A 72,089-nucleotide genomic window follows, 5' to 3' on the forward strand; every position below is an offset into this window, starting at 1 on the left:
AACCTGTCTGTATACACACCTGTCTATATACACACCTGTCTATATATCGAGAGATTGTAACAATGGAAAATTGAAATAAAGGATGATTTGGAACGAATTGACGCATGGTGCAGCGAATGGCAATTTAATCTCAATGTAGACAAGTGTAATGTGCTGCGAATACATAGAAAGAAAGATCCCTTATCATTCAGCTACAATATAGCAGATCAGCAACTGAAGCGGTTAATTCCATAATTTATCTGGGAGTAGGCGTTAGGAGTGATTTAAAATGGAGTCATCATATAAAATTAATCGTCGGTAAAGCAGATGCCAGACTGAGATTCATTGGAAGAATCCTAAGGAAATGCAGTCGGAAAACAAAGGAAGTAGGTTACAGTACACTTGTTCGCCCATTGCTGAATACTGCTCACTGGTGTGGGACCCGTACCAGACAGGGTTGATAGAAGAGCTAGAGAAGATCCAACGGAGAGCAGCGCGCCTCGTTACAGGATCATTCAGTAATCGCGAAAGCTTTACGGAGATGATAGATAAACTCCAGTGGAAGACTCTGCAAGAGAGACGTTCAGTAGCTCTGTACGGGCTTTTGTTGAAGTTTCAAGACCTTCACCGAGGAGTGAAGCAGTATATTGCTACCTCCTACGTATATCTCGCGAAAAGACCATGAGGGTAAAATCAGAGAGATTAGAGCCCACACAGAGGCATACCGAGAATCTTTCTTTTCATGAACAATACGAGACTGGAATAGAATGGAGAACCGATAGAGGTACTCAAGGTACCCTCCGCCACGCACCGGCGGGAGGCTTGCGGAGTATGATCGTAAATGTGGATGTAGAATTAAGTTTGTACGTAAACCTCAGTGCTTGCTTTTTAATCGTATTCTACCACTTGTCGGAAGTATATTTTTCTTAAAAATACACTAGTGTGCAAAACCTAAGCACCAAAGTAACTTTAATGGCAAACATAGCTTGATTAAACTTGGAGCATGCACGAGAACAACTCCTACAGTGTAGTACAGAAGGTTACTGAAAGGAATTCGCAGTGAGATGAACAAAAACGACACTTAGGTCGAAAAACAATAATTACACAGAGGTCAGCTCGATTTATGATGGTCCCCTGGAGATCATAAAAAATGAGACATTATTGTTGTTAGGGTGTGTGCATGCATATTCTGCAATACATGCCTTGCAACGCCCTAGCATGCTGGCCATAAGGTTAGAAAGAATTTGCTTGTGGTAGGGTGTTCCATTCCTCTACCAGTGCGGTTCTCAACTGTTGCATGGTCGTTGGTGCATCTGGACGTTCTACAGTGCGTCTTCCCAATGCTCCCACAAGTGCTCGGTGAGATTTAAGTCGGAGTAATGGGAGGACATTCCACTGGCCGAATATCCTATCGTTCCAAGACGTGCTACGCCTGCGCCATTCGATGCGGTCGCGCATTGTCGTCCAGAAAAAATAAATCAGGCCCGCACACACACCTGAAAAGAAAGGCATGGGGAAGGAGTAAAGTGTCACAATAACATCGACCGATAGAATCCGCCGTGTCCAAAGATTTGCAAGTCAGTACACTGCTGGAACATTATATCTCCTCACACCATAACACCAGGACCACCAAAATGATCATATTCGGCAATGTCCATCGTATGGCGAGAGCTGGCAACAAGTAATGACCCCAGAAAATTATTAAATCTTTGAAAAATAATTTTTCTGTTGAAGTAGATGACATCTCTAATAAGGTATTAAAACAATGTGGAGCAATTACAGCTGATGTTCTGAGTCACACGTGTAATGCATCACCAACTCAAGGTATTTTCCCACACAGGTTAAAATATTCCATTGTTAGGCCTCTCTACAAAAAGGGGGACACTACAGATGTCAATAATTATCGGCCAGTATCCTTGCTTACAGCATTTTCGAAAATCTTCCAGAATGTAATGTACTCAAGAGTGGTTAGCCATTTCAACGGTAATGGGAAACTTAGTAAATCACAGTTTGGATTTCGAAAATGCTGTTGCACTGAGACAGCAATATACAATTAGTCTGTCCATATAATAGAGTCTTCAAATAGTGAAATGTCACCAATAGGATTTTTCTGTGACTTGTCCAAAGCATTTGATTGTGTGAACCATGACATTATGTTACAGAAATTACAGTTCTATGTTATAAATGTAATAGCATATGAGTGGTTTAAGTCATACCTTCAGAACAGGAAGCAAAAAGTTTCCTTGTATTGGTCAAGTGGTTTAAATACGTATGCAACTTCATCTAACTGGGGTGAAATTACATCAGGTGTTCCACAAGGTTCAATCATGGGTCCCCTTTTGTTCTTGATATATATATGAACGACCTGCCTTCCTACCTGAAACATAAAGCTGAACTGACACTGTTTGCTGATGATACAAGTGTCATTATTAATCCATTAAAAGAAACTCCAATTGAAAATGATACAAATAAGGTCTTTGGAAAAGTAATTAATTCGTTTTCTGCAATTGGGCTTGCTCTAAACTTTGAAAAAACACAGTACATCCAATTTTCTGCTGCAAAAAGTACAGTTCCTTCAATAAATAACACATCAACTGAGGTCAGTAGACAGGGTAGAGCATACTAAGTTTTTTGGTGTACATATAGATGAGAATCTTTATTGGAAAATTCATATTTCGGATCTTCTAAAGCGACTAGGTTCAGCAACTTTTGCAATCCGAATAATTGCCAATTTTTAGGATATAGGAGTTAGTAAGCTCACATACTTTGCATACTTTCACTCTCTGATGTTATACGGAATAATATTTTGGGGTAACTCAACATTTAGACAAAAAGTATTCACTGCTCAAAGGAAAGTGTTTAGAATAATGTGTGGAGTTCATAGTCCACATCTTGTAGTCATATTTTTAAAAGATTGAGTATTCTTACAACAGCCTCCCAGTACATTTACTCACTAATGAAATTTGTTCTCAACAACATGGACCAGTTTAAAAATAACAGTGACATACATGATTATAATACCACAAAAAAGAAAAACTTATACTATCCTATGCTGTTATAAAAATTTTCGACAAATTACCAGATGAAATAAAATGTCTGACAGACAGCAGTATAGCTTCAAAAATAAATTTAAATCATATCTCCTTGACAACTTCTTCTATACCATAGATTAATTCTTGAATAGGAATAAATAAATCCGTAAATATAGTATATGCATTTTGTGCCATTTAAGAGAATGGGGTAAATAATAGAAATATTAATCTTCAACTCAGTATTGTAATATATATATATATATATATATATATATATATATATACATATATATATATATAAAAACTAAAAAATTTTCTTTCATATGTGCATTTTTTCTGCACTTGACACATTCCACATCATAATGGCTACCGTACTGTGCTAAGCCCATTGATCAATGGAACACGCAACCAACTAAGTAACTAAACATTGTTGAACATGATCATTTTGGTGGTCTGGTTGTCACGGCGTGGGGGGGGGGGGGGGGCATAATGTTCCAGCAGTGTACTGACCTCCAAATCTTTGAACTCAGTACACTGACTGGTCATTGATTTTTTTTAGGGATGCATGTGGCTCTGACGTAATTTTTATGGATGACAGTGCACGACCGCATAGGACAGAGCAGCCGAAGGAGCTTTTAAAACAAAAGAATATTCTTATAAAGTTCTGACATTGTCAGAGTGCGGGCGATCTGTTGTATTATGACTACTGAATAAATTATCGACTGCCAAGATCGTTATTCATACCTATGACCTGTTTCGGCTAGTCTCTGTTTTCGCCTTCGGAGCTGCAAAAGATGGGACCGAAATGCTAGGATACAGCTACATAATTATGTTCAAACTTTACAATACATGCAATAGCAACATGCCTACCTTTAGATAGTAATTTTGAAGCTGTGTCTCTTGGAAACGCCAGAAAATTTCAGCTATACACAGCAGTGGACAGCTGTCTTGGAATCTTCTGCGGGTTTTGCCCCACTGGTGGCAAGAAAAACATTGTAAAAATCCCTTTTAGTGGGGTTTTCCGAATAATCGCCCATGAACTAAAGGTGGCTTCATAAATCCCATCAAGGTCACCGTAGACCGCATCAAATGCAAAGAAAGCTAACCGATCTGCTCCATTCTCCTAAGGAGGAGCATGTGTGTAATATTCATACTTTGACCATGTACTGTACGACAGTGACACTTAGATCATCGTTCTGTTGGGTATACAAATCGTCTCTAGCCCAAGGACTATCCAAAACATTTGACTCTACCTTTTTATCACTAACAAAACTCGTTGACATGTGCGGTGGTTTGGAACGTACCACATGTGCACGCTGTTGCATGCATGCTGATACGAGTATAGACATTAAAATTTTGATGGCTACGTGCTGCGTGACCATTTACCTGTTATTAAATAGTAATGCATTAAAGACTAGTAAAACATGTCAGTATACATATTTTGCTTTCAGACTTGCATTTCAGTTGGGAGAAAGGAGCGTCAAGAGAAAATAGAATTTATTTATTATCTGTGTCAGGAACTTTCATCTTCAGGTATCTTTTTTGCCCGAAGGAAATCACTTGACTGTGTGAGCCGCACCACATCTTTCTGTATAGTGGTTAAAGAAGAGTTAGCCAAGTGGGAATCAATTTTCTCGTCTCATGTTGACTGAGCGAATGTAGCAGCTCCTTCAATACAACAGCCACAAATCCCATGATGCAATACACCGATCAGCCAGAATACAGGGTGATTCAAAAAGAATACCACAACTTTAAAAATGTGTATTTAATGAAAGAAACATAATATAACCTTCTGTTATACATCATTACAAAGAGTATTTAAAAAGATTTTTTTTTCACTCAAAAACAAGTTCAGAGATGTTCAATATGGCCCCCTCCAGACACACGAGCAATATCAACCCGATACTCCAACTCGTTCCACACTCTCTGTAGCATATCAGGCGTAACAGTTTGGATAACTGCTGTTATTTCTCGTTTCAAATCATCAATGGTGGCTGGGAGAGGTGGCCGAAACACCATATCCTTAACATACCCCCATAAGAAAAAGTCGCAGGGGGTAAGATCAGGGCTTCTTGGAGGCCAGTGATGAAGTACTCTGTCACAGGCTGCCTGGCGGCCGATCCATCGCCTCGGGTAGTTGACGTTCAGGTAGTTACGGACAGATAAGTGCCAATGTGGTGGCGCTCCATCCTGCTGAAATATGAATTGTTGTGCTTCTTGTTCGAGCTGAGGGAACAGCCAATTCTCTAACATCTCCAGATACTGTAGTCCAGTTACAGTAGCACCCTCGAAGAAAAAGGGACCAAAAACTTTATTGGCTGAAATGGCGAACAAATGTACAACTAAATGAAACTTTATAGCTCCCTTAATTCGCCGACAAATAGTGCTTAGCTCTGCCTTTTGTCGTTGCAGAGTTTTAAATTCCTAAAGTTGTGGTATTCTTTTTGAATCACCCTGTATTATGACTACCGACGTGGTATCGATATAAGCCCGTCCAGGCGATAGCAGGGAATGACTGCTAGTCAGACACACACACGGTGCATGTAGTATCAGTGAGCGTGCTGTCCATGTGTAGAATGGGGAAGACATTGTGGTCTATCTGAGTTTGACCGAGGGCAGACTGTGAGTACCCGGAGGCTCGGCATGAGCATTTTGGAGACTACACGACTTGTCGGGTGTTCGAGGAGTGCTGTGGTGAGTGTCTTCAACACGTGGCGAAACCAACGTGAAACCATGTCCAGACATCGTGGCGTTGGGCGGCTACGCATCATTACGGATGTTGGACATTGTAGGCTTGGCGGACTGGTAACACAGGACAAGCAAGGAAGTGTGGTGGAACTAACATCAGACTTTAATGCTGCGGAGAGCACAAGTGTGTCTGAACACACAGTGTGCCGAACACTGCTAACGACGGGCCTCCGAAGCCAACGACACACGCATGGGCCAATTTTAATCGGCACGTGACCACGTGACATTCGACACTGGACGTTGGCACAGTGGCAGAGCGTCGTGTTGTCTGATGAATCCCAATATCTTTTTCATGCCGATGGGAGGGTGCGAATCAGTCCTCTTCCAGGAGAACAACTCTTTGACACCTGCACTGCAGGACGGAGACAAGCTGGTAGCGGATTCACTATGCTCTTGGCATGTCGGCATGCTTGGGCCCAGTGGAGCTCATGCATGGCACCATGATGGCCAAGCCCCAGACTACGTACACCCCTTGATGACGAACTGGTTTCCCGACGGCAGTGGCATTTTCAGCAAGATAACGCGCCGCGTCACAAGGCTACTAGTGCGATAGAGTGGTTCGAGGAACACAGTCACGAGTTCCAGTTGATGTGCTGGCCCACGACTCACCAGACCTGAACCAAATTTCTGGGATGTGATTGAATGTGGCGTCAGAATTCATCGCCCCACCCCCTCTCCGCTCACCCCCAAAAATCCTCGGAATTTAAGAGAATTAGGTGACTTGTGTATGCAGATGTGGTGCCCGCTCCCTCCAGCGATTTACCAAGGCCTTATTTCTTCCATGCCACGACGCTTTGCCGCTGTTATCCGTGCCAAAGATGGACATACCAGCTATGAGGTTCTGGCTGATCGGTGTATATGCAGAGTGGTGGCATAGGCAGAATTCCGAAGCGCTTGTGCAACGGCCTGCATTAACTTCTCGAACTAACGCCGTAGATCTGACTGCAGTTATCTTTGTTAAGAATCTTTTCCTATAAAAAAATGATATCGTAGGTTATAATATGGTGCAAGTAATCAAATCGAACAAACCTTTTCGTTTTCATGTCACAGATAGTGAACATCTGTCTCATGGTTAAGGTAGCAACATTTTGTTTCTGCAATGGATACTGAGTGTGATACTTCCCTTAGAGCTTTCCTTTTGTTTTCAGTACTAAAAATTTAAAAAGATCAGTGAGTGTTTGATAACCTAGTGAAGATAAAATTTCGCTTCTCCAAAAGTCCCGTGTCAGAAACTGTTTGTACTGTGTTTTGTTATGTCAGTCTGTAGATCTATAAGCTATGAGCTAACGTTATCCATTACCCTATTTCGTGAATCATTCACACTTCATCGCTGGAAAAATGAATCATTCGCAGCAGCAGTAAATCACTGATACGAGGGCGTGCTGAAAAGTGATAGCTCCGACTTTTTAAATTGTGTTCTCGCTATCGGTTCTAATGTTACGTCCATCCACTCGATACAATTTGAAACGAGACTCGTCCGTCCAGGCAACAAGTTTCCAGTCATCAATAGTCCAGTGTCGGTGTTGATGGGCCCAAATGAGGCTAAAGCTTTCTATCGTGCAGTCATCAAGGGTATGCGATTGGGCCTTCGGTTGCGAAAGCCAATATCGATGATCTTTCATTGAATGGTTCACACGCCGAAATTGGTTGTTGGTCCACCACTGAAATCTGCAGCAATTTTCAGAAGGAATGTACCTGTGCGACGTTGAACGATTTTCTTCAGTCATCGTTGGTCCGATTCTTGCAAGATCCTTTACCGGCCGCGTACATAGACAAATGTATCGCGAATACATAGAAAGAAGGATCCTTTATTGTATGATTATATGATACCGGAACAAACACTGGTAGCAGTTACTTCTGTAAAATATCTGGGAGTATGCGTGCGGAACGATTTGATCATATAAAATTAATTGTTGGTAAGGCGGGTGCCAGGTTGAGATTCACTGGGAGAGTCCTTAGAAAATGTAGTCCGTCAACAAAGAAGTGGCTTACAAAACACTCGTTCGACCTATACTTGAGTATTGCTCATCAGTGTGGGATCCGTACCAGGTCGGGTTGAAGGAGGAGGTAGAGAAGATCCAAAGAAGAGCGGCGCGTTTCGTCACAGGGTTATCTGGTAAGCGTGATAGCATTACGGAGATGTTTAGCAAACTCAAGTGGCAGACTCTGAAAGAGAGGCGCTCTGCATCGCGGTGTAGCTAGCTGTCCAGGTTTCGAGAGGGTGCGTTTCTGGATGAGGTATCGAATATATTGCTTCCCCCTACTTATACCTCCCGAGGAGATCACGAATGTAAAATTAGAGAGATTAGAGCGCGCACGGAGGCTTTCAGACAGTCGTTGTTCCCGCGAACCATACGCGACTGGAACAGGAAAGGGAGGTAATGACAGTGGCACGTAAAGTGCCCTCCGCCACACACCGTTGGTTGGCTTGCGGAGTATAAATGTAGGTGTAGAATTGGAACATAGTCCTCAGATGGCCTACTCAAAGTAAGAAAAACAAATCGGGTTTGGAACACAGGACGCAAAGAGTGGCAAGCAGCGACGCTAGCCACTGTGCCAGCGCTTTCGTTGAACAGTTTACTCACTAACAGGCAGATAGTTTACGTCGAAAACTTTCACCGTCGTTTACTCAGAAACGGTCCAGTACCTACGGATGACGCCGAGACATGTTTCCGCTTATTTTGATCCCTGTCCGACTGAGGGAAGTGTCTGGTAAATCGTGTTACGGCACTTGCCGAGTTCTCCCCGCTGCGGTGAGTGTGCTAACGTGGCTAAAAGCGACCACAGGCCGGAGCGAGTGGCGCGAATGCAAGAGGCGGCCGGTGGCGCCTGCCACCCACACTGTCAGCGCGGAGGCGGGCCTGTTTGCGCGGGCTGCCGCCAGGGCGCAGCAGCGCTGCAACATGGCGGCCGGCGGCCATCCGTCTTGCTGACGCCCGCGGCCGGCGAGCGCAGAGTGGCTGCTGGCGGCAAACACGCCGCTGATGGCCGCGGCCCGGCCCGGGCCTCTAGGGTTTCCGCGATTAGCGAAAGCGATAGCGGTAGCGAGAGCCCGGCCGCCTTGCTATCCCTCTATCCCCCCACCCCTCTCTTTCTCTCTCTCTCTCTCTCTCTCTCTCAAGTTCGGCTCCCCCGCTCAGCTCACTAACAGGCTGAAATTCCGAAGTTGTGCCGAAACGGGATGTTGTTGTGGTCTTCAGTCCTGGGACTGGTTTGATGCAGCTCTCCATGCTACTCTATCCTGTGCGAGCTTCTTCATCTCCCAGTACCTACTGCAACCTACATCCTTCTGAATCTGCTTACTGTATTCATCTCTTTGTCTCCCTCTACGATTTTTACCCTCCACACTGTCCTCCAATATTACATTAGTGATGCCCTGATGCCTCAGAACATGTCCTACCAACCGGTCCCTTCTTCTTGTCAAGTTGTGCCACAAAGTTCTCTTCTCCCCAACTGTATTCAGTACCTCCATCATTAGTTATGTGATCTACCCATCTAATCCTCAGCTTTCTTCTGTAGCGCCACATTTCGAAAGCTTCTCTTCTATTCTAAACTATTTATCGTCCACGTTTCACTTCCATACATGGCCACACTCCATAGAAATACTTTCAGAAACGACTTCCTGACACTTAAACCTATACTCGATGTTAACAAATTTCTCTTCTTCAGAAACGCGTTCCTTGCCATTGCCAGTCTACATATTATATCCTCTATACTTCGACCATCATCAGTTATTTCGCTCCCCAAATAGCAAAACTCCTGCACTACTTTAAGTGTCTCATTTCCTAATCTAATTCCCCCAGCATCACCCGACTTCATTCCACTACATTCCATTATCCTCGTTTTGCTTTTGTTGATGTTCATCTTATATCCTCCTTTCAAGACACTGCCCATTCTGTTCAAATGCTCTTCCAGGTCGTTTGCTGTCTCTGACAGAATTACAATGTCATCGGAGAACCTCAAAGTTTTTATTTCTTCTCCATGGATTTTAATACCTACTCCAAACTTTTCTTTTGTTTCCTTTACTGCTTGCTCAATATACAGATTGAATAGCATCAGGGAGAGGCTACAACCCTGTCTCACTCCCTTCCCAACCACTGCTTCCCTTCCATGCCCCTCGACCCTTATAACTGCCATCTGGTTTCTGTACAAATGTCCGCAGCTCGTGGTCGTGCGGTAGCGTTTTCGCTTCCGACTCCCGGGCTCCCGGGTTCGATTCCCGGCGGGATCAGGGAATTTATCTGCCTCCTGATGACTGGGTGTTGTGTGATGTCCTTCGGTTAGTTAGGTTTAAGTAGTTCTAAGTTCTAGGGGACTGATGACCATAGATGTTAAATCCCATAGTGCTCAGAGCCATTTGAACCATTTTTTCTGTACAAATTGAAAATAGCCTTTCGCTCCCTGTATTTTATCCCTGCCACGTTCAGAATTTGATAGAGAGTATTCCAGTTAACATTCTCAAAAAGCTTTCTGTAAGTCACCAAATACTAGAAACGTAGGTTTGCCTTTCCTTAATCTTTCTTCTAAGATAAGTCGTAAGGTTAGTATTGCCTCACGTGTTCCAATATTTCTACGGAATCCAAACTGACACACTGGACTCGCATTCGGGAGGACGACGGTTCAATCCCGTCTCCGGCCATCCTGATTTAGGTTTTCCGTGATTTCCCTAAATCGATTCAGGCAAATGCCGGGATGGTTCCTTTGAAAGGGCACGGCCGGTTTCCTTCCCCATCCTTCCCTAACCCGAGCTTGTGCTCCGTCTCTAATGACCTCGTTGTCGACGGGACGTTAAACACTAATATCCTCCTCCTCCTCCAAACTGATCTTCATCAAGGTCGGCTTCTACCAGTTTTTCCATTCGTATGTAAAGAATTCGTGTTAGTATTTTGCAGCTGTGACCTTGTTAAACTGATAGTTCGGTAATTTTGACATCTGTCAACACCTGCTTTCAACAGCAGCAAAAAATGTGTCCCACAACAGTTGCGACTATTCTTGTAGATGCAGGCATTCCGCCATGAGAAGACAGTGGTTAAAGCCACAGGACAGAACAGGTAGTCGGAACTGTGAAAGGGACCAAAAATGAGCGGCTGTCAGTTACACTTGAAAACATATGACTTTATTTAGTTGCCCAAACATTCAGCGCAAATTTCCGAGATTAATTATCGACTGAATAAGTCACACAATCTTATGGCTTAAGGGCACAACCTCTTTAATTTTTAAAACGGCTGAAGGTCCACGATTTAAAACACAACTACAAAAAAATTTTTAGAAGGCCGAAAGCCCAAGGCTTTATCCTTAAATATTTTTTTTTTAAATGAGGTTGAAGGCCCAAGCAGTATAAGATTTGACAAGTAAGGAATTTAAATTTTAAGAGGGCTGAAGGCCCATGATTGAAAAACATAACTACAATAATTACTATTAAAAACAGTCTTGATCACGATTTATTTAACAAGGTGACCGGTTTCGACCACTACTGTGGTCATCTTCAGACCATTGAGTAGGAACCTCTTTCTGTTGAGTAGTGATTCTCCAACAGAAAGAGGTTCCTATTCAGTGGTCTGAAGATGACCACAGTAGTGGTCGAAACCGGTCACTTTGTTAAATACATCGTGATCAAGACTGTTTTTAATAGTAATTATTTATAAGACATTGATCACTGCTGTTCCCGTAATGCATTCAAAAGTAATAACTACAATAAATTTTCAAAAGGCAGAAGGCCCAAAACTTTATCCAGAGAAAAAAAAAAATTTAAATGAGCCTGAAGGTCCGAATAATGCAACACTTGACAAGTAAGGAACTTTCAATTTTAAAGCGGCTGAAGGCTTATATGTTCAGCAAAACAGATAGAGAAACGGTAGTGCGATACATCGGTGAAGAACTTGAAAACCTTCTGCATCTACATGGATACTCCGAAAGCCACCGTACGGTGCATGGCGGAGCGGAGTGTACCCTGTCTTACTTGTCATTTCCCTTCCTGTTCGATTCGCAAATGGAGGGCAAAACGACTGTCTATATGCATCCGTATGAGCCCTAATTTCTCGTATCATCTTCTCGGTCCCTGTTGGCGGAAGTAGAATCGTTCGACAGTCAGCTTCAATTGCCGGTTCTCTAAATTTTCTCAGTATCGTTTCTCGCAAAAAACGTCGCCTTCCCCCCCCCCCCCCCACTCAGCCCCCCCCCCCCCCCCCCCCCGTCCCAGGGATTCCGACGTGAGTTCCGGTAGCATCTCCGTAACACTAGCGTGCTGTTCGAACCTCTCGGTGACAATTCTAGCAGACCGCTTCTGAACTACTTCGATGTCTTCCCTCATTCCGACCTGGTGGTACGAATCCCAAATACTCGAGCAGCAGTCAAGAGTAGGTGGCACCAGCGTCCTATATGCGGCCTCTTTCAGGTGAACCACTCTTTCCTAAAATTCTCCCAATAAACCGAAGTTCACCACTCTCCTCCCCCACCACAGTTCTCACACGCTCGTTCGACAACTTATTGCTTTGCAACGTAACGCCCAGATATTTACACGTCTTGACAGTGTCAAGAAGGGCACTAGTACGAGTGTGAGTCAAATGAAAACCTTAAATATTTTTTTAAAATATTATTTATTGTGCAGAAGTGGTACAAAGCTGTACCACATTTCAACATAATCTCCCAACGCTCAATGCAAGTCTTCCAGCGCTTAGAAAGTGCCTAAATTCCTTTAGAAAAAAATTCTTTTGGTAGTCCGCGCAACCACTCATGCACCGCGTGGCGTAACTCTTCATCAGAACGGAACTTCTTTCCTCCCATTGCGTCTTTGAGTGGTCCAAACACATGGAAATCACTTGGGTCAAGGTCTGCTCAGTATGGTGGATGAGGAAGACACTCAAAATGCAGGTCTGTGATCGTTGTAACTCTTGTACCGGCAATGTGGGTCCTTGCATTGTCATGTTGCAAAAGGACACCTGCTGACAGCAATCCACGTCGCTTTGATTTGATTGCAGGCCGCAGATGATTTTTTATGAGATCTGTGTATGATGCACTGGTGACAGTGGTCCCTCTAGGCACGTAATGCTCGAAAATGACGCCTTTTTCGTCCCAAAAGAGAGTCAGGATAACCTTCCCTGCTGATGGTTCTGTTCGAAACTTCTTTGGTTTTGATGATGAGGAATGGCGCCATCCCTTGCTCGCTCTCTTCGTTTCCGGTTGGTGAAACTGAACCCAGGTTTCGTCCCCAGTAACGATTCTTGCAAGGAAACCATCACCTTCTCGTTCAAAGCGCCGAAGAAGTTATTCACAACCATCAACACGTCGTTCTCTCATTTGTGAGTCAGCTGCCGTGGCACCCATCTTGCAGACACTTTGTGAAACTGGAGCACATCACGCACCATGTGGTGTGCTGACCTACGACTAATCTGTAAAGATGCTGCAACGTCATTCGGTGTCACTCGGCGGTGTTCCTTCACTATGGCTTCAACTGCTGCAATGTTCTGTGGAGTCACAACTCGTTGTGCCTGACCTGGACGAGGAGTATCTTCCACCGAAGTCACACCATTTGCGAACTTCCTACTCCATCCGTAGACTTGCTGCTGTGACAGACATGCATCACCGTACTGAACCTCCATTCGTCCATGAATTTCAACAGGTTTCACACCTTCACTACGCAAAACCGAGTAACAGAACGCTGTTTTTCCCTAGTGCAAGTCGCAAGTGGGGCGGCCATCTTTATACTGATACCGCGACGGTATGTGTGCATCTGCACTATGCTGCCACCTACAGGCCATTCTGCACGCTGTTTGTAGCACGCTTACCAACTTACAGGATAATGGCGCGAAATTTCGATTTGTTATTACAAATTTCAGGTTTTCATTTGACTCACCCTCGTAAAACTGTATCCGAACATTACAGATTTGATATTCCTACTCATTCGTATTAACTTAATTTTTCCACATTTAGGACTAGCTACCATTCATCACACCAACTGGGAATTTTATCTACAGTCACTCGACTTCGTCACCTTATCGCACGTCACGACATCATCAGCAAACAACCAGCCGTTTTCTGCCCACCCTATCTGCCAAATCATTTATGTGTATAGAGAACAACAGCTGGGGCACCCCTGACGACACCCTTCTCTCGCTTTTTTTTTTTTTTTTTCTTAGCGCTATGGGGCTTAACATCTGAGGTCATCAGTCCCCTAGAACTTAGAACTACTTAAACCTAACTAACCTAAGGACATCACACACATCCATGCCCGAGGCAGGATTCGAACCTGCGACCGTACCAGTCAAGCGGTTCCAGACTGAAGCGCCTAGAACCGCTCGGCCACACCGGCCGGCCATACCCTTCTCTCCAATGAACACTCGCCGTCGAGGACAACATACTGGGTTCTATTATTCAAGAAGTCTTCCAGCCACTCTGACACCTGTGAACTAATTCCATATGCTCGTACCTTCATTAACAGCCTTCAGTGGGGCACAGTGTCAAATGCTTTCCGAAAATCTAGAAATATAGACTCTGCCTGATGCCCTTCATCCATAGTTCTTAGTATATCATGTGACAAAACGTTTAGCTCTGGACAGGAGCATGAGAAGGAACTATGGCTCAAGTTCAAAAGAATAGTTGACCATGCACTGGGTACATATGTACCCAGTAGGACAGCAGATAATGGGAGAGGTCCTCCATAGTATACAGTCAACGTAAAGAATATCCCAAGGAAACACAGACTACTGCATAACAGGTACAAAACAAACCATAGAGACATGCTGAATGAAACGCGTTTAGCAATCAAGAGAGCAATGTATGAACCCTTAAATGACTGCCGTAGCACAGTATCGTCAAATGAGCTTCCACAAAACGCAAAGAAATTCTGGTAATATGTAAAGGCTGTTAGTGCAACCAAAGTTAGCGCCCAGCCACTCATAGACAAGATTGGAACCTAAAATGAGAGTAGCAAAGATAGAGCAAAAGTGTTTAACTCTGTTTTGAAATTTTCCTTTCCAAAGGTTCAAATGGCTCTGAGCACTACCACATCTGACGTCATCAGTCCCCTAGAACTTAGAACTACTTAAACCTAACTTACCTAAGGACATCACACACATCCATGCCCGAGGCAGGATTCGAACCTGCGACCGTAGCGGTCGCGCGGTTCCAGACTGAAGCGCCTAGAACCGCTCGGCCACACCGGCCGGCCTTTACAGAGTAAACCAAGGAGTATTACTCCAGTGTAATACTCGCTGAAAAGATGAGTGAAATAAATTTTGGTGTCGTTGGTGTTGAGAAACAGCTGAAATCGTTAAAATTGAACAAAACCGCAGTGCCCGATGGAACCCTATCAGATTCTATACCCAATTCGGGGCCTAGTTAGCCCCTCAGTTAACTATGGCCTATAGTAAATCCCTCGAACAAAAAATTGCACACAGTAGCTGGAAGAAAGCAAAGGTCACATCTGTCTTCAACAAGAGAATCAGAAGTGATCCACAAAACTACCGTCCAATATCCTTGACGTCCATTTACTTTAGAATCTTGGAATATATCCTGAACACAAACATAATGAGGTATCCCCGACACAACGGCCAACTCCATGCCAACCAGCATGTTCATCGAAAACATAGAGCATGTGAAACCCAACTCACACTTTTATCACGTGACATCCTGAAAGCCTTGGATCAAATCACTCAGGTAGATGCAGTATTTCTCGATTTGCGAAAAGCATTTGATTCAGTACACCTATATTTATTATCAAAAGTTGCATTTTATGTGTTATCAGACGAAAAAAGTAACTGCATTATGGATTTTTTGATAGGGAGGATGTATCATGTTATCTCGGAGGGAGAGACATCGACAAATGTGGAAGTAGCTTCTGGTGTACCACAGGGAAGAGTGTTGGGTCCCTTGCTGTTCATGTTGTATATTAATGACTTTGCGGACAATATTAATAATAACCTCAGACTTTTGCAGATGACGCAGTTACGTGGTACGAAGTACAGTCTAACCGAAGGTGTACAAAATTTTAGTTAGACCTTGATAAGATTTCAAGGTGATGCAATGATTGGCGACTTGCTTTAAATATTCAGAAATGTAAAATTGTGTACTTTACAAAACGAGAAACATGCTGTTCTATGACCGTAATACCAGTGAGTCACTGTTGGAATCGGCCGACTCATAAAAATATCTGTGTGTAACACTTTGTAGGGGCATGAAATGGAACGATCACATACACCTACATCTACGTCGATACTCTACAAATAACATTTAAGTGCCTGGCAGAGGGTTCATCGAACCACCTTAACAATTCTCTATTGTTCCGATCTCGTGTAGCGCGCGGAAAGAATTAACACCTGTATCTTTCCGTACGAGCTCTGATTTCCCTTATTTTATCTTGGTGATCGTTCCTCCGTATGTAAGTCGGTGTCAAAAAAACATTTTCGCATTCGGAGGAAAAAGTTGGTGATTGGAATTTCGTGAGAAGATTCCGCCGCAATAAAAAACGCCTTTCTTTTAATTATGTCCAGGCCTAATCCTGTATCATTTCTGTGACACTCTCTCCAATATTTCGCGATAATACAAAACGTGCTGCCTTTCTTGACTTTTTCGATGTACTCCGTCAGTCCTATCTTGTAAGGATCCCACACAGCGCAGCAGTATTCTAAAAGAGGACGGACAAGCGTAGTATAGGCAGTCTCCTTAGTAGGTGTGTTACATTTTCTAAATGTCCTGCCAATAAAACGCAGTCTTTGGTTAACCTTCCCCACAACATTTTCTATGTTCTTTCCAATTTAAGTTGTTCGTAATCGTAATACCTAGGTATTTAGTTGAATTTACGGCTTTTAGATTAGACTTATCGTGTAACCGAAGTTTAGCGAACTCATTTTAGCACTCATGTTGATGACCTCACAATTTTCGTTATTCAGGGTCAACTGCCACTTTTCGCACCATTCAGATATTTTTTTCTGAAACGTTTTGCAGTTTGTTTTGTTCTTATGATGACTTTATTAGTCTAGTCGTTAGACTAAATGACAGCGTCATCTGCAAACAACCGAAGATTGTCTCCCAAATCATTTATATAGATAAGGAACAGCAAAGGACCTATAACATTACCTTGGGGAACGCCTGAAAGCGCTTCTGTTTTACTCGATGACTTTCCGTCAATTACTACGAACTGTGACCTCTCTGAGAGGAAATCGCAAATCCAGTCATATAACTGAGACGATATTCCATAAGCACACAATTTTACTACGAGCAGCTCGTGTGGTACAGTGTCAAAACCATTCTGGAATCCCTGAAAATACCATACGAAAATGTATAGGCATGCGTATTCAAATACAGATGTATGTAAACGGGCAGAATATGGCGCTGCGGTCGGCAGCGCCTATAGAAGACAACGGTTGGCGATGAGTTACTGCTGCTACAATGGAAGGTTATCAAGATTTAAGTAGGTTTGAATATGGTGTTATCGTCGGCGCACAAGCGATGTGACACAGCATCTCCGAGGTATCGATGAAGGGGGGATTTTCGCGTACGACCATTTCACGAGTGTACGTGAATATCAGGTAAAACATCAAATCTCCGACATCGCTGCGGACGGGAAAAGATCCTGCAAGAACGGGACAAACGACGACTGAAGAGAATCGTTCATCTTGAATGAAGTGCATCCTTTGCGCAAATTGCTGCAGATTTCAATGATGGGCCATCAACAAGTATCAGCGCGCAAACCATTCAACGAAACAGCATCGACATAGGCTTTCGGAGCCGAAGGCCTACTAGTGTATCCTTGATGACTGAAAGACACAAAGCTTTACACCTCGCGTGGACTCGTCAACACTTACATTGGACTTATGATGACTGGAAACATGTTGTCTGGTCGGACAAGTCTCGTTTCAAATTGTACCGAGCCGATGAACTTGTACGGGTATGGAGACAACCTCATGAAGCCATGGACCATGCATGTCAGCAGGAGACTGTTCAAGCTGGTAGAGGTTCTGTAATGGTGTGCACTTGGAGTGATATGGGACCCCTGATACGTCTACATACGACTCTTGACAGGTGACACGTGCGTAACCATCCTGCTTCATCACCTGCATCCATTCATGTCCATTGTGCATTCCGACGGACTTGGGCAATTCCAGCAAGAAAATGCGATACCTCAAACGGCCAGAATTGCTACAGAGTGGCTCCAGGAACGCTCTTCTGAAACTGAACACTTCCGATAGCCAACAAACTCCCCAGACATGAACATTACTGATCATATATGGGATGTCTTAATCGCATGTATTATTATCATACCGCCAACCGGTTTCAACCCAACGTAGGGGTCATCTTCCATTGGTCGACTGCTGGTGGTGTCACTCCTGTCTACATAACGGCAGGAAACTACATTCCTGGAAATTGAAATAAGAACATCGTGAATTCATTGTCCCAGGAAGGGGAAACTTTATTGACACATTCCTGGGGTCAAATACATCACATGATCACACTGACAGAACCACAGGCACATAGACACAGGCAACAGAGCATGCACAATGTCGGCACTAGTACAGTGTATATCCACCTTTCGCAGCAATGCAGGCTGCTATTCTCCCATGGAGACGATCGTAGAGATGCTGGATGTAGTCCTGTGGAACGGCTTGCCATGCCTTTTCCACCTGGCGCCTCAGTTGGACCAGCGTTCGTGCTGGACGTGCAGACCGCGTGAGACGACACTTCATCCAGTCCCAAACATGCTCAATGGGGGACAGATCCGGAGATCTTGCTGGCCAGGGTAGTTGACTTACACCTTCTAGAGCATGTTGGGTGGCACGGGATACATGCGGACGTGCATTGTCCTGTTGGAACAGCAAGTTCCCTTGCCGGTCTAGGAATGGTAGAACGATGGGTTCGATGACGGTTTGGATGTACCGTGCACTATTCAGTGTCCCCTCGACGATCACAAGTGGTGTACGGCCAGTGTAGGAGATCGCTCCCCACACCATGATGCCGCGTGTTGGCCCTGTGTACCTCGGTCGTATGCAGTCCTGATTGTGGCGCTCACCTGCACGGCGCCAAACACGCATACGACCATCATTGGCACCAAGGCAGAAGCGACTCTCATCGCTGAAGACGACACGTCTCCATTCGTCCCTCCATTCACGCCTGTCGCGACACCACTGGAGGCGGGCTGCACGATGTTGGGGCGTGAGCGGAAGACGGCCTAACGGTGTGCGGGACCGTAGCCCAGCTTCATGGAGACGGTTGCGAATGGTCCTCGCCGATACCCCAGGAGCAACAGTGTCCCTAATTTGCTGGGAAGTGGCGGTGCGGTCCCCTACGGCACTGCGTAGGATCCTACGGTCTTGGCGTGCATCCGTGCGTCACTGCGGTCCGGTCCCAGGTCGACGGGCACGTGCACCTTCCGCCGACCACTGGCGACAACATCGATGTACTGTGGAGACCTCACGCCCCACGTGTTGAGCAATTCGGCGGTACGTCCACCCGGCCTCCCGCATGCCCACTATACGCCCTCGCTCAAAGTCCGTCAACTGCACATACGGTTCACGTCCACGCTGTCGCGGCATGCTACCAGTGTTAAAGACTGCGATGGAGCTCCGTATGCCACGGCAAACTGGCTGACACTGACGGCGGCGGTGCACAAATGCTGCGCAGCTAGCGCCATTCGACGGCCAACACCGCGGTTCCTGGTGTGTCCGCTGTGCCGTGCGTGTGATCATTGCTTGTACAGCCCTCTCGCAGTGTCCGGAGCAAGTATGGTGGGTCTGACACACCGGTGTCAATGTGTTCTTTTTTCCATTTCCAGGAGTGTACATGCGATTAAGACTGTTTTTGAATAACTGATTAATCATACTAATCCCTACCTCATCTCCACAACCATGTTGTCCAAATATCTGGGATGCCTTGCAACATGCTTTTCAGAAGAGATCTCCACCCTTCGTACTCTTACGGATTTATGGATAGCCCTGGAGGATTCATGGTGTCAGTTCAGTCCAGCACTACTTCAGACATTAGTCGAATCCATGCAACGTCGTGTTGCGTGTTGCATGCTCGCGGGGGCCAGGCAGGTGTACCAGTTTCTTTGGCTCTTTAGTGTACTTTCATTTGTTATACACTAATAACGAAGAATAATTTTGCGCGTGATTCGAGTAAATTTTCCCCAACTGTGGCCGACAAACACTCGGCAGGTGCGGTTGCGAAAGGGTTGACCTGTGACGCACGAGGGACAGACGCAACGCGCCGTGTTTGGCTTGACCCCGGTGTGGCGGCGTGGGACCGGGTGACGTCACCGCGGGGGACTGACCCTTTGCGGCCTTATTGAATCAGGCCGGACAGGGCTGGACAGGGGTCAGCGGGGAAACAATGCCAGAAACAAATAAGGGCGCGACAGCCGGCCCTGGGGAGGGCTTAGCTCCGGACAACGTAGCGAGGGACACGTTATACCGGCCTGCTTCCTCGCAATACCAGCGGCTGCAGCGTCGCGCCTTTTCACGGCTGTAAACCGGCTTAGCTGTGAATGTGTCCGAGCTGTCGACAGTAGTAATGAACGAAGAATAATGGAAAAGGAAATTGAGGGTTTGGTTGGATGACGAGCAGTTTGGCTTTCGGTAAGGTCGAGGCAACAGGCAGTTCTGACGTTGCGCTGGATAGTGCGGCCGTCCTCGTAAGGGCATTCGATGTATGTAACTGGTGAAGAAGGCCTCGGCTAGATACACTGCTGGCCATTTAACCGACAGGAAGAAGATGCTGTGATAGGCAAATGATAAGCTTTTCAGGGCATTCACACAACGTTGGCGCCGGTGGCGACACCTACAACGTGCTGACATGAGGAAAGTCTCCAACCGATTTCTCATACACAAACAGCAGTTGAACTGCGTTGCCTGGTGAAACGTTGTTGTGATGCGTCGTGTAAGGAGGAGAAATGCGTACCATCACGTTGCCGACTTTGATAAAGGTCGGATTGTTGACTATCGCGATTGCGGTTTAACGTATCGCGACATTGCTGCTCGCGTTGGTCGAGATCCAATGACTGTTAGCAGAATATGGAATCGGTGGCTTCAGGAGGGTAATACGGAACGTCGTGCTGGATCCCAACGGCCTCGTATCACTAGCAGTCGAGATGACAGGCATCTTATCCGCATGGCTGTAATCGGATGGTACAGCCACGTCTCGATCCCTGCGTCAACAAATGGGGACGCTCGCAAGACAACAACCATCTGCACGAACAGTTCGACGACGTTTGCAGCAGCATGGACTATCAGCTCGGAGACCGTGGCTGCGGTTACCCTTGACGCTGCGTCACAGGAGCGCCTGCGATGTTGTACTCAACGATGAACCTGGTTGCACGAATGGAAATGGTCATTGTTTCGGATGAATCCAGGTTCTGTTTACAGTATCATGATGTTCGCATCCGTGTTTGGCGACATCGCGGTGGACGCACATTAGACGTGTGTTTACGTCATCGCCATACTGGCGTATCACCCAGCGTGATGTTCTGGGGTGCCGTTGCTTACACGTCTCGGCCACCTCTTGTTCGCATTGACGGCACTTTGAACAGTGGACGTTACATTTCACATGTGTTACGATCCATAGCTCAAGCCTTCATTCGATCCAAGCGAAACACTACATTTCTCGAGGATAATGAACGACCACATGTTGCAGGTCCTGTAGGGGCCTTTCTGGATACAGAAAATGTTCGACTGCTGCCCTGGCCAGCACATTCTCCAGATCTCTCACCAACTGAAAACGTCTGGTCAATGGTAGCCGAGTCTCTGGCTCGTCACAATACGCCAGTCACTACTCCTGATGAACTGTGGTATCGCGTTGAAGCTGTACGGGCGGCTTTACCTGTACACGCCACCAAGCTCTGTTTGACTCAATGCCCAAGCGTATCAAGGCCGTTATTACGGCCATAGGTGGTTGTTCTGGGTACTGATTTCTCAGAATCTATGCACCCAAATTCCGTGAAAATGTAGTCACATGTCAGTTCTAGTATCATATATTTGTCCAATGAATACCCGTTTATCATCTGCATTTCTTCTTGGTTTAGCAATTTTAATGGCCTGTATATCTGTGATCTTCGACTTCTTTATCGCACACTCCAAGATAAAAACGATGCACCATGGAGGAATTATCCGAATGGTACGAAAAACGGTTGATTGTTGTACATCTAAAGGCAAACAAATGACCACAATTTCAGAAAAATTGGATGATTTATTCAAGATAAAGAGCTTCACAAAACGAGCAAGTCAAAAACGCGTTCGCCCACGTTTGGTCCTTATGCAAACAGTTATTCGGCTTCGCACTGATTGATAGACATATTCGATATACTTCTGAAGGTTATGGTGCCAAATTCTGTAGAATTGGCGCGTTGGGTCGTCAATATCGTGAGGAGGTTAGAGGGGACTGCCCATAATGCTCCAAATGTTCTCCGTTGGGGACAGATACGGCGACCTTGCTCGGCTAGGTAAAGTTTGGCAAGCACGAAGACAACCAGTGAAAACTCTCGCCGTGTTCGGGGGGACGTTATCTTGCTGAAATGCAATCTTTCTCAGAAAAGCTTTGATTAAGACAATTAAGTACTATGAAACGTCCCCTTTGAACAATTCTTACACGACTGTCCTTAAACTGACACACAATATTTTGTTAGCGCAACGCAATCTGACTTTCAAAATTCCCTGCAAAAGAATGGCCCTGACTAACATTAAACTATACCTTTCACAAATCACTTACCTCACAAAAATCTTCGCTGCTCAAGCTACTGCAATACAGCGAGCGCCACTACTGCCAGCTAAATAAAAGATTCAAACTATGGAAGGCACTAACTACTGATAGGGATAGTTAGCAAATGAAAGATATTAATAGAGAACAAACAATGTATTTACCTTGATATCATCATATATAAATATAGCAGTTCATGACAAATTTCAAAACTCCGCCATCTCTCTCCCCACATCCACCACTGCTGGCGGCTCACCTCCAACTGCGCAACGCTACGCGCTGTTCACATCCAGCTGCCGCTGCCCAACACTACAATGGCAGACAACAATGCAAACTAGACACAGACTGCACACAGCACAGCCAGTGATTTTCATACAGAGTTGGCGTTACCAATAAAAAAACCTAAACAGCCTACTTACAGTACGAACTGTTTCAACGTTCGCGTTACATCAGTGGTCGTGGTGCTTATGGAATATCGTCTCAGTTAGGCCACTGGATTCGTGATTTTCTGTCAGAGAGGTCACACACAGTTCGTACTAAGTGACGGAAAATCATCGAGTAAAACAGACGTGACTTTAGGCGTTCAACAAGGTAGTGTTACAGGCCTTTTGCTGTTCCGTATCTATATACAAGATTTAGGAGACGATCTTAGGTTGTTTGCCAAAAAAAGTTGTAATTTATCGTCTAGTAAGGTCATCAGAAGATCAAGAAAAATTGTAAAACGATTTAGAAAAGATATCTGTATATTGCGAGAATTGGCAAAATTGTTTCGAATGGCTCTAAGCACCATGGGACTTAACATCTGAGGTCATCAGTCCCCTAGAACTTAGAACTACTTAAACCTAACTCTACCTAAGGACATCACACACATCCATGCCCGAGGCAGTTTTCGAACCTGCGACCGTAGCAACCGCGTGGTTCGAGACTGACTCGCCTAGAACCGCTCAGCCACAGCAGCCGGCCGAGAATTGGCAGTTGGCTCTAAATTATTACAGTGTGAGGTAATCCATATGTGTAGTAAAAGGAATCAGATAAACTTCGGTTACACTACAAATCAATCAAATGAAATGGCCGTAAGTTCAACCAAATAGTAGGAATTTCAATTACAAACAACTTAAATTGGAAAGAACACACAGAAAATGCTATTTGAAAGACCAGCCAAAGATGCGGTTTGTTGGCAGAACGCTTAGATGTAACATCGTACAGTCGTTACGGCGCCTTCCGTGACCACCAGCGGCGTACGTCGGCCCCACATAATGCCATCCCGAAACAGCAGGAAACCTCCACCTTGCTGCACTCGCTGGACAGTGTGTCTAAGGCGTTCAGCCTGACCGGATTGGCTCCAAACACCGACGCTTGTCTAGTTGAAGGCATGTGTGACATTCATCGGTGAAGAGAAAGTGATGCCAATCCTGAGCGGTCCATTCGGCATCTTGTTGGGCCCATCTGTACCGCGCTGCATGGTGTCGTGGTTGCAAAGATGGACCTCGCCATGGACGACGGGAGTGAAGTCGCGCATCATGCAGCGTATTGCGCACAGTTTGAGTCGTAACACGACGTCCTGTGGCTGCACGAAAAACTTTATTCAACCTGCTGACGTTGGTGTCAGGATTCCTCCGAGCCATTATCCGTAGGTAGCGGTCATCCACTGCAGTAGTAGCCCTTGGGCAGCCTGAGCGAGGCATGTCATCGACAGTTCCTGTCTCTCTGTATCTCCTCCATGTCCGAACAACATCGCTTTGGTTCACTCCGAGACGCCTGGACACTTCCCTTGTTGAGAGTCCTTCCTGGCACAAAGTAACAAAAAATGGTTCAAATGGCTCTGACCACTATGGGACATAACTTCTGAGGTCATCAGTCCCCTAGAACTTGGAACTACTTAAACCTAACTAACCTAAGGACATCACACACATCCATGCCCGAGGCAGGATTCGAACCTGCGACCGTAGCAGTCGCACGGTTCCGGACTGCGCGCCTAGAACCGCGAGACTACCGCGGCCGGCTATGGGATTTAACACCTGAGGTCATGAGTCCCCTAGAACTTAGAACTACTTAAACCTAACTAACCTAAAGACATCACACACATCCATGCCCGAGGCAGGATTCGAACCTGCGACCGTAGCAGCAGCGCGGTCCCGGACTGAAGTGCCTAGAACCGTTCGGCTACCTCGGTCGGCACAAAGTAACAATCCGGACGCGATCGAACCGCGGTACAGACCTTCTAGGCATAGTTGGACTACGGCCAACACGAGTCTGGTGGAGTGACTGGAACTGATCGGCTCTCGGACCCCCTCCGCCTAATAGACGATGCTCATTGCATGGCTCTTTACATCTTTGGGCGGGTTTAGTGACATCTCTGAACAGTGAAAGGGACTGTGTCTGCGATACAATATCAACAGTCAACGTCTATCTTCAGAGTTCTGGGGACAGGGGTGACGCAAAACTTTTTTTGATGTGTGTGTAATAAGGGAAATCAGAACTCTTACGGAGAGATACAGATTTTCGTTTTTTACCGGGCGCTGTTCGAGAATGGAATAATTGAGAATTATTGTGAAGGTGGTTCGATGAATCCCCTGCCAGGCACGTATGTGTGATTTGCAGTCTCCATGTAGATGTAGATGTAGATGTGGATGTGGATGTAGTCGTCAAAGAGCGACCAGCAAGGCGCACAGGGCCCGATCCAGATATTGGTGCAGCTCGTGGTTCTTAGATGTATTTTATAATAATGTGCATTTAAGAACTAACAGCCGTATCCTAAAACTTCATCCGACGTTAAGAGATCCTTTAGAAAGGAATTTTCCCACACAGTAACAAAAATTCTTACGGAAACAGAAGTATTTTAAGAAGTGCTGAACTGCGATGATGGTTTATTAGACAGTGAGAAAAGTGAAGTTGGCTGGTTAGCTCAAGTCAGAGGGGTAAGTCGCGCGGCCAAAGCGGTGTTAGGGTTTAGAGATCGTCAGCGGCGGGCGGGGGTGAGAGGTTGGGGGGGGGGGGGAGGGGGAGGAAAGTTTTATTGTTTGTCTTCTTACACTGACAGCTCTTGAGCGTGAGCGACTCGAAACGGTCTCCTGCTGTGGCATGAACTTTTACACTGAAGTAAAATGGTTTTGTGAATGCGGATTATAGGCACAAACATCTTCAAGTGCAGTAGTTGTTTGTAACCGGGAATATGAAATTAAATTGTGGCTGTTGTTATACAACGCAATGAGGAGAAGAAAGATGACCTCCGAAATATTTAGCAAACATGTGTGATCTTGTCGCGTATTGATTAATGCATTTAAATATAAGTACAATTACTGTTATGAGCAATTTAATCAGCCGCTCATGCATACGACACTACATTTCGTCAGGTAATTACAGTGTCAATGTTCGCCGAAGGTTGCAGCAGTCAGAAACAGTTGACACGAAATATTCCGAATGGAGCGAAATTTGAACGACCAGAACTTGGAGGACGGCCAACTTACCGCGCCTCTACTACAGGGTGTCCGTAAAGTCTACGTACATAGGGAATTTTAATAAATAGCAATAAAGCACATTTTAGTCACTTTAATGTTAATAAATAACATTTTCAGCATGATCCCCGTACTTTTCAATGGTTACTTCGATGCGCTTTGCAAGATTAAGGTGAACTCGATGATACAGGCCTGAACCGCCGTTGATTTTATCACACTAACTGGCAATGTTTCTGTCAGGTGGTTTGTAATCTTCATCGAGTATACGAGGGTGAGTCAAATGAAAACCTTAAATTTGTAATAACAAATCCAAATTTCGCGCCTTTATCCTGTAAGTTGCTAAGCGTGCTACAAACTGCGTGCAGAATGTCCTGTGGGTGGCAGCATTGTGCAGATGCACACATACCGTTACAGTATTAGTGTAAACATGGCCGGCCCACTTGCGACATGCACCAGTGAAGAACAGCATTCTGTTATTCGGTCTTTGCGTAGTAAAGGTGTGAAACCTATTGAAATTCATCGACGAATGAAGGTTCATTACGGCGATGCATGTTTGTCACAGCAGCAAGTCTACAAATAGAGTAGAAAGTTTGCAAATGGTGTCACTTCAATGGAAGATGCTCCTCGTCCAGGTCAGGCACAACGAGTTGTGACTCCACAGAACATTGCAGCAGTTGAAGCCATAGTGAAGGAAAACGGCCGAGTGACACTAAATGACATTGCAGCATGTTTACAGATTAGTCATAGCACAGCACATTGTGTACGATGTGCTCCAGTTTCACAAAGTGTCTGTAAGATGGGTGCCACGGCAGCTGACTCACAAATGAGAGAACGACGTGTTGATGCTTGTGAAGAACTTCTACGGCGCTTTGAACGAGAAGATTTTGGCTTCCTTGCAAGAATCGTTACTCTGGACGAAACCTGGGTTCACTTCCATCAACCGGAAACGAAGAGAGCGAGCAAGGAATGGCGCCATTCCTCATCACCAAAACCAAAGAAGTTTCGAACAGAACCAACAGCAGGGAAGGTCATGCTGACTCTCTTTTGGGACGAAAAAGGCGTCATTTTGGAGCATTACGTGCCTAGAGGGACCACTTTCACTAGTGCGTCATACACAGACCTCCTAAAAAAATCATCTGCGGCCTGCAATCAAATCAAAGCGACGTGGGTTGCTGTCAGCAGGTGTCCTTTTGCTACATGACAATGCAAGGCCCCACACTGCCCGTACAACAGTTGCAACAATCACAGACCTGCATTTTGAGTGTCTTCCTCATCCACCATACTCACCAGACCTTGCCCCAAGTGATTTCCATATGTTTGGACGACTCAAAGACGCAATGGGAGGAAAGAAGTTCCGTTCTGATGAAGAGGTGCGCCACGTGATACATGAGTGGTTGCGCGGACTACCGAAAGAATTTTTGTTCTAAAGGAATTAATGCACTTTGTAAGCGCTGGAGGACTTGCATTGAGCGTGGGGGAGATTATGTTGAAAAGTGATACAGCTTTGTACCACTTCTGCACAATAAATAATATTTAAAAAAATATTTAAGGTTTTCATTTGACTCACCCTGGTACTTTCTCTTTCAGCACACCAGAAAAAGAAATCAAGGGCAGAGAGGTCTGGCGGGCGAGGGGACCACTTCACACGTCCTCTTCTCCCAATCCAGTTAGGAAAACTGTCATTCAACCAATCTCTAACAGCTGCAGCAAAATGGGCAGCGGGGCCATCCTGCTCATTACAGTCTGGAAGTCCCTCACCGAAACGCCCAATCTGAGGCATCCAGCATGTTTAGATAAATGATAATTAACTGAAACCCTCAGCTGCCGACAGGTGCACGGGAAGGGTGCAAGGGATAAGTCCCTACAGTCGCGCTATTCATCTGTGCCCTCGGTGGCTGAGATGGACAGCCGGCACGGTAGCTCAGCGTGTTCGGTCAGAGGGTTAGCTGCCCTCTGTAATAAAAAAATTAAGTTAATCGATCAACAACGAACTTAAACGGATGTCTTACGACGTCCACCTCGAGCAGATGCAACGAACAAAAGCGAACAAAATGAGATTAAAAATAAAAAAAAGATGGATAGAGCGTCTGCCATGTAAGCAACAGACCCCGGGTTCGAGTCCTGGTCGGGGCACACGTTTTCAACTGTCCCCATCGAGGTATATCAACAACACCTGTCGGCAGGGTTTCAATTAATTATCATTTATTCTGGAGAAGCTGCACGGTCATCAATGGTATCTGTTCTTTCGAGAACAGTTACTATCTTCATATATATGTTCAGATATGTCTCACCCATTACATGCTCATCAAAGAAGAAAGGTCGTAGCACATGAGCTTTCCACAAACCACGTCACACCATTACCTTTTGGCAGCCCTGCTGTTTGAATGGGCTCATCCAATGTGGATTTCCTTGAGACCAGAATCGAAGATTTTGTCTGTTCACTTCACCACTGACATAAAGCACAGCTTCATCACCGAACAACACACAATCTGTAGTAAAACTGATATTTTCATCCAGTTTATCCGCAAACCATTCACGCATCTGCATGCTTCTATCGGCATCACAAGCGTCTTCTAACCAAATTGCGTGCCTACGGAGTATCGCCTCAGTTGTGCGACTGGATCCGTGATTTCCTGTCAGAAAGGCCACCGTTCGCAGTAATAGACGGCAAGTCATCGAGTAAAACAGAAGTAATATCTGGCGTTCCCCAAGGAAGTGTAACAGGCCCTCTATTGTTCCTGATCTATATTAACGACATAGGAGACCATCTGAGTAGCCGTCTTTGATTGTTTGCAGATGATGCTGTCGTTTACCGTCTTGTAAAGTCATCAGTTGATCAAAACGAATTGCAAAATGATTTATATAAGATATCTGTATGGTGCGAAATGTGGCAATTGACCCTGAATAAGGAAAAGTGTGAAGTTATTCAGATGAGTACTAAAAGAAATCAGCTAAATTTCGATTACGCGATAAGTCACACAAATCTGAAGGCTGTAAATTCAACTAAATACTTAGGGATTACAATTACAAACAACGTAAATTGGAACGATCACATAGATAATATTGTGGGTAGAGCAAACCAAAGTCTGCGATTCATTAGCAGAACAATTAGAAGGTGCAACAGGTCTACTAAAGAGACTGCTTACACCACGCTTGCCCTCCCTATTCTGGAGTATTGCTGTGCGGTGTGGGATCCGCATCAGGTGGGACTGACGGATGACATCGAAAAAGTTCAAAGAAGGGGAGCTCGTTTTGTACTATCACGAAGGGAGATAGTGCCACAGACATGATAGGTGAATTGGAGTGGCAATCATTAATACAGAGGCGTTTTTCGTTGCGACGGGATCTTCTCATGAAATTTCAATGACCAGTTTTCTCCTCCGATTGCGTAAACATTCTGTTGGCACCCACCTACATAGGGAGAAATGATCATCACGAGAAAATAAGAAAAATCAGGGCTCGCACGGAAAAATTTAAGAACTCGTTTTTCCCGCGTGCCGTTCGAGAGTGGAACGGTAGAGAGACAGCATGAAGGCGGTTCATTGAACTCTCTGCCAGGCACTTTATTGTGAATAACAGAGTAATCAAGTATATGTAGATGTCGATCATATTCATTTATGTGATGTACGAATGAAAACCTCTCTTCTGCCAGTAATTTGTGGATGGTTGACCTTGAAACGCCCATCTCCGTGGATGTCCGATGAAGCGATTTCTTTGGGCCAGCATAAATCTTGGTCAGGACAGCCTCTATCGTTTCGTCTGAAGTCTCTGGTCTCCGGAACTGGGTTTGTTCAACACACTATCTGTTTCCTTAAACTTGGTGATTAATTTCCCGACGGCAGTAAAACAGTTGGCGTTGAGGGTGCCGAAGGTTGAATTTTTCCTCAATTTTGCAATACGACCGTCCTTCTCGTCCACTTTAGAGCACCAGCTCCACTCGTTCTTCTTTAGACAGACCCACAATTCAATCTGGAAATAAACAAAATTTATTAGAATTACTAGAATTTATTTTATTTTTGTTTATTCATTTATTAATATTTATATAATCTGGAATATTTATTATAATTTAATAGAATTCCCTATGTACCATCAGTGTGTGGACAATCTGTAGAGCTACTCTACTGTGGGACGATGGCATGCTGATCTATCTAGGTTCCACTTACCACACAGCGTCAGAGTAATGACGCCTGAGCAAAAAAGTTTGACGACCATTTCCGAGTGACCCATAGGGAGATGCGTGCTGGAGATTACTGGAACACACAGGGAAAGAGAAAAATTGATCAGGGGACTTCATCATCATCGTCGTCGTCGTCGTCGTTATCATCATCATCATCATCATCATCATCTCCCTCAGGTCTCTATCATTCACCCACCCACTCACGGGGTCTACCCAGTTCTCTCTTTCTAGTCGGCCGATAATTCATTCTGTTTACTTGGCAATCCGTTGACTGAGATTATGTCAACGTGATTCTTCCTCGTCATTCTGCTGTCTTCTATCTTGTTATTTACTGGAAAGATATTCAAATCTGATTTTTATTGTATCATCAGTTACTCTATCCATTTTATTACAGTCTCTCACATATTTCATGAACATCATCTTTGCTGTCTGTATAATGGGTTTCCTTTGTTTGTTACTGTCCATGATACGAGATCACATACGAGAGTAGGCACAGCCGTAACTTTACAGAATTTCATTTCTGTCTCCTTTCTTGTTTTTCTTCACAAAATTCTTCCAGCTGTTACGCAGATAGCTTGATAATTGTTATTAACCTTCTTCTCAACATCTTTCTCATAGTTAAAACTAGTATCACATCCTAAACAGCTGAAGTGGGATACTTGTTTTAAATTTTTTTCATTTATTATTATTTTAAGACTCACTGAATTCTTTCCTATGAAAGGCTTTATATTTGTCTTTTTTCAGATACAGTTAAGATGTAATATATTTCGTTTTAGCTCAGTCTGTATACTGCTCTCTGCAAATTCTCTTCTGTTTACTGTATAATTATCTGACCATCAGAATACAACAGAATATTCAGTGGTATGAAAAAAGTGTTATTTTAATTCCCTTCCATTTGAATACTACATCGTCAATACATAAATTAAATAAAGTAAACACCTTGATTTATTAATATTACATGTGACATTTCCGAACCTGAACTTATTACTCTTTCTGTATTCACATATAGATTCTTTATATTATTAATAATGTGATTAAGAAAATCTGTGATTTCCAATAGTTTCCATAAAAGGTTTTTTTTGCCTTATCAAAGGCTTTCTCATAATCCATAAATAATAAATCCGTTTCTAAATTTAACTTAAAGCCCGATTGTCCTTCTCAGATTATTGCATCAGCAGTACTTTGTAATCTTTGATTAAGAATTTTTCCATAAATTTTATATCCTGCATTTAGTGAACTTATTCCTCTGTAATCTCCTGTGTTCGTCCCTGGAAAGGCCGTAAGGCAAGGCAAGGACGCAATATTCCATCCCTGCACGCTCACCTTGCTCGCCGGGGAAACAGTGAGAAAGGCGGTTACGACTCTGACAAAACGACTTCTTGTAATCACGTGCCAATAAATCCATAGCAGTGAGATCCGGCGATTTGCGGTGTCCATGGAACAAATTCTACCCTTCCAATCCGTCCTATGCGGTTGTTTGTTTTCTGGCGTATCACTGCACCCCAAAAAACTCATTTCTCCATCACTCTCTGAGAAACACTCTTTTGATTTTTCGCGTTAAAAAAAGCTTGCATAACTATGATAATTCAAATTTGTCGTTTCGAAGAGGTATGATCTACAGGGAAAGACTAATATATGCTATAATATGCAAACTTATAGACCTGTTACCTGATCTTTTAAAACAGTCAAACATATTACAGTTTTCGCTTCTCATCTTTTTTCGAGTTTTTTTGTTTTGTTTTCGTGTACATTTTACAAAAAATAATACTTTTTTTAAATAAGAATAATTTGAAGATGAAATATAGATAAAATTTTGCAGTATTAGTTGAAAACAGTCTTGCTTGCAATTTTAGTTTTTTTATTATTCATAATCTATGCGGTTCACCTTACATAGGCATCTTCAGGCTGATCTTAACAAAGCGTATGCAGGTCTTGGAGTCATACAAGTCCATCTAGAAAGTATTTACTGACGTTAACGAAGGCGATGTTGGCCTGATGTGCTCGAAATTGCCCTTTAGCTACACTGTCTAAACGATCGTCCTAAGAAATACCAAATTAAGATCAGCCTGAAGATGCCTAAACAAGGTGAAACGCGTAGTTGATAAATAATTAAAGAAAAACTAAAATTGCAACCAAGACTGTTTTCAACTAATACTACTAAACACTGGTTTGCTGAATCATGCCACAGATGGATTGGATAAAATTTTGCTGTTTTAAGAAGAATATAAAAAGGTGATAGGATAGAGCAGAGATCTGTTCGTGCTATCACCGATTGTAACTGTCTGTTAATACCTCAGAATGATTTCTTCGAGCTGTTGACCGCCAGTCACAACAAAAAGTTTGGTTAGTAGTAGAGAAATAATATTGCTAAACGTATGAAAAGACAGCAATGGACTTGCAAGAGCAGTTGAACGGAATGGACAGTGTCTTGAAAGGAGGGTATAAGATGAACATAAACGAAAGCAAAACGAGGATAATGGAATGTAGTCGAATTAAGTCGGGTGATGCTGAGGGAATTAGATTAGGAAATGAGACACTTAAAGTAGCAAAGGAGTTTTGCTATTTGGGGAGCATAATAACTGATGATGGTCGAAGTAGAGAGGATATAAAATGTAGACTGGCAATGGCAAGGAAAGCGTTTCTGAAGAAGAGAAATTTATTAACATCGAGTATTGATTTAAGAGTCGGGAAGTCGTTTCTGAAAGTATTTGTATGGAGTGTAGCCATGTATGGAAGTGAAACATGGACGATAAATAGTTTAGACAAGAAGAGAATAGAAGCTTTCGAAATTTGGTCCTACAGAAGAATGCTGAAGATTAGATGGGTAGATCACATAAATAATGAGGAGGTATTGAATAGAATTGGGGAGGAGTTAGTGGCACAACTTGACTAGAAGAAGGGATCGGTTGGTAGGCATGTTCTGAGCCATCAAGGGATCACCAGTTTAGTACTGGAGGGCAGCGTGGAGGGTAAAAATCGTAGAAGGAGACCAAGAAATGAATACACCAAGCAGATTCAGAAGGATGTAGGTTGCAGTAGGTACTGGGAGATGAAGAAGCTTGCACAGGATAGAGTAACATGGAGAACTGCATCAAAGCAGTCTCAGGACTGAAGACCACAACAACAATGAATTAACTGAAGTTGCTCATCCGTGTACAATGTTCAGTGTTTCCTTGACTAGATCGCCAGCACCTTACACTTATTTACTGTTATTCTCGTCCGTATGACTGGTGGAGATAGCCTTTACTGTTCTGAATTTAGGCTCGCCAGTTTATTTAGTATTTTTTCTGCTTTGTCTGTTTGTAGCCTTGTGTGTTCGTAGAAATTCAACTTCTCATCTACGTGTAACAGAAGAGAGAAGAGCGTAGATTAAAAACGTGTAAGACGGGGATTCTTCTACTGTTGTGTGACAATCGATCAAGTGCTCCGCGTAGATGCCTGTTCTCGCGGAATCGCGTATAACATTCATAGGTGATTGCGTTTTCGAAAAGTCGTGCATGTTGAGCTCCTCCAGAGCACAAATAGGCCAGAATGAATCTTCCCACTCAGACATCTCAAGCGTTATAGTGAAGAAGAGGGTAGTTTCCTAATGCGTATAATTGCAGGCTTCTTGCTATGTGACTGCAGCATATAAGTACATTCTTACAGAATTTCACCACGAATTGTGCATGTCCCTACCAAAAATCGTAAGATGTCTGCAGCATCAAACGGATATTTCCAAATAAATAACAGAATTTTAAAAAAATGAAAATTAATTAACTTCTGCTCATAGTCTTCTGCTCGTCTCATGGGCATAGCTGTTATCTTTAAAGTATCGGGTTGTGACATAACTGCGTCTTTTATATTTCCAGCTTCTGTCCAGTAACATAAGGCTCTATTTTTGTACCTCGAATTTGTGCATTACAGTATAATTTTACACCATTGCCAACCTCGACAAATTCACAAAAATCTCAAATTCAGGGACATCTTTTTCCTACTCGTTTTGGGTTTGAGCTGCTGTATCCTAAGTGTACGGTACGTGCTGTGCATGGCACTAACATCTGGCCTAACAACATTTTAATTTTAAATACATTTTTTGTAATGATTAATACGTTTTTATGTACAAAATTAGATACAGACAAGTTTCTAATGATAGCAGTTTCTTATTAGTTTCGCTAATTTGGCTTTAGTCGTAAAAACGCCAATATTTTTTGTGTGCAAAGTATTAAATTAACCAAATTTTAATTATCTTGTTCTAAAGATAATAATTAGTCGGAATAGTTTCCAATGGAATTTTAATTATCTTGTTCCAGAGATAACAATTAGTCGTAACAGTTCCAGTGGGAACAATAGTGATGACGTCATTTCTCGTCCATTAACCAAATTGTGATATTGGAAAATGAGAAAAATGTTCAGTGAAGAGCAAATTTTTAAATAATAAATATCCGCTCCAATCTGCACCACTCCAGCTTTTAGCCACTTCCTCGAACTCCTCAGCAGCAGGAACGCTACTCTGGAATAACGTCCCGCAATACATTAGACAACTGAACAACGTCTCCAGCTTCAGAAGACAGTTAATGACACACCTACTAAAGTAACAATAACGATTACCATTGCCCTGCACACCCGTGTACATCTTTGTTTCCAGCCAGATGTTCGTCATTTCCCAATATTCTTGGCAGGTGCCGTTCCCTTAAATTCCCTTTCTACAGAACTCGCTATACCAGTAAACATATATCTTGTACGCCTACAAAACCTTTTTTTGTCTACCACTGTCATTATTCTTATTATTATCATTATTATTACTACAGATATTGTCAGTATTAACTTTATTAGTTCATAGTAAGTGTTTTATTTACTCACATTGCCGCTCCAGACACTCAAATCGTTTTAATACTATTTGTCATATTAAAATTGTTATTTTTTATAAAAGTTTATGAACAAAGATATTGTATGCGTGAAACCCTCGAACGATGTAAAGAGGGCGTGATTGCCCTAAGCACATCAGGTTAAATAAATAAATAAGTAAATAAAAATTGTGAAATACGAAGTATTAAAGAAGCAGAAAGGTTAATAATCCTTTATTATTATATGGTTGATATGATCTCTAGATTCGCTGAAAATATTATCACGTTCGCATGAAATACACACAAAAAATTAAAATTGCTATTATACGAAGCCACTGTGCACAGATTAATCGGTATCGAAATACTGAAAGTGAATCATCATTTTAGCATAATTTTTTGTGCGAATAACCTGTGTGTCCATAAATGAAATGGAAAATGTAAATAAACATGATTTCAATCTAATGAGAATTTTGCGTTACATATCGAATATGTATCATAAATTACATTTTTTCGACGAAGTAAATAGGTACAATGCCTAGTTCCATTAGAACCACTACCAACGAAGCTGTCGTCTATGGAATAGAAGCATCCCACGTCTGCAGAAAAAAAATGTTTAGGACGGTACCATCCTTTCTGTTCTGTCTCCAATCCTTGCTTATTTGTGACGATTTCTTCTGTGTCTTTATCCACTTTGCGTTTTAGTTCTTCAAAATTCTGCGCACTCATTCTCGTCAGTCTGTTACGACTAATTCTTTGTATTTGCTATTAGAAATGCGCCTGCAATTTTTTCTGTATTATTGCATATGTTTATATTATTTCTTAATTTAAATTTTTCTACTTTTCTTCTGTTCCTTAATACCTCCCTCACAAACTTTCTTTCCTTCTTCTTAATTTCTCCGTTTTTTTGATCGGTCCTAATGCTAGTTTTACTGAGGTACAATCTAAGACAAAAAAAGGCGCACTACGAAGGAGGTCCTAATATTAGTTTTACTGATGTACACTCTAAGACAAAAAAAAGGCGCACCACGAAATTGTTATCCGAAAGAGACGGTAATCATTAGACGTGATGTACATGAACAGACAATGAAACGGTCATAGCTTCAGAAAACTGGATGACTTACTCAAGACAAAGAGCAAGTCAGTAACGCGTTGCTCCACCTCCGGCCCTTATTATCGCAGTTATTTAACTGGGCATTGTTTGATAAGAGTTGCTGGATATCCTCCTTGGGGATATTATACAGAATTCCGTCTTGACGCGTTAGATCATCCAGATCCCGAGTTGGTTGAAGGGCCCTGTTCATAATAGTCCGAACGTTCTCAATGGAGAGAAATCCGGCGACCTAGCTGGCCAAGGTGGGGTTTCCTAAGCACGAAGACAAGCAGTGGAAACACTCGTCGTGTGCGGACGAGTATTATCTTGCTGAAATGTAAGCCCAGGATGGCTTGCCGTGAAGCTCAACAAATAGCGTCGACGTACCACTGTGATTTAAGGATGCCGCAAAAGACAACCAAAGGGGTCATGCTATGGAAATAAATTGCACTCCAGATCATTACTCATGGTTGTCGTGCATTATGGACGAGGGCGAGATTGGTATCCCACAGCTGTTCAGGGCGTCTCGAGGCACGTCTTCAGCTTCGAACCTCATCGAGCGGAGTAGAATTGTTTTCAGTGGTGAGTTCCGCTCATGGTGGAATGCGAAGGTGAACAGATTGCGAATTAGTGAAGTTGAAAGGTCTCTGTTGGATTCCTTTCATGTTTAATTTCTTAAATCTGTTGTCATTTATGGAAGAAATTCCTCTTCTAAATTTACTGTGGCGTTTCTGACTATCTGGGAGGAGACTGAGTAGTGGAACGTGTTACTTTTATTTTTGCTATGTAAGCGGTACTGCTAGACAATAAAAGCGGGTTAAAAGCTGTGAGCTGTCTGGGGAAGTTAACCTTGCATTACTGCGCAACTGTTTCACCAGGTAAATAGTCTAGGTTTACCAAATTCCCAAACAGACTAACATTAATTATAATCTTTTAATAGTCATACAACAACCGGTAACATATATATATATATATATATATATATATAAGGAGCATTTAAATAAAAAGAAAGAAATCAGTTTATATTTGGAAATTTATTTTAAGATTGATCATTGAAATTTCAGCATATTAAACGTGAGTTATAACTGAGCTGGTGCCTTATTTAGGATTGTGAAAATGTGAGATTGTAATCTTACGGAACACATAAAATATGGAGCCAAGATTGGGAGACTGCATACAACACTGCATTCATAAAATAACACACGAAGAACGTTGAAAGATAAGCAAGAGGAAATTAACCACAACCAACCGATTCAGTTTTCACCCAAAGAAATTACGTTCGTAGCACAATCCTGTCCGTCATGTAACTACCACACACTGGTATACTAAATTCATACTAACTCTCTGTGAAATCTTCCCAAAAAGAATAGCTGAGGGCTACTTTGATGATTACACCACATGCTTCACGTCGTCAACTTGGTTTACACAAAGCGTATAACTCCACAATAATTTTGATAATTAAAATAAATTAGATCGAAAAGCAATTTACAAAAAAAAAACCTCGAACTGGTTACTAACGTCTTACTATTAACCTCATGGGTCAAACAGTTGTATAAGCACGTGGTACTGGTCTCGCAAAGTACACCCCACGTGGGTTGAACATAAAGAAAAGTTGCTATATTGAAAAATATTGTCAAGACGAGACGTTATAATCACCCAAGCATTCGCATTTAAGATTGATCTTAGTTAGAGTTACTGATCAAAACGTGGTTCCACTTTACTCACGAAGTAGTGACAAAGCAACTACCGGAAAATAATCTGAACTTCACACGAGAATTACACTGCGCTGCAATTTAAGATAACATTAGATATTTTAGAGCTAAACCTGAAATAAAGGTGATTAAATTTTCAGTTAGGCTGAACTTAAGAAATGCATTGTCCTAAGGACTTAGCAGAGACGCGCTTAGCCGGAGATCTTACCACTTCAGACGCTCGCCACGGACAGACTGACTGGTCCCTTCCTGAGGGGTGGCTCACAAATACAAACGGAAGTGGCCAGAGGGGCAGCTTCCTATACCAACATGACAACGGACGGACAGGACCATACTAAGAATAGAAACCTCTTTGCTTTTAGAAAGCGTAGCTACCTGTTCCGACGTTGGTCCTACTGTTCTCTAGCAGACAGGCTTGTCTGCTACCCTCAAGCATGCAACTAGAAATACATTTGCTCATTCATCCTCTCACACAGAAGGGAAGGGGGATGACAGCATCTTATCATATACAGTATATAAAAGAAAGCGGATGTAGGTTCCGTATGAGACTGTGTGACATGAATTACATACTGTATAAACTGTGTTTTAAAGTGTAGTAGTGTGACAGATCGTTCTTGTTTATGTGTAAAAGTAATACGTTCCACTGCTCAGTCTCCTCCCAGATAGTCAGAAACACCACAGTAAATTTAGAAGAGGAATTTCTTCCATAAATGACAACAGATTTAAGAAATTAAACATGAAAGGAATCCAACAGAGACCTTTCATAACATATCACTACACTATCAAGTCACAATAATGTGACCTATCAAAAGCCTGAATAACCAGCTTTTGTAGTGCGGACCGCTGCTACCCTTGCCGGAAGCGAGTCAGTAAGGTTCTGGAACCCGGTTAGCCGAGCGGTCAAACGCACGGCTTTCCGGAGCGTGAAGGAGCGCCTGGTCCCCGACTCGAATCCGCCCGGCGGACTTGTGTCGGGGTCCTGTGAGCCGGCCAGTTTGTGGACGGTTTTTAAGCGGTTTTCCATCTGCTTTGGCGAATGCAGGCTGGTTCCCCGTATTCCGCCTCAGCTACACTATGTCCGCGATTGCTGCGCAAACAAGTTCTCCACGTACGCGTACACCATCATTACTCTACCACACAATCGTAGGGGTTACACTCGTCTGGTGTGAGACGTTCCCTGGGGGGTCCACCGGGTGCCGAACAGCACAATAACCCTGGGTTGGGTGTGGGGTGGTGGAGGGGTGAAGTGGACTGCGGTAGTCGTCGTGGGGTTGTGGATCACTGCGGCTGCGAAGGGGACGGAGCCTCTCTGTCGTTTCTAGGTCCCCAGTTATCATACAAGGTTCTGGAAGGCATGGACAGGGATGTGGTGTCATGCCGAGTCCAGTGCCGTGTCCAGCTGTGCTAGGTTTCTCCGTTGAGGACGCGTGACGCGAACAACCCGATCGACCCGGTGAGCTGTGTGGCACGTTGCGTTGTTCTGCTGGAAGATACCATCGTGTCGAGGAAAAAGATATTGTACGTAGAGGTGAACATGGTACCCAAAGATCCATTTTGCCTTCTATAAAGACGAAATCACCCAGGGAATGCCATGAAAAACATTCCCAGACCATAATGCTCCGTCATCCGGCATGGCCCCTTTGCTTTCAGGAGTGAGTATATGCCAACGACCATCTGTCCGATGGGGCATAAAACACGATTCATCTGAAAAAGCAGCTGTCGGCACACAATGGACGTCCAATTGTACACTCATGCTCATGAATTAAGGATAATGCTGATTCATGGTGAAACAACGCTCTGGTAGGCAGTTTGCGGGTTTAAATCACCTCGGGGTATGACCATGCGGTGCATTTGACCCGCAGTCGTCGCACGGTGGTGCTGGCAGTCCACAAATGCAGAGGTGTGTTGGTGCATGTCAGAGTACGGTGCAGCGAGCAAGTGTGCAGACGTTTTCAGACGTGTTAATGGTCACTGTGTGTTGAAAATGGCTCAACACATATTGATGACGTTATGAGGGGTACAATACTAGGGCGACTGGAGGCTGGTCAAGCACAGCAGGTCGTAGCACGGGCCCTCCATGTGCCACAAAGTGTGATCTCAAGATTATGGCAACGATACCAGCAGACAGGAAACGTGTCCAGGCGCTACAGTACGGGACGTCCACAGTGTACAACACCACAAGAAGAACGATATCTCACCATCAGTGCCCGCAGTCGGCCACGGAGTACCGCAGGTAGCCTTGATCAGGACCTTACCGCAGCCACTGGAACAGTTGTCTCCAGACACACTGTCTACAGACGACTGAACAGACACGGTTTATGCGCCCGGAGACCTGCAAGGTGCATTCCACTGACCGCAGGTCTCAGGAGAGCCCGTAAAGCCTGGTGTCAAGAACACAGTACATTGCAACAGTGGTTCCAGGTTACGGTCACGGACGAGCCCAAGTATAGTCTGAACAGCGATTTTCAAGGGGTTTTCATCTGGCGTGAACCAGGAACCAGATACCAACCCCTTAATGTCCTTGAAAGGGGCCTGTATGGAGTTCGTGGTTTGATGGTGTGGGGTGGGATTATGATTGGTGCACGTACACCCCTGCATGTCTTTGACAGAGGAACTGTAACAGGGCAGGTGTATCGGGACGTCATTGTGCACTAGTATGTCCGCCTTTTCAGCGGTGCACTGGGTCCCACCTTCCTCCTGATGGATGATAACGCACGGCTCCACCGAGCTGCCATCGTGGAGGACTACCTCGAAACAGAAGATATCAGGCGAATGGAGTGGCCTGCCTGTTCTCCAGACCTAAACCCCATCAAGCACGTCTGGGATGTTGTCGGTCGACGTATCGCTGCACGCCTTCAAACCCCTACGACACTTGAGCTCCGACAGGCGCTGGTGCAAGAATGGGAGGCTGTATCTCAGCAGCTGCTCGACCACCTGATCCAGAATATGCCAACCCGTTGTGCGGCCTGTGTACGTGTGCATGGTGACCATATCCCATATTGATGTCGCGGTACATACGCAGGAAACAGTGGCGTTCTATAGCACATGTGTTTCGGGACGGTTTTCTCAACTTATCAGCAATACCGTGGACTTACAGACCTGTGTTGTGCGTGTTCCCGATGTGCCTATGCTTTAGCGCCATACGGTAGCAGGTTCGAATCCTGCCTCGGGCATGGATGTGTGCGATGTCCTTAGTTCTAAGTTCTAGGGGACTGATGAGCTCAGAAGTTCAGTCCCATAGTGCTCAGAGCCATTTGAACCATTTTTTATTAGCGCCAGTTTTGTGTAGTTCCACGTTGTGTGGCACCACATCCTGCAATTATCATTATTTTATGAGCATGAGTGTAGTATTAGCGTGCAAATCCCAGCCCTCGTCGCCGATGAACGGGAGTCAGCCAGGATGCATGAAACAAGCGTCTGCTGCAGAGGCGTATAGGCAGCAACGTTCTCTGAACGGTCGTTGATTATACACTGTCTGCAGCCTCTTGGTTCATCTGGAAGGTCAGTTGCACGGCTATTCGCCCGTTCACATCTCTGCAGCCGTTGTTCACCCTTGTCGTCTAAGACAGGTGGTGCACTACATTTGCCTCGGAATCAGCATTGGATTGCGCCATTTTTTCATACATCGTAGGCTTTAGCCATGGTTGCACGCAAACAATTAGCAAACTTAGCCACTGCAGAAATGCTTCCACCAATGATCCCGCCCTTTCGGACGTTAGATAAATCGCTCCTTTTCCGCAGTACGGCAACGATTGCACTCTCCCCCGCGTCCCCCCAACACACTTTATATACCCTCCACTGCCAGTGCTGCCACGTGCCCTCTGTGAGTGATTATAGCACGTTGACGTCGAACATCGGCGGAGGTTAACATTAATGTGACTGGACGCGTAAATATATCAGTTACCGAAAAGTAACACTGACGGCTGTCACTGTTATCGGGAAGTAACGGTTCAGCCCGTTCTTACACTGTGGTACTCAGACTAACATTCGGTCAGATGAGAGCCTTACTTTTGTTATTATACTATTATTTTTTTACTTAGTAGCTACTTTTCATTAATAAACATCTTTATATTTTTAACCAGCTGTACCCAGCCACCCTGTGCTGTGCCTCAGTCTGCATAAATGGAAAAGAAAGTAAAGAGAAAGCACACGTTCCTAATATGTATGGGAATTGGATATACGTCCCAATCTCCTTCCCTTTCCTGTCTCTGCCCAACTCCCGCTCCCCTTTCTTTCTCCATCTCTCCCTTCTTTTTCCCTCCCTTTCTTTCTCCATTTCTCCCTTCTTTTTCCCTCTCTCTCTCTCTCTCTGTCCATCACCTCCTCCCCCTCTCTTTGTCCATCTCCTGGTTCCCGTCTTCTACGTTCATTTCTCCCCACCCCTCTGTCCGTCTCCACTTCCTCCACTCTCTTTGACCTTGATCCTTGTTTATTGTTACTGCGAACTCAGATTCTGTAGTAATGAACCAATAAGCCATAAATATCACTTTCCTGTTTGTTCACAACTTTTCGCTACTGTGTATACACGTCTGTGTGTGTCTAAACGTTTATTACAGTAACGTGTAAGAATTTTAAATAATCGTAAATCTACGACTTGAGATCTTTGGTAACCATGTTTTCAATTTCTCTCTTACATGTAAATATTTATATATTATAAGTATACATATATTAAAGAATTAGGTACCTTAAACACGCCCGTATTAGAGTTCAAAGTTGTGTCAAAGCAGTTGGTCAAGAACTTGAGGAGATTAACGATTTTGAACAAACCAACATCTAAATTTTTATAACGCTTCCCCTTCTATTACCTACATACCAGATGGTGTTCCGGTAGGTGTATAAAAACACTCGATTATCCGAGTACAACGTTGTTTCAAAATTTCAGAGTAATATATGAAGAACTTTCGGAGAGCCGAGATTCTGAAGAAACGAACAACTATGTTTGCGCTTACGAGGTGCGACAATAAAGTAATGAGACTGATTTGAAAAAAAGTGTTGCTTACCGTTTTATTCATGTTTAGTGTTGTCTCCTTCAAAGTAGTTCCCTTCTGATTGCACACACTTTTTCCAGCGCTTCTGCCATTGATGGAAACATTTCTGAAACTCATCTTCTGTAATATCCTCCCAAGACCCTCGTCACAGCTTTTTGGACATCTTGTGATGTTTGAAAATGGCGTCCCTTGACCGCCGTTTTGACTCTTGGAAATAGAAAAAAGTCTCACGGAGCGATATCTGGTGAATAAGGTGGCTGTAGTAGTACTGAAATTTGTTTTGAGGTTAAAAATTGGTGTACTGACAGAGCAGTGTGGGATGGCGCATTATCGTGACGTAGAATCCAATTATCAGCAATGTTGGCACGGACACGAAGAACTCTTTCTAAAAATTTACTTGTAGTAATATTGGTTAACTGTTGTCCAGGAGCCAGCCACTCTTTATGAACAATTCCCTTGGAATCAAAGTAGCACACAAGCATGCATTTCACTTTTGGCTTTGACATGCGAGCTTTTTTTGGTCGTGGTGATCCCTTTGAGTACCATTGCGAACTTTGGCGTTTTGTCTCTGGATCGTACTGAAAAAGGCAACTTTCATCACCAGTGATAACATGGCTCAACAATTCTGGATTGATTTCCGTTTGCTCTAACAGATCGGCTGCCACACTTTTCCGTGTTTCTCGCTGTTGTGGTGTGAGATTTTTGGGGACCATTATTGCACAAATCTTTCTCATACCAAAATCTTCAGATATTATCAGACGAACAGTTTCTCGTATACAGAAAATGTAGGTGTCCCTAATCGCAAATCTGCGAAATTTTTTAATCAACTGCTTTGAAATCTTGGCATAACTTTCCATTGGTGTATGTGCATGTTTTTAGTTACCAATTTTTTAAGTGAACGTGATACATAAATTTATATAAATTTAAAAATGGGGAAACATTGTTAAAAAATCTCAAAATGTTACATATACATATATTATACATTATATGTTAAACAATACCTAAAACCATGCCCGAATTAGGATTTAACGTTGTGTCAAAATTTCAAAGCAACTAGTCAAAAACTTTCGGAGATCAATGATTTTGAACAAAAGAACAAGAACTATTTTATTTCTATACACTACTGGCCATTAAAATTGCTACACCACGAAGAAATGCAGATGATAAACGGGTATTCATTGGACAAATATATTATACTAGAACTGGCATGTGATTACATTTTCACGCAATTTGGGTGCACAGATCCTGATACATCAGTACCCAGAACAACCAACTCTGGCCGTAATAACGGACTAGATACTCCTGAGCATTGAGTCAAACAGAGCTCGGATGGCGTGTACAGGTACAGCTGTCCATGCAGCTTCAACACGATACCACAGTTCATCATGAGTAGTGACTGGCGTATTGTGACGAGTCAGTTGCTCGGCCACCATTGACCAGACGTTTTCATTTGGTGAGAGATCTGGAGAATGTGCTGGCCAGGGCAGCAGTCGAACATTTTCTGTGTCCAGAAAGGCCCGTACAGGACCTGCAACGTGCGGTCGTGCATTATCCTGCTGAACTGTAGGGTTTCGCAGGGATCGAATTAAGGGTTGAGCCACAGGTCGTAATACATCTGAAATGTAACGTCCACTGTTCAAAGTGTCGTCAATGCGTACAAGAGGTGGCCGAGACGTGTAACCAGTGGCACCCCATACCATCACGCCGGGTGACGGGTGACGGGTGACGAATACACGCTTCAAATGTGCGTTCACCCTGATGTCGCTAAACACGGATGCGACCATCATGATTCTATAAACAGAACCTGGATTCATCCGAAAAAATGACGTTTTGCCATTCGTGCACCCAGGTTCGTCGTAAAGTACACCATCGCAGGCGTTCCTGTCTGTGATGCAGCGTCAAGGGTAACCGCAGCCACGGTCTCCCAGCTGATAGTCCATGCTGCTGCAGACATCGTCGAACTGCTCGTGCAGATGGTTGTTGTCTTGCAAACGTCCCCATCTGTTGACTCACGGACCGAGACGTAGCTGCACGATCCGTTACAGCCATGCGGATAAGATGCCTGTCATCTCGACTGCTAGTGATAAGAGGCCGTTGGGATCCAGCACGGCGTTCCGTATTACCCTCCTGAACCCACAGATTCCATATCCTGCTAACGGTCATTGGATCTGGACCTACGCGAGCAGCAGTGTCGCGATACGATAAACCGCAATCGCGATAGTCGGAAACGTGATGGTACGTATTTCTCCTCCTTACACGAGGCGTCACAACAACGTTTCACCAGGCAACGCCGGTCAACTGCTGTTTGTGTATGAGAAATCGGTTGGAAACTTTCCTCATGTCAGCACGTTGTAGGTGTCGCCACCGGCGCCAACCTTGTGTGAATGCTCTGAAAAGCTAATCATTTGCATATCACAGCATCTTCCTCCTGTCGGCTAAGTTTCTTGTCTGTAGCACGTCATTTTCGTGGTATAGCAATTTTAATGGCCAGTAGTGTAGTTTGACCCATCCTCGTATTCAAGAATCTGCCTTACATTTTCAGGAGCTGTGATAGTGCAAATACTATCAAACTGCATAAATGTTTGTTTGCTAATTCTTCTGTCTGTTTCGACAGCCCCGAAACCACCTCCTGACGGGTTCGCGCTGGCCGGCGGCGTGGCGGGACCGCACGCGGGGGCGGCGTCACCGTTCAGCGCAGCCGGGGGCGGCGGGGGCGGCGCCGGCCCCCTGGCCACCTCCCCGTCGTCGCTGTCCGCCTCCGCCGCCGCCGCAGCCGCGGCCGCCGCAGCCGCAGCCGCCGCCGCCTCCGCAGCCAGCAACACGGGCCGGACCAACTTCACCAACAAGCAGCTCACCGAGCTCGAGAAGGAGTTCCACTTCAACAAGTACCTGACGCGAGCGCGGCGCATCGAGATCGCGTCCGCGCTCCAGCTCAACGAGACGCAGGTCAAGATCTGGTTCCAGAACCGCCGCATGAAGCAGAAGAAGCGGCTCAAGGAGGCGGCTGCCAGCGGCGGGCTGCTGGGTCAGGGGGCGGCGGGGGCGGCGGGGGTGGCGTCGGAGGCGGCCGCCGTGCTCAGCAGCGCCAGTAATTCGCCCACTGCCGCCGGAGCCGCGCTCAGTGAGAACAGCCAGGAGGCCTCGCCTCGGGCCACTGCATCTGAGCACTAGTCCGCCTCCTAGGCCAGTCACATCCACTCTCCAACTGAGCACCAAAGTCGTGGTCCAATCAGTGAACTACCAGAAGGCGTAGCTCTGCCTCGAGTTGGTCTCCTATCAACTGTCCAGCTGAGGACTACAATGTTGGTCCAACTAGTGAACCAGCTGGAAGTGTCATGTGGGGTACTTCTGGCTGAAGCTGGTCCTTGATGTTCCATTAACTCTCCAGCTAAGTGTCAAAATCGTGGTCCCCACAGTGAACAACTGGGAGATGTAATCAGGGCTAGTTCAGATCCAAGCTGGTCCCCATTGTACCATCGACACTCCAGCTCAGTGCCAAAGTCATGGTGGAACCAGTGAACTACCAGGAGGCGTAGCTCTGGCTCAAGCTGGTCCTCGGTCTCCCATCAACTATCCAGCTGAGACTACGTTGTTGGGCCAACAAGTGAACCAGCTGGAAGCATCATGTCGGGTACTTTAGGCTGAAGCTGGTCCTTGATGTTCAAGCTGAGTGTCATAACGTGGTCCACACAGTGAACTACTGGGAGATGTAATCTGGGCTAGTTCAGATCAAAGCTGGTTAGTGTATCATCAACTCTCCAGCTCAGTGCCAAAGTTGTGGTAACAAATTTTGAACAACTGGAAGGTGTCATCTTGGGTAACTTGGGCCGATCCTTAGTTCGACAGCCACTTTCCAGTTGAGTGTCAAAGACATGATACGCTGATACATGGTGTGACATCAGCTCATCAGCTGCTTGTCGAAGTTGTACTCTACACAATAAACAATTGGGATACATCATCTGGGGTAGTTCAGGCTCAGGCTGGTTCTTATTTTGACATCAGCTCTCCAGCTCACAGATCTGTGATTTGATATCAACTCTCCACTGCAGTGTCACAATCATGATCACACAGCAAACAATCAGGAGACGTCATCTGGGGTAGTTCAGGCTCAGACAGGCTCTCATTGTGCCATTGGCTCTCCAGCTGAGTGCTGCTGACTGCTGACAGAATAGTCCAGCTGAGTGCCAAAGTCGTTGTCCACACAACTCCAGCTGAGTCCGAAAGTCATAGACCATACAATGAGCAACCAGGAAACAGCATGCAGAGTACTTCAAGCTGTTGATGGTCCACAATGTTCCATCGCCTCTCGAGTTGAGTCAACAACCAGGAGCCATCAGTTGGAGCAGTCCAGGTTGAGAATGGTCCTTGCTGTCCCATTATGCCTCAGGGCACACAGCGAAGGCTCAAGATGTGTCACTTGACCTAATTGGAAGTCTCAGAACAAATGTTTTGGTTCACACAAAGCATTACTAGGTGCTTCCACCTCAGACCTCAGTTTCATCAGCAGTGTCTCATACAAACTCCAGCTTGATGCTATAGAATCCAGCACTATGGTCTCCAAAGCCCACATAATCTACATCAATGTTCTATACTATCAAGTCAACGTTCTCAGACTAGTCATCTTAACGTTGTTCTCTCCCCAAGTCTGCACCGCCATATCGCTAGCAAAGACAAGAACAGTCAGCCAAAACTGTCATCAGGCCCGTCTCTAACTGTGAGCTATAGTGAAGGTTGAACACTCAAGAGGCAACATGTGAAGCCGCTGAACATGGCCAGCTTAAGACTGGTCACTACTGTATCAGTCACTCTCCAATCCACTCCTAACAGTGCAGAATTAGGTGGAGGTAGCAGGTTTACCCTTCATGGAGCATTCAGTCCTCAAAACCCAAAACGAGGGCACTGCAGAATTTTCTTTCTTGTGCAAAAGCAGAACAGCCAGCAGGCTTCCACAGAGCATAACACAGTCTCAATCTGCTTCTCAATGCTTCATTTTCTCTGAAGAAATTCTGTCATTATGGTCCAACTCTCAACAGTCACTGATCAAACCTGCCTCTCAGATCAGCCAGTTTCACAGTGATCCTTGCTCTACAAACCAGTTCCCACCCTATTCCTATTGCCACCACCCTCAATGAGGACACAAATATATATAGCTATGACAGTGCAGAGTTGTCCTCCACTACCCTTTCACACCATTGTTTATGAGTCTACATTTATCTTTCCAATGCAGTGTCATGGCTGGGTGTGATGTCAGTGAATTTTTTGTAGCAGTGGGAGTAGGTACAGTGAGAATAACAATCTTCAGTGCCTCTGTCTACAGAGCACATCTAACTTTTAAAGGCATATGAGGAAATAGGTGGCTCAACCCAAGTTCACCAACCTCCATCTTTCACGAGCTACCAAAACTTGATGCAAATAAGTACCAATTAAGAACGTGTAGCTAGGGTAACAGTCAATTAACCTGGTCTCTAGAAACCATTGCACAGTGACACACTTCCGGTGAGTACTCGATGACCAGACCTAAATCTGGATTGGAATAGGTCGCTGGAAAAGAGACGAGAGCAAAAATGAAACGCCCATTTACAATCGAAGGAGTACAATCTGGCCAGTTTACTGGTGTATTAACCCGCATTAATTTGATAATTTGTGCACTGTTCAATGCCAGGATGTTCACTCAGCTTACTACCATCACAGCTATGAGTTGTTTAACGGCAGATAGGATATTTCTAGGTCAACCATTTGGGATGCTATAGTTAGCATCACTGCTTGAGCCCTGTCCACGGTGGAGGCAATGTGGGCTTCGTGGAGATCATTTTAATCTCTTTAGAAGCCAAAATGATCTGAACGAAGTAAGACATGAAGCTGGATTTGAAAACCTACAGTGCTTTACTAGCTGTGATCCTACTGCCCATAGTATACCCTTGGAGTCCTCCAATCTTTGAACTGTCTTACATGTCCCGAAATGAGGAACCTACTGTAGAACTTGGACTCCGAACCGTGTGCAACTTGAAATAATTTTATGCGTGGTCTGCATTGTGATGCAACTGCTGTAAATATTTTAAATGTGAATGTGAACTGCCATCTTATCTGTTTGTTTCCACTACTAGTTACGTTCATCCTTAGGTGAGAGGTCGTGTCTCAACAGCAGCTGAGACGGTTTTATGTATATTAGGTCTGTCTTCCAAGAGCAGCCAGGCATGTTCTGTCTGGTGTTTCGACAGCTATTTCCGATTTCCTTCTTTGCAAGGTGATGACAGAGTCAGTCAGAACAAATACTGCTCATCATGTTTTCCATGCGACCTCCAATGTCAATGGAAAGTGTCAGTTTGTTTCTCATCACAGACAAAATGATTTTTGAGGTGGAATTTTGCGCATCCATTCGATAGAGGTGCCTCAGATTAGTATAGTGCAATATTCGTTTTATCGACATCTATTAACAGTGCAGTAAAATAGGAAGTATAACCAGTATTCCAACAGCGACTGAGTAGCGCTGATGCCCTGTGCTACCAGCATGCAACAGCGCTGCTGAGTCGCTGTTGGAATACTGGTATACTTCCTATTTTACTGCACTGTTAATAGATATCGATAAAGCGAATGTCCCGCTGCACTAATCTGGGATACCTCTATCAAACGACCACGAAAACTTCCGCTTTATAAATCATTTTGTTTGTAGTGGGAAACAAACTGACGCATTCCTTGAACCTGAGCGTCTCATGGAAAACGTGATAAGCAGTATTTTTTTTGGAACTACTCCACCAGCATGTAGCAAAAAAGGATCTGCCGAAACACCAGAGAAAATACGCCTGACAACTCTTAGATGACACACCTGTTAAAAATGCGATAAATGGCAGATGAAATATTCCCAGACCTTTGGACTTATTGCCATATACGCATCAACATTTTTAACTACACTTTCATTCATTAACATTTCCTTACAATCTTTCTTTTGCTCTTCAGAATCGCCTTCGTCCTTGTTGGGGTCATCTACCATTAAGACGAATGTTGCTTTGTGTTTATCCCTTTTATCAAAACGACTTTTCCTCAGTTACAACGAACTATGACATTTCTGACAGGAAATCATGAACCCAGTCGCACAACTGTAAAGATTCTCCTCCATAGGCATGCCGTTCGTTTAAGAGCTCGCGTGTGAGGAACAGTGTCAAAAGCGGTCTGGAAATCTAGAAAAATGGAATGAATTTGAGATTCATTGTACAAAGTTAAGTGGGGATTAAAAAAACAAACAAACTGCAATTACTCTTTATGTAACTAATGTCCACTGATTCATTATACGAAAATATTCAGAAATTATCCCTGAACAAATTTAGGTTTACCTTGCATTTCCTGACTGAAGTAACAAACACGACATTGCCAAATAATCCGTTACATCGAAATGTGGTGAACCATAAAACTAATTGGGGCTGACGCATTAGAAATTATGTGGCAGTGTCCGAGGAGCCGAGGTTCTATGGAGAATCACAGGAGAGGCAGCTTATTACCTGGAAAACCAAGAGAGGAGAGAGAGAGAGAGAGAGAGATTTCCGAGTCAATCCCGGCAGGGCGGTTGTTTGCGTGTGTGCCGACGGATATCATTGATTGTTTGCCAGGAAGAAGTCCGAAACCCGACCAGACGCCAGGCTTCCTGCGGATTTAGGAGCGCTGCGCGTTTGTTTGCGGGCGCCTGACGGCTGCCTCCGGTGCTGCTACCTGGCGGTGACCTCTGCAAACACTGGCGCCGTGTGACGCGCTCAACAGGAAATGAGGCTCGCTTCTGGCTTCACACGCTGACACCGATTTACGTTGCGCTGCTGCCTTTCAGAAATCCAGGACAGACCGTAGCTCCCTGCTGTGGACGTCTTTGCAAAGATCGACAAAGTAGCGACTGGGAATCCTACATTCATATTCCTGTTCTACATCAAGCATGCCTTTGAATCATCAAGTGAGACTGCCTTCGTAGTGTAATCATCTCAACGGTAACAATCCTGTAGCATGCTATCTAATACTTCACAATAATCACTCGCTTTCCCACGACGTAAGTAAGGCTAACGACTTCACATCCAGTCCCATAGATATTTTTACAATCGCTAATGCTGACCCTTAGTCTAGTTTACTCTTTAGTCCATTGACGCCAATGTCCGACCTATTCCTCCGTTTCCCCAGAAAAAGATATTAACCCTTCGTTAGTGTGGTCAACTAATTTAGTATTATTGGTGCAGTGGCGCGTTTCAGTAAACCCAAATTTTATTTTCTTGTTTGTAAATAAAAAGGCATATTTTATTCCAAACATCAGAGAAAACATTATTAACAAACGTTGACAGCATATATCATATACCACCATTATTTTCTTAAAGTTCTGAAAAGTTTTGAAATTTTCAATTGTAGAGCTCATATTGTCAAAAAAAAGAGGGATAATAAATACACTTATATTTTCCTAATTTTAGTTGTAATACATAGTTTGTTCATCCTAAATATTACATGTAACCAATGTTTATTGATTGTGTCTTCTTCATTCCTGAAACACCCTTTGCACATTGAAATAATGAGTTCTAAGCACAAATTATTCGCGCTTCTACAGCATTAAAGTTTAATATTCCTGTCTTTGGATCTAAAATATACTATGCACCTGCTTGGGGGTGATGTATTTTTATTGGCAGTTTCATTGGAGCCCAGCAAATTAAAATATAATTTTGAAAATTTAGGTGAAAATTCCTTACAACTGGAGAAACCCCTATACCACAAATTTTCTAAGATGCTAACAGTTGAAAACTACTCAATGAACAAATAATTTATAAATGATCAAATCATAGGCTACATTTATATTGCAATTTCAAAATGCCATGTTTGTGAAAACTGCACTACTGTGGTGAGGTTTGATAAACCCAAGGATAAATTTGTCTTTCTCCATAAATGAATTTAAACTGATGTTAACTGCCACAACAACATCTAGAGATCGTAAACGCAAGCTACCGAAGTGTTCAATTATGCACCATCTCATGACAATGTTGATAAGTACATCAAATAGGGTGTGTGAATCTCTAGCACCGTAATGAAAGGCTAAGCATCCAATCACGACTAAAGATACACAGATCTTCCTCTGCACTTCGAGCTTTAGGCTTTTGTGCCTATTCTGTCTTCACTTTTCACTGCCATTTCGTGATGGATCTTCCTACATCCCTTCTTCCTCTTACCTGGTTAATCATGGCCTGACATGAAATCCTCTCTACCCTAATTCTTCATTGATGATGTTTGCATAGTTTCATTGATGATGTTTCCATTACTATAAATATCTAGCTAATTCCTAATACCCTGATTCCCTAAATGTTCTTCTCCAGTAATACACCTAACTTTTCTGGAAATCTCACTCTTTTAGGGATCCATGACTCCATTTTATACAGCATTTCAGGTGTAGCCATGGTGTTATAAAATTTTAATTTTGTTTCATTCTGTATCTTGTTTTGCAGTGTTTTATCTTTCTGCATATTGATTGACATTTGTTAATCTTATTTTCTGTATTCTTGTCCACATTGTATCTGCTATCATGTCCTAAAGAGATCAAATCCAGAGACCTATTACCATTCTTGAGTGAGCACATCTCTCATGATAAACCATGATATTAGGTTCCTTTATTCATCTATGAAAGCTATGTTTTCTTTTTCCCTAATTGATGTAGTTTATACATGTGCATTTTATAGGTATCTTCACTTTCTTCGAAAAGTGCCACATCATCTACATACATAAGAATATTAATATATTTATCTCTATTAATCTGTAAACCCAAATTTAGTTCCTGTCTCAAGTTCTTGATCAGATCAGTTACATACACATTAAATAAGGTCGATGAAAGGCTTCAGCCTTGTTTAAATCATTGACTGGTAGTGATTTCTTCAGTTTTATTATTTACAGTATATGTTATTATTTTTGTGCCCTTGTATAACTTTGAATAAGCTTTCTGTAGCTTCCACAGAATGTATCAGGTCTTCAGCTTTAGTCATTATGTCCCATAGTTTCTTTCTGTTCGCATTGTCAAAAGGTATTTCTAACTCAATAAAAGCTGTATCTGTCTCTAAATTGATGTTTCATCCTGTCTGTAAACTTCTTTATTATGGTAAATATATTATCACTGCATGAACACCATTTCTGGAAACCACTTTCTTCTTTACTAATTATATAAATGCAAATATTTTATAGGCTGAGTTTAGAAGGCTAATTCCTCCATAATTTTCGTGGTTATTTCTTTCGCCTTTCTAAAAAATTGATATCACATTTGAAATTTTCCAAATTTATATATAAATACTACACAAAATGCAAAACACTGCTCCTGGTCCTGACATTATTCCCTATCAGCACCTGAAACAATGTCCACACTCCTCCCTCGAAATCTTTTCCAATCTCTATATGTCATCCTTCAGTACTGACTGCTATCTTGAGGCTTGGAAAACTTCCAGCATCCTACGTTTCCTTAAAGCCAACAAACCTGATAATAGCACCTCCTCCTCCCAACAAATCAACCTCATTTTGCTCTTCAGCAAGTTCACCATTGCAAAAACACACACACACACCAACACCAACACATACCACTCCCTATTAACCAGTGTGGATTCCATCCTAATTTCTCTTCTAACAACTAGCTCTTAAACCTAACCCAGTTCCCATCCACACACTCAATAACCGTAAATCTGCCATCTTTGTGTTCCCTGACTATCAAAAACCAAATGAGCATGTATGGACTTCCAGTCTCCTTTTCAAACACCATATGTTTACACTTTCATAATTCCTGCCATTTCCATCCCACTGCAGGTATGCCTCACGGTTCTGGCAGTTCTCCACTCTTGTATAACTTCTACACGCTGATATCCTTCATCACCACCTCACCCAGTTCACCTTCTGTTGCAGTCAGTGGCTTCTCAGAATTAATCCTTCTAAGGCATGGGTAATAATTTAGGATGTACCACCCAAATAAATTTGTTTTTGAATAGGTTCCGCCTTGAGCAAATACAGTTTTTCCCCTTTACTACCCAGGATCATCAGTGTCTATTCTTTTTTTAAAATTTTCCTTCTTGTTAACAAATACTTTGGTATTCGTCACTTTCTGTATTTCAGGTTAAAGTTGTCTTTCTTTCACAGCGTGTCATTTTATCAGCTTTCCCCATTAGCTTCACTGACAAACTGTACGTTTAAGCTTGCACTGTGTCACTGTTTACAATATATGAAAACAAACATTTCAAATCGGTTTCTCTATTCCCACAATTAGGTGAATGAATCACCCCCTGGAAGTTTATGCCTTTCTGAAGAATTAAGTGTTTCGTTAAGATAGCTATTTAAATAATACTGTATCGGACATTAGTAGATTTGAGCAAAGTACCTTGGTATCAGGACTGTTTGGATCATGTCTATTTTTGTCTTATAGCGTCATAAAATATTTGGATACACTGACAGTATTCGAGCCACCTTTTGCACCCTGCTTTTCCGCCAAAAATTGTTATCAGTCGTTATATGTTCTCATTCATTACGAAAATCAGCATTGTGCGTTGTATTTGCAAAATCAGTGTTCGCATTTACTATTAAGAACAACTTATTTTCCGGCAATGAGGGACAGAGCATTTCAACAGTCCAGAATTCGTATATTCAATTAACAACTGCAGCTCAGTAGAGTAACAAAAAGCTAACATTCTCGCGTGATGCCTAATGACACACTCACAGCTTATAACGATAACGAAGCGACTTCCTTAATTTATGCACAGTCGATTTCCTACATAAATATTCAGGAGCGGAAATTCTTGTTAGCTTGTCGCCCCGATAGCCAACGGGGACACACACACACACACACACACACACACACGAGAAATGTTCGATTCACAGACTCGGATGCTCGTCCGTTCCAAAGATGCTGGCCGAATCGGCTCGGAAACAAAATAATAACGGGTTCCGCCGCGGTGCTAGCTGTCCTGGGCTGAGACGTTATCAGTCGTTCACGCGTGGCTGCGCCAGCCTCGCTGCACGCCAGCACGACATGTCGTTTCAACATTTCTATCACACGACTTAACAGCTGAATGGGTTTTCGGCGTGCTGGCAGCGGACGAGACGATGCTATCTCGCTGTCCGAGAAAAACGCACAGGCTGGCGCGCCTATCGGGAACACTACTCCAGCAACATGCGTGTTCTCTCCCCTCCACTCCCAATCTCTGTCAGTTTCTGACTCTCTCTCTCTCTCTCTCTCTCTCTCTCTCACACACACACACACACACACACACACACACACACACAAAGGAAATGCCCACATCTCTCTCTCTCTACATGCACTCGTATCGAAAGTTCTTTTTCTACCCGCGTGGTTCTCCCTCCCTTCTCGCTCGAGGCACTTGTAAAATACCAAACTTGTTTGTCAAATTCGCTATCCGCTATCATTCGTTTGTCAAATAAGCGCGCAGACGTACAAACAAAATTTGTCAAATTTAACCTCACTGCTGACGTGGCTGTCGCGCTGTACGTACCGTGTCGCGAGTTGCTGGGCAACATATGAGGTGCAACACACAATACAAACTATAAATTTATGAATGCTGCTACATTGCCAGATACCGCCAAGTTACTGATAACAGCCTAGCAAGCAACTGGCTACTGTTCTAAAAACATATACGTAAGTAGTCAGACATGTTTGTCAAATCAGTTTGTGACTCTCTCTCTCTCTCTCTCTCTCTGTCTCTCTCTCTCTCTCTCCCTCCCTCTCCCTCACACACACACACACACACACACACAGACACACACACACACACACACACACACACACAGACAAAGGAACTTCCCACACCTCTCTCTCTCTTTCTCTCTCTTTATATACACTTGCATCGAAAGTTCTTTTTCTACATGCATGCTTCCATCTCCCTCTTTCTCTCTGTGCACTTCGACTCGCTCGAGGCCCTTGTAAAAGACCAAACTTGTTTGTCAAATTCGCTGTCCGCTATCATTCGTTTGTCAAATAAGCGCGCAGACGTACCAACAAAATTTGTCAAATTTAACATCACTGCTGACGCTGCTGTCGCGCTGTACGTATTGTGTCGCGAGTTGCTGGGCAACATAAGAGTTGCAATACAGAATACAAACTTTAAGTCTATGAATGCTGCTCCAGTTGCCAGATGCCTCCAAGTTACTGATAATGGTCTAGAAGGAACTAGCTACAGTTCTACAAACATATACGTAAGCGGTCAAACGTGTTTGTCAAATCGGTTTGTGACTCTCTCTCTCTCTCTCTCTCTCTCTCTCTCACACACACACACACACACACACACACACACACACACACACACACATAAAGGAAATGCCCGTATCTCTCTCTCTCTCTCTTTCTCTCTCTCTCTCTCTCTTTCTCTCTCTCTTTACATACACTCGCATCGAATGTTCTTTTTCTACCTGAATGCTTCCATCTCCCTCTTTCTCTCTCTGCACATAGTCTTGCTAGAGGCCTTTGTAAAAACCAAACTTGCTTGTCAAATTTGCTGTCCGCTATTATTTGTCAAAACTGTTTGTCAAATAAGTGTGCAGATCTTCCAACAAAATTTGCCAAACCTCACTGCTGATGCGGCCGTCGCGCTGCACGTATCGTGTCCCGATTTGTTGGGCAACATACGAGGTGCAATGCAGAACACAAACTTTAAATTTATGAATCCTGCTCCAGTTGCCAGATGCCTCCAAGTTACTGATAATATCTAGTAAGCAAATAGCTACTGTTCTACAAACATATACGTAAGCGGTCAAACTTGTTTTCAAATCAGTTTTTGGCTCTCTCTCTCTCTCTCTCTCTCTCTCTCTCTCTTCTCTCTCTCTCTCTCTTTACATACACTCGCATCGAAAGTTCTTTTTCTACCCGCGTGCTTCTCCCTCTTTCTCTCTCTGCACGTAGACTCGCTCCAGGCCCTTGTAAAAGACCAAACTTGTTTGTCAAATTCGCTGTCCGCTATCATTCGTTTGTCAAATAAGCGCGCAGACGTACGAACAAAATTTGTCAAACCTGACTGCTGACGCGGTTGTCGCGCTGTACGTATCGTGTCGCGAGATGCTGGACAACACACGAGGAGCAATACAGAATAAAAACTTTAAATCTACGAATGCTACTCCAGTTGCCAGATACCCCCAAGTTACTGATAATAGTCTAGCAAGCGACTGGCTACTGTTCTACAAACATATACGTAAGCGGTCAAACTTGTTTGTCAAATCGGCCGTCAATAATCCTCTCAGTCACGTCAAACACAGCCTATGATTAACGAACACTTCAAATCAAGTTGCGCATGCCAAATAAATTGACAAACACGTTAAGTTTGACAATTTGTTTGATCGTGTACTTTTGAAGCAGCTGTGGCACTGTTAGTATCGTATTGGAAAGTTTTTGGACATTAGTGAACAATATACGAGGTGCAATGCAAAATACAAACTTAAAATCTTCTAAAGCTGCTCCATTTGCCAGATGTCTCCAAGTTAGTGATAACAGTCCGACAACAACAGGCTACTGTTCGAGAAACACTTCCGTAAATACTCTAATGTGTCGAATCAGTAGTCAATCAAAATTTCTCTGTCACGTCAAACACAGCCTATGATTAACAAACACTTCAAGCTCAGTGCTCAATAATTCGACAAACATGTGAAGTTTGACAAATTGTTTGTCCATGTACGGGAACCCCTAAGGGAGGAAACTCTTGTGCACCATTCGATTGAGTCCAGTAACCTGTTGTTCTCTGTCTCTTCATGTTCTGTTGCGCATCGTATTTTGTGAGGCAGAGGTTGGGAAGCAGAGTACTATTTGCCTAAACGAGCGTGGAAAATCACCTAAAACATTCACTTACTCTGGTCGATCTCAAGGACAAACTGTGTTAAATCCGTCGCGTAGATTCAGCCTGATTGTGAGTCTCGTTCACCTCCCTGTCTCGTAAGCTAGCGCTAGCGAACTATGAACTCTCATTCAGTACTCGCCACTTGTGTAAAAATAACTCCATCTTCGCCATTCCTGTATTTCTTACATCACTTCTAGCATGTCATCTTTCGTCAAATTCACTGAGCAAGCTGTCACAGTGATTAGCAGCTTGGACTCACTTTCGGGAGGACGTTGGTTCAAATCCGCTTCCGGCCATACAGATATACTTTTTCCTTCCGTGATTTCCCTCTTCGAGTGAAGTGCCTACAGCGGTACTCATTATTCCACATCCCCAGACAACTTCAAACGCATGTCATCATTCCCCAGTAATTCATTCTCCCACTTCTTTGCACTCTGATTATTCCTGACAATTCTCTTAAACGTCAGCCTACTACGCATCCTTACTAATTTGTAATCCGAGTCAGTGTTCCTATGTACGCCTCACAATCCTATATCTGATTTCGGAAACTCTGCCTGATGATGATGCACTCCAACTGAAAGCTTCTCTTATATCCAGGCCTTTTCAAAGTAAAGATCCTTCCCTTGAGACCTCTGAATACTGTATTTGCTGTTACTATGTGAGATTTATTGCAGTGCTTAATTGCTCCTGCTCCTTATTTCTGCTACCAAGCTAACATTTTCCCGAAACTCTTTCTTCTGTTACTTTCCTTACCAATGCGTTCCAAACCATGACAATTATTAAATTATTATCTTCTGAATTGGCAGTTCAATATCTTCATTTACTTCATCTCCTCATCATCTGCCAGTGACGACGGCATGTACATCTGAGCTGTTGTTGCTGCCATTGGCTTGTTCTCGATTCTGATGAGAACAACCTCACCATTGAACTGTTCGAAGTAACTCACTGGCTGCAGTGCTCTACCACCCCCGTTATAACATTTTCTGCTGCTGTTACCCTATTTTCAACTGTCCAGAAGTTCGTATCTTCTTTCTATTTCACTTTACTGAACTTCACTATATCTATACTGCGCTTCTCTATTTCCTTTCTCACATTTTCTAGCTTTCCTGCCACGCTCAAACTTCTGATATTCCACACTCCGACTTGAGTTTGTTACCAATACGTCGTTATTCAATCTTTTTCTCATCATGCCCCCCCCCATTAATAGTCCCCTCCTACAGATCCAAATGGGGGACTTATCCGGACTCTTTTGCCACTGGAGAAATCATCATCACAATTTTTCAATTACATGCCACATGTCCTATGGGCATATTTAACGTCTCTTTAATGCAGTGGTTTCCATTGCCTTCTGCAATCTCATGCCGCTGATAATTGCTGATTTTTTCGCCTTTTAGGGACTGTTTCCCACCGCAAGGGCAAAAGAGGACCCTCTCTGACAAGGTCGTTGGCAGACTGAGGGTAACTTCTTACGCCAGAAGCCTTCGCCACCAATACTGATGATTTTAATTCAGAATTTAAGCAGTGGCTTTAAGAAAAGACTTCATAACACTTAGGTCAATATGCAGTGTTGTCAAATTTCTCTTCTTCAGGAAAGCTTTCCTTGCCATAGCCAGTCTACATTTTATATCCTCTCTACTTCGGCCATCATCAGTCATTTTGCTGCCCAAATACAGATCTCATCTACTACTTTAAGTGTCCGAATCTAATTCCCTTACCATCACTTGATCTCTTTCGACTACATTCCGTTATCGATATCTAGCTTTTATTGATATTTACCTTATATCCTACTTCCAAGCTACTCTCCATTCCGTTCAACCGCTATTCCAAATCATTTGCTGTCTCTGATAGAATTACAGTGTCCTCGGCAAACCTCAAAGTTTTTATTTCTGCTCCTTGAACTTCAATTCCTACTCCAAATTTTTCTTTAGTTTCCTTTACTGCTTGCTCAATGTGAAAATTGAATAACATCGGGAACAGGCTAAGATCTTGCCTCACTCCCTTCTCAACCATTGCTTCCTTTTCATTCCTCTTGACCCTTATAATTGCTGTCTGGTTTCTGTACAAGTCGTAAATAGTCTTTCGCTCCCTGTATTTTACCCCTGCTAACTTCAGAATTTCAAATAGACTTTTCCAGTCTACGTTGTCAAAAGCTTTCTACAAATGCTATAAACACAGGTTTGCTTTATCTTAACCAGTCTTCTAAGATGAGTCGTAGGCTCAGTATTCCCTCACGTGTTCCTACATTTCTCTAAAATCCAAACTGATCTTCTCCGAGGTCAGCTTCTAGCAGTTTTTCGATTATTATCTAAAGATTTCGTAAAAAAAGAGGGGGAACATAATCTAACACATTTTTATATTTATATAAGACCGGTGCTTTACATTTTATAGCTAGTTTGAAAACACATGAACCTGTGTTCAGTGTATGCCGCCTTTAGGTATGAACTATATGTATTTCGCATAAATTCGGTTAGATTACTAATAAGCCTTGTTAAATATTGCACTTATTTTTAGGTTTTAATATAAACTTTCTTTTGTATCGTTATAGAATCTGGAGGTGGTCATTGTATGACCGAAACCGGTTATGAGTGTGTTATAAGAATGTAATTGCGCCTATAAATAAACAAAAAATTTTTACAAAATAATCAATCACCCACTCCATTGACAAAATGTCGTTTTTTCCAAAATAAAGATTTCGTGTTAGTATTTTGCAACCATTATTTATTAAACTGATAGTTCGGTAATTTTCAGGCCTGTCAGCAACTGCTTTCTTTGGGATTGGATTTATTAAATTCTTCTTTAGGTCTCAGGGTATTTCGCCTGCCTCATACATCTTCCACACCAGATGGAAGATTTTTGTCAGCTCCTGCTCTCCCAAGTCTGTTAGTAGTTCTGACAGAAAGTCTCCTACTCCGGGGTCCTTGTTGCAACGTAAGTCTTTCTGTGCTCTGTTTTCGTTCATACTTCCCTTAAAATCCTACTTCTCTTTTATCTACGTTTCCGCGCTTTTCAGCTGATGTCACTGAGAAGACACATGCTGCGGTACATATACTTGCAGTTCACACCTGCCAGTGTTTATGTGCGACTTTTGTGTATATTGACAGATATTTATTTATCCTGCATATTATGGGGCATTTTCAGCTTGAAATTATGTATTCCTCCGTCTAAATTAGAAGAGTTTCACCAGCTGCGACTTGGTCGCGTATACAAACAGTGATCCAATACTGTCAAATACTTTTTATTCCAGTCTTTGATCACAATATGAATTCTTTAGACGATGGCCGGTTTCAGTCCGTAATGACCATCCTCAGATCATTTTCACACCATGTCCTAAAGTGATAAGGCCATAATGGCATCGTCAAAACATATAAATGTATGACGATGCTATGCTGATTATATTTATGTTTTGACGATGCCATTATGGCCTTATCACTTTAGGACATGGTGTAAAAGAGATCTGAGGATGAAACTTCCTGGCAGATTAACACTGTGTGCCGGACCGAGACTCGAACTGGGGACCTTAGCCTTTCGCGGGCAAGTGCTCTACCAACTGAGCTACCGAAGCACGACTCACGCCCCCTCCTCACAGCTTTCATTCTGCCAGTAACTCGACTCCTACCTTCCAAACTTCACGGAAGCTCCGCTGTAGAGTGAAAATTTCATTCTAGAAACATCCCCTAGGCTGTGGCTAAGCCATGTCTCCGCAATATCCTTTCTTCCAGGAGTGCTAGGTCTTCAAGGTTCGCAGGAGAGCTTCTGCGACGTTTGGAAGGTAGGAGACGAGGTACTGGCGGAATTAAAGCTGTGAGGACGGGGCGTGAGTCGTCCTTGGGTAGCTCAGTCGGTAGAGCACTTGCCCGCGAAAGGCAAAGGTCCCGAGTTCGAGTCTCGGTCCGGGACACAGTTTTAATCTGCCAGGAAGTTTCATATCAGCGCACACTCCGCTGTAGAGCGAAAATTTCATTCTAGATCTGAGGATGGTCATTACGTACTGAAACCGGTCATCGTCTAAAGAATTCATATTGTGATCAAAGACTGGAAGAAAAAACATTTAATTAGAAGAGTGTGTAGAATAATTAATTACATTTCCTCAGCTTCGTAAGCATTACATTTGTTTCATTGATAGTGTTCTGCGTTGACAAAAAGCTTATTTTTCAGATTCGTTAGTTTCGTCTTCTACTGTGATGATGGAAAGAAGAACGAAAAGCAAATTAGAAATGAAATATTAATACCAGTGCCACAGCGCACTGAACACACCACTCCACCCGCATTCTAGCCAGAAGTACCGGGTGATCAAAAAGTCAGTATAAATTTGAAAACTGAATAAATCACGGAATAATGTAGATAGAGAGGTACAGATTGACACACACGCTTGGAATGACATGGGGTTTTATTAGAACCAAAAAAATACAAAAGTTCAAAAAATGTCCGAGAGATGGCGCTTCATCTGATCAGAATAGCAATAATTAGCATAACAAAGTAAGACAAAGCAAAGATGATGTTCTTTACAGGAAATGCTCAATATGTCCACCATCATTCCTCAACAATGGCTGTAGTCGAGGAATAATGTTGTGAACAGCACTGTAAAGCATGTCCGGAGTTATGGTGAGGCATTGGCGTCGGATGTTGTCTTTCAGCATCCCTAGATATGTCGGTCGATCACGATACACTCGCGACTTCAGGTAACCCCAAAGCCAATAATCGCACGGACTGAGGTCTGGGGATCTGGGAGGCCAAGTTTAACATTTTAAAATGTTCGGATAGTAAGTTGCCGCCTCTTTATCTAAGAATAGATGATGAATGCAGCTAGCCGCTATCTCTGTGTAATGTCTTGCCTGTATAGACGTGTATCTGTTGCCTTTAAGATCCCTTCACCTTCACACATAAATCTATACAGTAAAGTAAGGCCCTCTCAGTTCTCGGCTGATCCGTGATGAGTCAGGCGAAAAATTAGACTAATGGAGGATTATTAGTATTATCTATATTTTCATTCGCTCTCTCTCTCTTTCTCTCCTTTATCTGTGTACAGTTTTAATACAATATTTCATTACGTGAAATCAGCCAAATAGAATCTTTGGTGGAGTCCTTCGTCTTGGTAATCAGCGGCTGGCTTGCTGTAAGAGATCTTTACATTTATTATTACTGTTAAACACTGCAGTCAGTCGGGAGAATCAATCGTTTGGACAATTTGTTCCTTTTACGAAAGATTGCTAACGCCAGATGTGTACGAAGCCTTTTTGGACGATTTAACACAGACTCAGTGATTGCAGCCTCTCTTCGACACAGCTGAAACTTCCCCACTAATTACAGGGCCAACGTGATCAACAAATGATTCAGAAAAAACTCATTCGTTCATTGAGTCCAGAACAAAAAAGTCACAAACCTTATTTATGGAGGAAATCGTGTATTAAATCCATCTCCATTACATGTCCAGATCTCCGGTGATTCCACGCCTTAATTATTTTCCTTTTACAATCTCTTTCTCTTCAAAACAAACCGCTAGCGGCACAAATGTTAATTGACTCGCTTTAGCGAGAAGAAAAGCAGAATGTGTATCTCTCAGAAACACGTCAATCCCTCAACCGATACTCCAGAAGCTCTCCTAGTTACCGCTCTAACAACCATGGAGAATCCATATATGCATCTCTGTTATTTCAAAGAATAAACGCACTAGAAAATACTTTGGCGTCGACGAGCTGTCGCCGCATATATTACGAGAAAATCAGACCAGATAACTTTTCCAAAGTGAATGAATGTGGATGGTTTGATTGAAAATGATTAATTGGTGCGTGGTAGAGGGTATTTGCTGTAGGGACACACAAGCTTGACGAAAGTGGCGGCTGAGCACACGATCATCACCAAACGACGCGCGCAAGAGATCTTTCACGCGTCTAGCGATATCAGGTGGAGCGCCATCCTGCATTTTGGTTCTAATAAAACCCCACGTCATTCCAAGCATGTATGTCAATTTTTACCTCTCTATCTACATTATTCCGTGGTTTATTAAGCTTTCAAATTTATACTGACTTTTTGATCACCCGGTATATTCACCGTTCGCCTGCCACAGACTTAACTCATTTCTGATGTGGCGTAATCTTTGCAGCGAAATTTCCAGCGCGTTATTTTCGGCCGAGTAGCGTAGAGGCGTTAGCAACAGCTGCACTGCAACGCTCTCGTAGCGCGCATGCGCGCACGCGCCTACGTCATGTCCGGTTCCGTCTGCTGTCCCAATTAGCGGAAGCGGCCGACCGGCGACGCAGCCTTCGCGAGGGTGACATATCGATATCTCGCGCGAGCCGAGACACGTTAATTGGCCCCGTGGCTGTCATCTGCGCATGCGCGCGTCCGGTCCTGCCAGCTGAAGGTTGTCGCCTGGCACGGAAAGAGTTGGGGAGGGGAGGGTTCGTGGTTCGGAAGAAGGAACTACAGAACCCGTCTCCGGCTGTCAGACGGGGAAAATTAATTTTCGAGGCGGTGCGATTACAATCGACGCATCTTCATTTATAACTTTAAGTTTGTAATGTGGAATAATAGGGCGCTTCTCATTTGGTCGTCTTTTTTCCTTTCTCTCGTCCGTACCTCTCCTCCTACACTTTTACCCGCCACCCACCTGACATGTTTCTGCTTCCTGTCAAACTGGGCCCTCGTCTCGTTTTTATCTCCTGAGAACCGAGTTTCTTAATTAGTCCTATTCCTAACGGTGAAGGGCGAGACATACATTTTGTTAAGTGTAGCAGAGCCCAAAACCGTAACTGAATTGTGTATCGCTGGTGTCCCCAAAGCGTGGTTAGCGCCCACTGATTACCTAAATTGCACCATTCTGAGCGCGGTGCCCACAGATTCTCGTACTCTGCTTCTTGAAACTACAATTATGTGACACTTCCTGGCAGGTTAAAACTGTGTGCCAGACCGAGACTCACACTCGGGACCTTTGCCTTAAGGTCCCGAGTTCGAGTCTCGGTCGGGCACACAGTTTTAATCTGCCAGGAAGTTTCACATCAGCGCACACTCCGCTGCAGAGTGAAAATCTCATTCTGGAAACATCCCCCAGGCTGTGGCCAAGCCATGTCTCCGCAGTATCCTTTCTTTCAGGAGTGCTAGTTCTGCAAGGTTCGCAGAAGAGCTCCTGTAAAGTTTGGAAGGTAGGAGACGAGATACTGGCTGAAACAAAGCTGTGAGGACCGGGCGTGAGTCGTGCTTCGGTATCTGAGATGGTAGAGCACTTGCCTGCAGAAGGCAAAGGTCCCGAGTTCGAGTCTCGGTCGGGCACACAGTTTTAATCTGCCAGGAAGTTTCATATCAGCGCACACTCCGCTGCAGAGTGAAAATCTCATTCTACAATTATGTGCTTCCACAGAAACTTACCCAAGACATAGCAACCCAGTTTCAGAGTAACGTATTTGAAGAGTCTGATAGCGTGCAGGGTCGAACAAACTAAATTTTGCTGGAAACGCACCAAACTTTGATTCTGATGTCGAACATTTTGTTTCAACGATTTAAAGTATCCTCACGGTAAATGATGACAGCCAAAACAGTTGCAGGATAAAGATTTGTTAAAATTCTTGACCAAGGTTTCGGTATATACAGGGTGTCACAGCTACCTTGTCCACCCAAAATATCTCTGCAACAATAACAGCTATTGGGAAACGACTTTCACCGGTATCAATGTAGGGCTGTGGCCCATGAATATACATATTTGGAAACATTCTAAAACGAAAGCATATGTGTTTTTTAACACAAACATATGTTTTTTTAAATGGACCTCCTATATTTTTTCTTCAGCAATCCATAGCATGACAAAGCACATACACAATGGCGTTGGTTGCATCGCAATATTCCCATTACATCCCGAGATATTGAGACGCGAAGTTCACGCTTGAAACACCCGACATGCGCTGCTAGCGCACGTCCTGAGGCTCAGGCGTGAACCCCATGCTGCCCGTAATCGCGATGTGATTGACATGTGTAATCACACCTCCATACTTATCAAGAGGTCCGAAACGAATAATACGGTCTGCTGCGATTACGGGCAGCATGGGGTTCACGCCTGAGCCTCAGGACGTGCGCCAGCAGCGCATGTCGGGTGTTTCAAGCGTCAACTTCGCGTCTTAATATCTCGGGACGTAATGGGAATATTGCGATGCAATCAACGCCATTGTGTATGTGCTTTGTCATGCTATGGATTGCTGAAGAAAAAATACAGGAGGTCCATTTAAAAAAACATAAGTTTGTGTTAAAAAACACATATGCTTTCGTTTTAGAATGTTTCCAAATATGTACATTCATGGGCCCCAGCCCTACATTGATACCGGTGAAAGTTGTTTTCCAACAGCTGTTGTTGTTCCAGAGATATTTTGGGTGGACAAGATAGCTGAGACACCCTATATAAATATACCTTTATCAGGAGTAAAGAATCTAAAATTACATCCTGCAATGGAGATTAATAAAACAATTGTGCCAGAGGCGTCGTCAATAGTTAAGACATCATCTCCATCCCGGAGTTCATAGGCGAAGTACTGGTGCTAAACTGTGTTCGCATTGACCCTGAGTCCACAATCATGTTGTACATATGGAAATGATCTCTTAACTATTGACGACGCCTCTGGCACAATTGTTTTATTAATCTACATTGCAGGATGTAATTTTAGATTCTTTACTCCTCATGAAGGTATATTTATATATACCGAAACCTTGGTCAAGAATTTTAATAAATCTTTATCCTGCAACTGTTTTGGCTGTCATCATTTACCGTGAAGAATTGCAACAGTTGCTGTTTCAGCCATGTTTAAAATCTTGATTTAAAGTATACCGCTCTTATGATTAACTCCAGGATGTTCAACGAGTTACTCGCAAGAAATATTTTTGTTGATATGCCAACGAGTTTTGGTTGCCACTGAGAAGTAAGAACTTTTTTCTGTATTGTTATTTCATCATCCCACGCCCCATGTAGGCTGTGTGTGAGCTGTCAGCAGTACGATACTCCGCTCTTCAGCCAAGAGTGCTCATAAAAAGAGAACAAAGCTGATGGAAAAATAAATATGTGAGAACTGTCTACATTTTAAGTTAAAAAAATTAATGATTGACAGCTGAAAGGACAAAGAATATACACAGTTTCGATGAGGTGAATTCTTCTATGAAAAACACTGGAGAACTGTAATTTTACTTAACATCTGACCGACCTACTCTGAGTGAAAAATATTCTGGTAGAGGAGAATATGTGCCAGAGAGGTTTGGTAGGGTGGGGAGGGGGGAGGAGGTACAGAGATAGGAGTCTGATTGGTCAGCAAACTGTGGATATGGTGCATAGGAGGTGAAGCAGATAGTGGGAATACAAACATCGGGAAGGACAGATGGTGAGGATTAATGGTGTATGAGGAGGATAGTGGCACAAGAAGAAAGGGATATGGATGGGTGGAGAGGGAAAAGGTGAGAGGAGCCCTTATGTGGACTGCGATAGGTGGGGAAGTGTTAAAGTTGGTAGGAGGGATAAATATCAGGCCAGATATCATTGTCCAGAGAGGGAATTGGTTGAAGCTGCGTTAGGATAGGATATGGATATTGTGGGGATATATTGATAGAGTGATGTGTTTGTGGAGTTTGTTGAAGCTGCCTTAGGATAGCATATGGAGATTGTGGAGATATATTGACAGAGTGATGTGTTTGTAGAGTTGGCTGAAGCTGCCTTAGGATAGCATATGGAGATTGTGGAAATATATTGATAGAATGATGTGTTTGTGGAGTTGGTTGAAGCTGGCTTAGGATAGCATATGGAGATTGTGGAGGTATATTGATAGAGTGATGTGTTTGTAGAGTTTGTTGAAGCTGCCTTAGGATAGCATGTGGAGATTGTGGAGATATATTGATAGAGTGATGTGTTTGTGGAGTTGGTTGAAGCTGCGTTAGGATAGGATATGGAGAGTGTGGAAATATATTGATAGAGTGATGTGTTTGTGGAGTTGGTTGAAGCTGCCTTAGGACAGCATATGGAGATTGTGGAGATATATTGATAGAGTGATGTGTATGTGGAGGCACAGCAGCATGCCAGGATTGGTGATCAGAGGAGAGACAGTGGGGTTATTGGAAACTATTCCACAGACAGTTTAGGAGATGTGTAGGGATTCGGTGTGGTTGAGGAGGGGTGTGAATTTGATTAGATGGTAGAGGACCCACGTGGATAAACGGATATGGAAAGTGAGATGGAGTGCATGGCATACGAGGATTTGGAGGGACTCATAGAACTTTTGTGGGGTGAGATCCAAGCAACATTTGCATAACAAAGGATGGGTCGTATCAGGGTTTTGTAGGTGTGGAGAATAGTGGAGGGGCGTATCCCCATGTTTGGCCTGTTATTAGTTTTAGTTTATTGTGAGATTTCTGTTGGATGGTTAGTAGGTGGGGGTTGCAGGATAGCTGCCGGTTGAGGACTAGTCCAAGATATTTTAGTGTGTTAGTTAGATGGATAGGACGGTTATAAATGGTAAAGTAGAAAGTAAAAATATGAAGAAACAAAATCAGAATAACTGAGTAATATTGTTAGACAGCAACACAAATTAATGAAGCAAAAATGCCAAGCTAATACTTCTCAAAGTGGAGAAGCTGAAATAAACAGTTTGTATTCGTAAGGATAAGGTTGCAACGCCTGTTTCATGTCACTGGCGTAAATTTCTGTCACTGAGGTAAAAAAAGAATACTAATAGCGTCATCTATTAGTTCTTTGTTGTATTATGTCGTGATGATTGTGGCGCTGAGGTAAAACATCGGAATTACTCGTACTTAGCTGAGCAGGTTACTAAAAGTAAATTAAGAAGTCTTTTTTTTATTCTATTTTGATTAAATAAAGCCTGTATGTTGTCTCAAGCTACACTCAAATTACCCGTGAAAACCGCATGAAAATTCGTAAAGTCGTTTTGGAGATTAGACTGTTCAAACAGACTGACAAAGTCTTTTTTTTAAAAAAATAGCGTTATAGTACTCTGTTATACTCTCTACACCACGCGCAACAAGTTTTTGGCAAGTATTTTCAAAGTACGGACACGTCGGTTCTACAGTTTTATAGATTTGTCTCATTAATTTTTACGGTGTTGCGGTGAGCAGCATAATTCTGTGGTATCAGAATACCTTCTCAGTATTTTGAATAGTACAAACGGAAATACATCGCTTTTACATTCCCCTGACAAATGTCGTTTTGCGCTTGAATGTCTTCCGTTACTACTCTCATCGCGTTTTGAGAAAGATTATCTGTATTTCTGGGTACTACTTTGACAACAGACAAGACATGTTAACGGTGGCAGGTAATGGATTTCGCGATAGTATTGCAAATGCTTGTCAATTTCATGCGGTGTCTACGCAGAAACAAAGCACACGAAATATTTGTTGAGCACTAAATTTCCTATTACTGTTTGCAACAGTTCGTGTTTTGTGTGTTCGGGATCTCGTTATGCAGTCCGCTTCTAATGAAATATTCCAATCTTGTGCTGACGTGATAATTCCCTGCTTCAGAAACTGTTAAAAGCAACGACATATGGCTTGTAATCCAGATTATAAATAATCAGGGACTAATGGAAACTTTTTGGCTGACTTCAGCATCGTGGACTATCCAGGCGAGATTTTTTAAAATTGTTTCTCTGGAGCAGAACTCTGCACCCAGGTAACAATCACTGGCAGCATTTCCTTCAATCTCTTTGCTTCTCGCGGTCTGTTACGTCGTTGCACATATGTTTATCTGATGGCTTCCATTTTGAACTTTTTTCTGTTTTTAGAGTTGATGTGGTCTTACAACTCCCTTGCGTTTGGCGTAAAATTGCTCTTTGATGACCACTTACACGTACGCGATTTGGATATAAATTTTTCTCCGTTCATAGACATTTGACAACGACACTACCAAAGCTGTTTTCTTTGTCGTAGTTCCGGTGTAATCTTACATTTTAATCTTTTATTTTTTTATTAAAGTTTTGTACCCGTTTAGCCACGGCACTGCGATAAGTATTACCTCCAGGGCCAGAAGACATGACAGCAAAAATAAACCTAAAACTACGCCTAATAGACAGGAAAAATACATAATTGAGTTTTCGCTTTTGAAAGTACCTTTTTCTATCAAAAACAAAGCGGTGTACGATTTGACTACAAAACTCGGTTCTGCATCTACATCTACACCTCTACCCCGCAAATCATACTTAAGTGCCTGGCAGAGGGATCATCGAATCACTTTCACACGAACAGCTCGCAGTAAACGCGAACACTTAAATACCTCCGTGTGTCCTCTGATTTCTCTTATTTCATTACGATGGTCATTTTTCTTACGTAGGTTGCTTTCAACAAAACAATTTTGTATCCGTAGAAGAAAGTTTGAGATTGAAACTTTTTGAAAAGATCTCACTGCATCGAAAAAGCCTTTGTTTTAATGACAGCCACCCCAACTAGTATAACTGCCTATAAAACGTAGTCTTTGGTTCGCGTTCTTCACAACTCGCGTTATAACAGCCTATGAAACACACTGTTTGCTTCACCCTCCCGTTTACATTATCGATATAATCGTTCCAATTGAAATTGTTCATAATTGTTATAACTAGGTATTTAGTTAAATTGACGGCCCTTAGACACGTTTGATTTGTGGTATAATCGAAATATAACGGTTGATCAATGTTTTTCTTCTAGCTTCATTTTCATCTTTTGGACTAGTATCAAAGTTTCATCTTAATCTGCATCTTGGATCTTCTTCTCATCATCACAGCGAAAAAATCTGATGAATTCGAAAAATAATGTTTCATCAAAGATACAATATGCTTCATAACGGGTAAATGACAGTTGTTCCGAAACTTTTTATTTGCCGTTGACTTGTAAAAATTTATAAGGCGATACAGATTATCCTTTGTTACATCGCTCACGCTACTTTCCCAACACTATATGAACTGGACTATTGTTATTTGTTTATTCCCTATTCATAGTTTAATGAAAACGTCATTGTTATCGATTCTCCTCTAAATTTAACTCAAAATATTTTCGGCACATTCCATAAAAGTATTTTCGTAGCAAAAGATAGGTTCTTCGTGAACTTTTTTTTTTATATTTCTACATCACACTACAAACGACTGTTTATAGCTTTTCGTTTGGACAGGACTGTTTGCCGTGAAAGCCATAAAAAACGAATGACGTCTTTGATCTCTGGCAATGGCATGTTGACGTGAAAAAACTGCAATGAGGCGCGGTACTCCGGAGTTCACATTAAACTGTACGACCGTCTGTAACTCCCTGAGTAAGTTAGTTGTAAGCTCAGGAAGAATCAAAGCCACTCCACCTCCGGTAGACCATGCCTAGTAAAGCACTGTCATATTCAAACCTTCCAGTGTGTGGACAGCTATACGGAATTTCGCGTCGTCATAAAGATATTTTTTTTTCGTTTTGCCTGCTATATAGGGAGTAACTAAATTCCCCTTACAGGCTTTTAGGGCAGGTTCCCTACACCAAAACAAAAGAAAAATGTCTAGTAACCATGGGCTCTAATATTTCACGCCTTAAGAGCGTAAAACACATCTACTGAAAGGTCTTTGCTTTCCATATTTTGGCAGGAGGTAGTATGGACCAAAAAAAGAAAAAAAATAGTAATCATGGGTTCTCAGATGCATACCCTAAGAACTATGAGCACATTGTTCAATAGCAGGCATAAGTTTCACAGTAGAAAACATGAGCAAGTGCTGATATCTCTTAAAGTATGCATTTTATAGCCTATAATTACTCGACCTTTTTTTCTTGTTTTGGTGTAAGGAACCTGTCCTCAAAGTCTGTAAAGGGAATTTTGTAACACCCTGAATAAAAGGAATCACTCTACCTTTAAGTTATCCAACGACTGCTCAGGGCTCGAGCCAAATTCTCAGTGCCACTCTTTCCTTTTCTTCATTTTGCGGAATAGCGCCACCGCAACGGAACGCAAGCGTAAGAGCTTGCTGGTTTTACCCAGGCAATATAAAACACTTAACCCCGCTTGTATTTCGTGAGCGGTTCAAGACAGCGGAAAGAAGTCTCCGCCAAATTATAGTAGGCAGAGGGGCATGTACATTTGTTTTGAGCGTAAATTCCCTTTAACTCTTGCAACAACCGAGAAATTGAAGCAACAAACAAGTATGCCTTTCGAACAGCCCTCCACCACGGTGGGCACACAAACTGACCTGGTGATTACTAACGATTCCTTCTGAGAAACCTCCTCATGAGCTTTTACGATCTGTGGTGGTCCCTAAACAACAAAGTACCCCTGACATCAACATGGTAGCCAAACGACTTCGCAGACTGCTCCACGCCACTTGCTCCTAAATTATTTCGAAAGATGACTGAATATTCAGCTCCAAAATTCAACAGTTTTTCTTAGAATCTAAAAAAAAAGTATGGTCACTTTTAGTTCAGCTCTGAGGTATAACCGGGATATGGAATGCAGTGAGATGGAAGAATAAAACCCGTTAGGACAGTTTCGTACTTAGGCGGCCATTTTCAGTGCGAATTCTACGCTCGGTGACTTTTGTTATACAAGATAACGCCTCTAACACCTCCTTATCACGTATAAGCAGTACACCACACTCACCGTTATGAAGAGAGATATTTGCA

The 72,089-nt window shown here is 43.2% G+C and overlaps 1 protein-coding gene across 1 annotated transcript; it reads left to right on the top strand.

Annotated features, from left to right (window-relative positions):
- Positions 1 to 8,565: 8,565 nt before the first annotated feature.
- Positions 8,566 to 46,327, top strand: LOC124552309 (homeobox protein Hox-A1-like). Its single transcript, XM_047126583.1, has 3 exons — positions 8,566 to 8,746; positions 45,482 to 45,700; positions 46,176 to 46,327. Exons 1-3 carry the CDS (start codon positions 8,566 to 8,568, stop codon positions 46,325 to 46,327), a joined length of 552 nt encoding a protein of 183 aa, XP_046982539.1.
- Positions 46,328 to 72,089: the final 25,762 nt, after the last annotated feature.

This window comes from Schistocerca americana, chromosome 10 (genome assembly GCF_021461395.2).
Source record: "Schistocerca americana isolate TAMUIC-IGC-003095 chromosome 10, iqSchAmer2.1, whole genome shotgun sequence".
Taxonomy (NCBI): Eukaryota; Metazoa; Arthropoda; class Insecta; order Orthoptera; family Acrididae; genus Schistocerca; species Schistocerca americana.

Bases quoted from the DNA above. Each gene is read 5' to 3' on its own strand.
- LOC124552309 (XM_047126583.1), top strand. From the start codon at position 8,566: ATGCAAGAGGCGGCCGGTGGCGCCTGCCACCCACACTGTCAGCGCGGA. The intron at 8,747-45,481 runs GCCGCGGCCCGG...CCGCAGCCGCAG, and splicing joins CGGCAAACACGCCGCTGATG to CCGCCGCCGCCTCCGCAGCC. The intron at 45,701-46,175 runs GCGGGCTGCTGG...TCGACACTCCAG, and splicing joins CAAGGAGGCGGCTGCCAGCG to CTCAGTGCCAAAGTCATGGT.